Here is a 70751-nt window from a genome sequence, read left to right as displayed (position 1 = left end):
TCCCAGTTCTTGCACCCTCTTTCCAGGGAGCTGTGGCAGGTGATGAGGTCTCCCCTCAGCCTCCTTTTCTCTTCCCTGGGAAACTACAGGCCCGGAAAATGAACAGAGAGGTTTAACGAAGAGGCAGGAGTTCAGTGAGCGCCTAGACGCGTTGTCACGAGGTTTCGCAGCACGGCACCACCTCGTGCCCCACGACGAGCCTCCCCTCCTGCTTGCCTGCAGCGCAGGCAGCTGCCCGGCCCAAGGAGCCGAGGCCTCTCCGCAGATCTCTGCCGGGCAGCACCAACCCCGACCCCCGGCAACCCACGGCGCAGCTCTGAGCCTCGCCGTAGCTCGGGGAGGCTGCGCCGAGGGTGCCGGCCGCTGGCGGGAGAGCCCCACCCGGCAGGCGAGGCCCTGCCACATCCGCACGCAGCCGGGGAGCGGAGCTGGGGGACGCGGCCCCGGCCCGGAGGAAGGGGCGCCCGGCCCGCCGCTGCCCGCCCCGCCCCGCCGCGCGCGCGGCCGGCACCTACCCGACGGCGACGCGCGCCCATCCCCGGGCCGGGCGGACGATGGCCGCCTGCCAGGCCGCCACCATGCGGCCCTCGAGGGAGCGGGCGCGGCGCAGCCCCCCCAGCAGCGAGGCGGAGAGGTGCCGCAGCGCCGAGTGGGGCAGCTCGGGGCCCAGGAGGCAGAGGTAGCCCAGCGCCAGGGCCAGCAGGCCCACGCACACCGGCCTCTGCCACATCGCGGCGCGGCCGCTGCGCTCCCCGCCGCGCCGGCCCCTCCTCCCCGCCACGGCTGAGGAGGGACGCGAGCGGCGGGGGCCTCCTTACGCCGCCTCCGTAGCGCCCCGCCCCCGCCGGCCGCCAGCTGTCGTAAAGCCGCTTCGGGAATCGAGGCGGGCCCTGCGCGAACGGCGCGGCCTCTCCCCCAGCGCAACCTACGTACCTCTGGGAGGTACGGCTGCGCCGCCTGCGTAACTCAGCTACGGGAATAAGGTGGCAAGCGGAGGCCGAGCGAGTTCGGCGGCGCCCTGTGAGGGGTGATGGCGCGGGGGGGGGAGCGGCGCTGTCACCGGTATCGCCGTGCCCTGGGGCCTCCGCCGGACAGTGCGGCCCGGCAGAGCCTGGCCGCGGGCAGCGGGGAGCCGGTGCTGGGGCTAGCAGCCCGCAGTGAGCGCTGCCCTGGTGCTGCTTCGGGCTGGGCCTGCCTCGGGGCCTGGCCCTCACCGTGTTACCAGCACGGAGCTGACGCCCCTCTGCGGGCATCGTGCCTGCACGCTCCTGTACGTGGTACCGCTTCACCCTCCCCTCCCTCGGGTTCTTCCTCATGGCGCCCCTTTGCCCTTTGTTGCCCAGCACCTTTGTGGATCTGCACGTGTGTTTCCGCTGTCTGCCCCAAGCAGCCCAGTGCCTGTCACTGGCATCCCCCAGCTCCCCAGCCCTGTCTCACACCAGTGCCTCTGTTTAAACAGCTCATGTCCAGCAAACCAATCACTGACCTGAAGCCAATCACTACCCTAGTGCATATTCTTTCTTCCTCTGTAGCATGGCCTCTGTTCTTGGCCTCTTTTTGTGCCTTCTCCAGGGTGAGTTAACTTCACCAGATCCCTGCTCACACTCCTGAGCCAGCCTGTGCTGGGAGCAGTGGGAGAGAGCATCCTCTGTTTCATCCCATCACAGAGGTGTAGCAAGTCAAAACCGAGGTTTCCCTTTATAATGGAAAGGAGCTTTTCTGGGCTTCTTTAGAAATCATAGAAATGTTAGCTCTAAGACTTATGACAAAATTTGCAAGAGTTTGACAACTGTGCGCCACAGTGCGTTGGCTGAGGCAGCTGATAATTTTCTTATTCAGTTCAGTGTTGTGAGTGATTGTCATCTCCTTTGACAAAACAAACAGTAAAGGAGATGGGATAGTGGAAGGCTTTTTGTCGATTTTTTTGTTTTTAGGCTGCAAGGATTGGTGTTCGGTCAACTTTTCATCTACAGCAGCCGTCATCATGAGTTCAGGGGTCATTTGGCTGCCATCAGGTTCCCTTCCTTTCTAGTCCTTTCAGAAAAGGCTTTCCTCATTTATTTATTATTTTTTGTTCCTGTGAAGTTGCTCCTCAGAGCAAGCCAAGACTGAGGGTGTATAGGTGGGCAGGACAGGCAGACCAGGGGGCTGGAATTGCTAGGGAAGGAAAGAGTGAGGAAAAGCCTCGTCACCTGGCACACACGGGTGGCGTGCAGGGGCACTGACCGGTTTTATGAGCCTAAAGTGTTACGATAATGTAATGATCTTTAAGAACAGAATCTTGAAAACAAACTAGAGGCCTAGCAACCTTCCCTGTTCTTCAAGAAATCCTTCAAACAGTTATTTCTCCTCAAATAACCACCTGCTTAAGTGCCCTGTGAAAGAGTGATTATCTTCATCCTCTCTCAAACCTATGATCAGCCCACCAGAGTTGGTCTGCTAATATGTAATCCCCTTTTTCCTTTGCTCAGGTGGTCTTTGGGTTTTGTCAGTAGGCTTTTTCATTTGAAGAAATTTGCTCTTTTCCCCTTCGGCACTTTTCCTGCTGACGTTTGATCTATATGCGATTATGAAATCTCACTTGCTTCCATACTCTTGAACTCCCTGGGGTATCGGCCTGCGAGGCTCTCGCAGTTATAAACAGCCCTCCAGTTCAAGGAGGCAATGCTACGCTGTGTGCGAACAGAGCAAATACCTGCCAGACCCCCTCGCTGCTCACTACAATCAGGTCTTCACCTGTGGGAGCGTGTGTATTTATAGGCTTGTCACAGAACATCATAATTAGACGTGCCCATAAGGCAGCCACAACCCATAGTGTTGCCACAGCTCGGAGACCCCATTATTAGTACTGTGTCATCAGAGGGTTAGGCTGCAAGCAGATAACCTACCTAATACAGCAATACTTGGGGGAATTAAGCCATGATTCCATTTTGGAGTGATTAGTTTTTCATCTGAAGTTAATGCAGTGTTCTGCATTGTTGCCCTGAAGACTGAAGTTGTCTTTTTTCACTCCCAGAACAGGTACGGTTTCCACATCAACAGAATTGAAGCTGCTCGGGAGGAACCACTGCTATTTGGTCTCCGTAAACTGCTGGTGTTCAATCTCCATGAACAGTTTTGTCGGTGGACTTGAATGAGACTGCAGAGGCAATTGAAAGATTTGTTTTATGATCTTCATTCCTGCCAACAAAAGTAAAAGATTTAGGAAAAGAAAAGAGGTTCCCTCAGAGAACCTGTTTGGTTAAAGAGCTAAACAGTGATTTCTTGGTTGACATTGGTTGTAAGCCAGTGCAGATCTAGATTTGCCTCAAACAGCCAGATTAAACCTGTCATCTAAGAACTGAAGTTCAGCTCCTTATTTTCTTCCCACGAGCCACCCAGCGCTCCACAAATTTTAGTTAAGAGGTAACAGAGAGGGATGCAGGGCTGTTGGATTCATAGGAGTTGACTTGGGCTGAGTAAAAGTTATTAATTAAATACCTTTTTAATTATGGAAATAGCAAGCTGATTGCTTCTGGTTCAGTGCTGTGTGTCATTTCAAAGATAATGATGCACTGATTTAAAGAGTTCTCACTGGAATACTTTTAGTAAAAGCATAGGAAGAGAAAGGTAGGAGTTAGTGATTTTAGAATGGAGTTAAATCAAAACTTGATGTCAACAGTTTTTCTGCGTTTCTTCTCCCTGGTTATATGAAGTCCTTTGTATAAGACATCCTTTTCTTGACACTGTATCATGGTATGAGCTGCTTGTGACTGGGGGGGGAGTCAGTAGAGGGACATCAGTTTTAATCAGTCTTCAGTTATTGGAAAAGGAACTTGTTCCCTTTAGCAAAAAAAAAAGAAAAAAGAAAAAAGGGGAAAAAAAGACTTTGCAGGAGGCAGACAAAAGATGTGTTTTCCTGCTTGTTTGAAAATTAGCTACGGAGAGTTGCACACATGGCAAATGCTCTCAGCAGCCACTCAGCTGACAAACCTTTAAGTGTGAGCTTTTTAATGACCTTACTGAGTTTGCTTTTCTGACCACAGGCTCGGTTTTGAGAAATGGGGGGTTTGCCAGACGCTTGTTAGGCAGGGGGCAAGAGGAAGGGCATGAAGATGGGCAAGGGGAAGAAATAGCAGGAGGGGGTGTGAAATCCAAAGCTTCCAGTTCCCAAAGGAGCTATGAAGACCTCTTTTTTAGTTTGAACTCACAAGCTTAAAGCAATTGTCTTTACTCCTTGTTCTATTGAATTTGCATATTCAAATGAACTCATTCCCTTTGACCTACTTTGGCCAGCTTAAATTGTAGGCCTGTGCACAATGTGGAAAGGGGAGGAGTTTCTCTCAAACTATGAATTCCTTTATTGTTGCTGGGATCGGTCATGCATATCTGTAATCCCTGGGATGAATCTTTAGCTGTAGCTAATAAACATTAGGCAGTACTGGGGGCAGGATTTGCATTGCAGATGCCCACAGTCCCGTTACCTCCTGTCCTGTCCAACACTCCCATTGTATTACTGCTTCTTGCTGTGTTCCCCAGGCTTCATGAAGTCAATTATTCAGGTTTTGTTTGTCCAGTTCACTCATCTATGTGTCATCATGCCTTCTCTGCTGTCAGGCCTCTCCCTGAAATCCCATACCTTCCCGTTCCCTGAAATCCCACATCCTCCTGCCTTTGATTACAGGCCTTATTTAATCTGAATTAGAAACTCTTTACAGTGGGAACTGTATATCAGTCCATATACGTGAAATTAATACACATACACATTTTTGCTGCTTGACCTGTGACGTTTAATGAGAGCCAACAGCAGAGTACATGGGTGTGAGTGGTCGCTACTGGCATGCCTTCGCTGGGGGAGGAGTAGGAAAAAGTGGAAGGTAGGTTTTTTGGATGGATCCGAATAAAGGCCTGGAAAATTCAGCATATGAAAGTTTGTGCTGAGCCATGCAGATGAGCAGAGGAACTCTAATTAAAATACAGACTCTATGTTGTTTTCAGAAACTGGGCAACATTCCTCATCTGAGCTCTGCCAGCATGTCTCAATCCTGGACTTCAGCACCCACTGCTGCTCTGCTCCATAAAACACCCACTCAGCTTGGCCAGCGCATCTCAATCTTGATCTGTAACACCTCGTGCTGTTCCAATTCTGGGCCCTTTTTGAGCAGAAAATGCCATCTCTCTACTAAATTGTGCCAAATTGCTTAGTTTTGGCCACAGAACTCATTTTCACTTGTCACCTAACGGGATACCTAGAGACTTTCATCTAGCACTGTCAGCAACAGAGGAAAAAAGAACATGTGAATAGCCAGCCCCCTGCTAAGTCCCCTAATTATATAGTGATGTGTTAATAACAAACACACTTTCATGTCTTGGCAGTTGCAAAACACTCCTCGGTAGTGCAGTGCTTCAGAAGTAGAATCGCACAGGAAAGATGCAAGTCCCAGTTTAAAATTACTTAATTAGTATCAGCATAGTCTGTACTCAGAGTTTGGAAGAAATGCCTAGTATGAAGCTGTCAGAGGCCAGTTGTTTAGATTTCTGCGGAATCTGAACCACCACATTAGAGAGGTTTGCTGTTGCAGAAGTGAGTGTTTGTGCACAGAGAATCTCTTTTTCCCTCACACCCTGCCTCACGATTATAAATCTGCCTTCCTTGGAGGCCTTGCCATCTTACATTTTTTTGAGAACTCAGCAGTGGAGGGTGGAACAGCTTCCATCTTGGCTGAGACACCAGGGCTGGATCCAAAATTATGTGTTTCTTTCAATTTGAGCCAAATTGCTGGATTTTGCTGAGCTGATCGCTCACACCCGGTGGTGATCAGCCCAGCTTCCAGCAGAACACAGGCTGAACCACCACCACACGTGCTGGTGAACACCCTGAGCAGTCAGGGTTCATGGCAGTGACTGTCTGAGCTCAGGAACAATTGCCTTGTTTCTGGGGCAAATGGTTCAGATCAACAGAGATGGAAGAACTGAAAACTTTGTGGGAAGAAGACAGGTTAGGAAATTATCATCAAGAAGCGAGAAAACTTTGGTATGCCTTGACTGCATTTCCATTCTTGTTCCTGTGAGACTCGAAGTACAGCTGTACCAACTGCAACACTGTCAGGTGCTGAGAGCTGCAGATCAGGCCAGCTAAACCCCTATTTATCTGTCAGGTTTGACCCTGTAAACAGTCGTGTGAGAGTGATTAGATATATTACAGGTGGTGTTGTATCCAGAAGAAAGGATGGCTATGTATCCTGTATGAGCGGTGCATATGGACGGAGCAATGCTTTAAGCACTTTCCTGTATTCTCAACTTCTTTGGCAAGATAGAAAATGAATGACAGATGCCCAATCTTATCTTTGGAAAGGAACTCTGAAAACAAAGCTCTCAAAATATCCTTTAGTCCCCTAAATCTATCCAATTTACATACTCATTGGTGAGTGTGGATTGTATCTTGCAATACACACTGTGGATTATTATGTAGGTTATAATTTCCATTCACATCATTTCAGCATTAACAGCAGTGCTGGTGTCACTGGTAGTGAATGTGCCTTGAAATGTTTGGTGACTGTTGAATCTGACCTCAGTAGGGCACTGCTAAAACGTCATCACTACCTCTTCATATACCTCAAACTAACAAATTGCCAGAATACAACCCCATCAGCAAAATGATATGTCAGAAGCGTGACACTTATCTCTGTTTATCGTTTGGGAAACCTCCTAAAAGCTGGATCTCTGAGAAGCTTTGGATTTGCAGCCCTTTAGGGTGTCATTGAAGCCCTTACTGCAGCAGAAGACTGTGGAATAAAGATTTAGGCAGGCCTGGAGGGACTAGAATGGAGAAGCCAAAGTATTTGCTGTCCTTTAGGTGTGTCTGCCTGAGGTGCTGTACCGGGGGGCCTGTTGAGGGTACTTTGCCAGTGGGCAGGATAGCCTTAGGTCAGATTTCTGCGAGCATGACGGAGGGAAAAGGCATAATCTCAGGCTGAGAGCCACACAGCTTTACCAGCAAAAATACGCTCTTGCTAGCATTGTTGTATGAAAATAGCTGGGTGTTTTTCAGTTTCTTATTCAGCGTGTATTGCATGCATATCTGGGATAGCCACAGCCTGCAGCTTGGGCACAGGATATGTCTCTGTGGGGAGTGGTTCTCTCCCACTGTCTCAGCTGCCATTTTGCCATTCCAATCATAAACACAACTATGCAAGAATTGCGTTGGGTGGGGACGACATGAGGTGATGGTTACATCAGCTACCCTCTGCTCATCCTTGTAGATCCTGCCTTACAGCCTGTCCTTGGGCTGGCCCTTTACCTCACAGAGTCTCCTTAATCAGAACAGCCCCAGGGCCACCTTTGCTCCACCCTCCTGAGCCCAGTCTTTTCCTTAGCACCTTCCAGTAAGACGGGCTCAGACTATGCTGCAACTCAAAGAACAGGAGCTCAAGACTGTAGCAATCAGGTGTATGGTTCTGCTTTCTCACGGGTGGCTGATCTGCTGGCTGATAGGGTGTGCCTGATGCAATATCGTAAGCTAGGCATATTTTAACATGCTAACTGAAACCCCAAATCAGATTTTGAAATAAATTTGTATATTGGTCTACTGAGAGGCAGTTGTTCCAGAATTTCACTGGTGAGACTGCCAAAACTGTTTGTGTATTTTGTAGTTCGTATTGTAAACTACTCGCGTGCATCCCCATGTCATGTATTAATCAACACAACACAGGAATAGTGATGCCTAGCAAAGCTGTCTTCTGTAGTCCTATCTGCAGAGGTTTTAACCACGGAACTTGATTTGACAAAGTTGTCCCTGGTATTTTCCTCCTGTGTGAATGACAGGAGGCATAAGACGTGGAGTATTTGGTATAAAATGAAGCCAGTGGTAGTAGTTGTGGCTGCATATGGAACCAGATTTATCTTAACTGGCAGAAGAGGTTTCTAACCTCTTCCACAAAAAGACAATGAGCAGTGAAGTAGAAACTTCTTTAGAAGAAACATGGCTGAGAAAAGTGATACACAATCAGAACACCCAGAAAACCTTTTGGAAAACAAAGAGGAGGTGGAGAAGCAAGGGGGTGGTGAAACTGACTGTATGGGGAAGGGCTTGAACGGATTAGAGAAAATACCTTATGCTCTGGAAATAAAACTATAAAGCACTGGAAATCACACAAACCCAGAACACGATCTGTCCTGTTATAAATATTATTTGGGGTCTGTTTTAACATGTATAGATACATACAGATTTGGGCTGACCCAGCACTGAGGGATCTGGTGGAGCTGAGAACAGTCAGTGTGAGGTTCATGGTTGGACTGGAGGATCTTCAAGGTCTTTTCCAACCGAGATGATTCTGTGATTCTGTGATACTGCTGAGGCTCTGTGAGTGTGAAGTACCTTTTTCCTTTGTAGCTTTGTGGCACCTGTAAGTCTTGTGAAAGTCTGTAAACCTCTAGGCTAGGCAATGTGTATGACAAGAAGAGGTAGCTAACAAAAAGAGATTGAACTGAAACCCAGGCAGATTCCCAAGGAAAATGCTTTATGGTCATATGGGTGACTCTCAGGCTCCAGAGACTTCCTTTTGAAATTCTACCTATGATTTATGCTGTCTTCATTCTATGAGCTGAGAGATTATGCTTCATTAATGCTGCGGGATTGAATGCTTTCCTGCAGTATCTTCAGGTTAATTTGGGTGATGGGGTGGTTGTTCTCACTGCCTTAGAGCAAAGCACATCTCTCTTGCAGAAGTGGCTGTTCTGCCCATAGCACTGATGGCCCGCAACATAGTGCTCTGGAAGATGAGGAAGATGAGGAAGAAATGGGTTAAAGAGAAGAGGGAAGGCACTAAAAGCCTCTCCCTGATGGACTCGTCCTCTTTCATCTTTACTATAGTAGAAAGCAAACCCATTCTTTTCTACCTCTGTTGCTTTCTGGATTTCAGAAATGATCGCTGTGAAATTTCCCTTCTCAGCAGTGTTCAAGACAGATTATCATGTCACTTTATTCTTTCCTGGTTTGCCTCTAGCTGAAACATCATGTATGCAGAAGATGACCTCAACAGCGAATGACGACTCCATCTGCTGTCTAGAGGAGGTCATTCATCTCTGAAGATGACTTAGACTTTTCAGTAACCTGCTCCTGAGGAAGTCAACTGCTAAATCCTCTTTGACAGAGCACTCACTTTAGCCAAACACAGGCATACAAGGACAATTTTGGTTGGCCATCAGCCTCAAAAACTATACGGTATAAAAAATGTCCAGGGAAGAGCAACAAGGATGATTGTTGGCTTGGACCTGCTCTCGTACAAGGAGAAGTTGAATTAACAGGAACCCTTCAGCCCTGAGCAGAGGTGCTGCAGAGCAATGCCATGGAGGGCTATGAAATCCTCTGCGTCTAGAGGATGACCAGTGAATGATGGCTTGCTCTCCCCTTCCCAGGCGTCACACTCTTCACTGCTGTCAGGGATGAGATAATGGGCCGCGTGGGCCTGTAGTCTGATGTGCCATGACTGTCTTATGTTCTGCTCTGGAGAGGAGAGGTGTTATTGAGCGTGGTTTCTACTTCAAGTGCAGTCCTGAGATGCCAAACAGAGAGGTGTGGGAGGAAACCCTTCCAAAACAGAGCTCCCTTACGGGAAAGGAGCTGATAACTCGATTTAGCACTTAGCTGGCAGCTGAAGGTGAGAAAGACAGGTCTGGGCAGCTGCACAGGACACTCAGCTGGGAAAGGCCAAGCTATGCGCTAAGCACCTGATGACCAGACTTGGAGATTATTAAAGTAGATGAGCCTGACTGAGGCCGTGCTACCAGATGAGGGGCAGGAGCCCGAGGACAGCTGGGTTTTCCGTGGCAGTGCATGTTACTGTCTCGGTCGAGTTCAGCCTGAGACACAGGTGCTGAGATGCTTCTCACTGTTAGGCTCTTGAGCTTTCGGCTGGGCACCCGTCCAGCCATCCGTCACTCCTTGGATCCTGTCCATGGGAAACCAAATGTGATCTGAGGGTTGCCACCGCAGCAGAGATATCAAACAGACACCTGGCATTTAATACAAACTGAGGTAAATTCTGTCTGAAAATAGAACAGGGTTGTGCCTTGACTGCCCGGCAAGTGAGCCTGTGGTGGGGCTTCTGGCTGCTCCCTGAAGGCTGGGGTCATGGCCCTGTAGATCAGTTCCAAACAAAAGGCAGAACCAAATGTTTGGGTGTAACTGTCAAAAAATACATGTGGGGCAGCTCAGAACCTCAGGTAGATTGAAAACCAAGGCAGGGGCTTTTCTTCTTTCCAGCATGATTTGATCACACGAGTAACAGCTGAGTGAGCTCTTCTGTTTTTTGTGGTACGACTGACAGATAATGTAGGGGGAGGCGAGACTGGCTTTGTTTTCAACTGTGAAATCCATGAAAGGATATGTTCTTTGTGAATTAATTATTTTGGGGAAAATGGAGTTTAACTATTTGACAAAAGATTCATTTCCACCCACTTCCCAGCTGGCACTCTAGTGCAGCTTAACCACGGACTGTCAGATCCCCATCAGCCTTCAACATTTCAATGGAAATAGCAGCTTTTGCCTGACAGGACAGTGAGTAACAGCTGTGAGCCCCGTGCTGCTCGTGGCTGACAGGTAAGAGAGTACCAGGGTGAGTACCGGGTTCCACCCTGCTTCAGACCAGGGCTGGTTGGTGCTGCATGTCCTGTTCAGCAGACACTATGAACAGGAGCTAAACTTGAATCCCTCTGAGCAGGGGTTTAGGTTCATTTCCCAGGCCAGCAGAAGCCTTCAGGAATTTTCCCCCTGACCTTTTCGTAAGATGAGGAGAGCGATGCTGTCCTTCACCAATCCAAGGGAAGGATTTCCCATTCAGATTGTTCAGTGTGTCAGTGCTGCTGCAAGCCACGTCAAGGAGTCGGTGTAGTACCCAGTGATGTTCTGCAGACAGGTGCAGAGACGTCTTTGACAGAAGCTGCGGCAGATCATAATCACAAACTCATTAGTCTGCTAACAAGAGCTGGGGGAATAAATCTAAAATGAAATTCTAGTTTGCTGTAATAGCATGCAGCAGACACCTGCTGGCTTCCTGAGGTGGGGACTTGGCCCTGGGAAGGTGTGTGCTGCCTACCCACTGATAATAAGCAGCTCAGAGACCATTTGGATGTGTAAACTCCAGGTTCCTTGCAAACCTTTCCAGTATTTGCAAACCTTCAGTTAGCCCTACCAAAGTGACAACAGTTACGGAGACATTTACATCAATGTGATGGACCTGGCCCACAGCAGGTGCTACCCCTCAATGCACACTACAGCGAGACGAACCGAGAGGTGATGGTGTCGTCTGTGGCCAGTAAATGGAGTGGCAGGAGAGCAATGGCTTTCCTCTTCAGGTCACCACTATCAACGGGGCAAAGATACCTCTAAATAGCACAGGAATGTTTGGCAATTGTGATCTCACATGAAAAGTTCAAACTATATTTCAAGGACAGAAGGTCTTCTAAGAAGAAGGAGATTAAATCCTCAAGGAGAAGTTGTAAAACAGCTCTGTTAGTGCCCCCAGAATGCCTTCTGCTTATTTTGCTGAAATGGCATGCTGCAGCTTATATCTGTATGACAAGAAAAGGACACAAGTGTATACAGTTGGGACCCTGAGCAGCCTTGCAGATCACAAATACAGCAAGGGAACAGTAAAATGAGATCTTTATTCTGAGTAAAAGATAATGCAGAAAAAGAACGCATCAGCCAAACTGTGTGCTCGCTTTGGGTGCAGTTGGGAGGAATCTGAGAACAAACTGTGCAAGACAGATTTACAGTTGCAAATATTTGCTTCTCTGTCAAGACTGAGGAGCACCAGATAAGTTCCACTTACAGCCTACAGGTACTTAAACAAATACGAGGGTACAGCCCCCTGGAAAGACTGACCTGGAAGTTGCAGCAGAAGGCTCTGATGAGGTGGTTTTGAGAGGGGGAAAGAGTTGGAAGGACAAAGCAAGGAAAAGGACCTGTGTTTCTCAGACAAGACTGACATAAGCCCAGTGAATCTGCATCTGTTCATCTCTTCAGCCACCTAAAGCAGAAAATACTTTTTTGAGATTTCTTTTGTCAGTTCTGTGCATTTTATTTTTCATCTGCAATGTCACTCTGGAGGCATAAACTGTAAACTTGAGTACCTGAAAAGCCGGGACTCTGCAAGTATCCTCACGTTCCCGGGATTCACTTATTTGATGGAATAACAGCCGGTCTGTGCTTTGGAGGGAAGCTGTGGGCAGCAGTGGAAGAGGCAGTTTTGGAGCCTATCCAGATCAAAGTGACTGAGTAGGTGGGTGTGCTGGGGTGGCTCAGCTGGGAGAGCTGTCAGGACAGCATCACCACCACCCTCCTGAAGTTAATGCCATGGTAGTGCCAGTCCAGCAGCTGGGATGACCACTGCTCTCTTAAACACCACTGCAGGAGACAAAGCAAGTGTAGGGGAGTCTTTGGGACTGTCACAGGTGGACGTGGCAGCCTGGCACAATGCTTGATGTCGAGGGGCTGTATACAGTCAGCAACAGAGTCACAGGCAGGTGAGCCTTGCCCGTGTCTCCTTTGGGCGATATGGACTTGACCTGTTCCTCAGCCTGGAGCACCAAAAGGGGAATTTACTCACTTTTTGGTATCTATGCACTGCAGCTGATGCTCTCAATGTTACCACTGCCAGCAGTGGCAGAAGAACCAAGACAAAAGGTAAAAGGGCTAAGAAAAACCAAAACCTCCTATCACCGACACACACAGACCACCTGGAACTACCACCAGGAGATCCTGTCAGTTTTTTGTTTTTTGTGGCTAAATTATGAACTTGGAAGCCAGCAGAATCTGTTGAGCAGATAAATTCGTGCTCATACAGCCTAGCAGTAGAGTCATATATTCAACCGAAACCACAAATACATAGACTCCCTTCAAGTGTAAGATGAATGAGTCTCAGAGGACAGTGAAATATGCAGTCTCCTGGGGCTTACGTAGGCTTACGTAGGCTTACCAGCCTGCTGCAGAGCGCGGAACAGAATCCCAGCCCCACTGCAACCCCCTGTCATCACAAGACTGGCTTGGGCTCACCCACACAGCACGCACAAGTGTTCACAACGGCAGGAAGGGAAGGAACAATCTCTCCAAGCCTGGAGAAAATCCCTTTGGTACCAAACCAGCTGAGTTCAGGTGCTGTGCAAAACAAGGCTGGTGTTGCAGGGGATGGCTTTGCTCTGCTGGGTGTGTAACACAACAGATGTGTAAGAAAGCATATAACGTGATGTAAGAGACGTGCTGTTTATTTTTGCTGTTTGAGATGAATGTGGCAGGAAGGAATATTACAAAAAACCATTTTCCAGCAGCAGGTGCTGGCAGATGAGCCCGAGGGCACACCTGGGGAGAGCAGTGTTGGGACACAGCACGGGGCTGCTGCTTCTTGCTCATAGGGAGCCCTGGGCTTCTCATTTTCTTTCAGGCCAAATGAAATGCTCTGGCCAATTAAATTCCCCTTTTATTTCATTTGTGATTTCTTCTGCTGACTTTACTCTAGCAACCATAGGATGGTGCTGAATGTCCCGTGGATGTAGCCAGGTCTGGCTCTGCTGCTGGTGTCTCCTGCAGACCCTTGCACTGAGGAAGGGCAGAAGTGTTTCCCCCTTTCTAGTGTTTTCATGGCAGGCAGGAAACCTTTGCTTCCTGGGGGTGGTGTACCCCATGGAGGAAGGCTAACTTCTCCAACACAGCACTCTCCTGACAGCGTGGGAGCACTCAGCCAGGCCTGGCATCTCAGGCAGTGTTTAATGTACAGCCTTTTCTTTGTGCCTAATGAAGGGGCTGGAGCCCTTTCTGCATCTCCTGGGGATGGGACATGTTGTTTTCACCCACTTGGAAAGTAAAATGACAGCTGTAGATGAGCTCTATATATTCTGTCTATGTAACATATCTATTCATGAAGGTCCTTTATTCATATCCTTGGCTCCCAGCAATAGGAGAAGTAACTTGTCCTTTAAAATAATAATCCCAAGCAAGCTAAGCAAAGTCCCTGCAGGGACAAGACTTGTCATTGCTTTGCCTTTGGCTTTGCAAAAGATCTCTTGTATTTCTTCTCCTGAAGTGTGTTATGCTCCTGTGCTGATGGGCTGAGCGATAAGGTCCCGGGGCAGGTTGGTCTGTGGTGTGGGCACGGAGGTGCCAGGGGCACGGTGCTCAGGGCAGCGTGAGAGAGGAGCCAGGGGCTGAGAGAGGCTTTATAAATCCTCGGTGATGATGGTACAGGAGCAGACCGGTGAGTTCTTCAGGCTGGGCAGTGTGCTGCGGGATGCAGGGACGAGGTGATGAGCGGGGACCGGACTTTGACAGAGGGATAATTACTTTACTCCACGCTCCTCCGCCGGACGCCGAACTCAGGCCCCCAGCAAAGCCTTGGTCTGAAGCGCCCAGCAGCTGACAGAAAGCAGTAGGCAGGCAGAGGTTTCTGCCCTCTGTTGCCGAAATGCCTTGGCTCAAGGTGCGTAGGAACTGCGGCTACTTCGGGCGCTGCCGGGATTAGTCCCCGTGAAACGCCAGCTCCGCACGTGGGGCCATGGCTGCCCGCGCCCTGGCCGGAGGCTGGGACCGCCAGCCTGGCGGGCAGGGCAGCACCCCGAAACCAAGCGGGGTAGCCCGGGCCGTACCCCGGTGCGGGCAGCGGCGGAGCCGGGCGAGCCCGCGGGAGAGGGCGCTGCGCACCCGCGCTGCGCGGCCTGAGGCGCCGCCGGGCCCCCGAGCCGCCGGGCCGCGCTGCAGACAATGCGCCCGGCAACGCGGACAATGACCGGCAGGAAGGGGCGGCGGGGGGTTCACCTCCGAGCCGAGACATTTCATTCCTTTGGAGGGGGGAAAAACGGTGCTGCTGGAAACTTGACGCGAAACAGCCCGCGAGGGGAGGGAACAGAGTCACTGTCTTCTGTGCGGAGCAAGGAGCCTGGGTTTGCCCGATTCCATTTAGCGTGGAGGTCTCTGTGCCTTGAAGGGTGTTTTTGCTGGATTAACATGCTTTCGAGTTCAGCTGCTGCTCACCCCCCACAAAAGGGTGGCGGGTTTTGCTTCATACAATCAGATATTTTTTCCACTTTTTGTTCTGTTTTTATTGTGCCTGCAAATTATCCGGTCCTGAAGGTTGTCAGGAGGAAGGGGCTTTAGAAATGAGCCAAATCTACATTGGGAAAGGTGTATCATGCCACAGGCATTTGTTCTCTTCCCATTTCCATGGAAACATGCTAGCATGGACTTCAGTGGTGTCAGGCAGAGCGGCCTGGCCCTCCAGCCTGGCAGGATCTAGTGGACTCTCTCCAGGAGGAGCTGCTGGCAGCAGCACACAGAAATGTGGCTAGGTCTGGTCAGGTTTGGAGAGACCGGGTACCCTAGTCCTTTAGGAAAACAGCGCTTGATATATGCCGACATAAACATTTGACTCTCAACTTTCCCCTCTTCATCCTACTCTTCCGTATCCCGTAGCCCCGTCCAGTCCTGCTGAGAAAACAGTGTACACCACAGGCTACAATTTTTAATTTCCTGGGGGGTGGAAGGGGTGGAGAGCACATCTTATGGTGTCTGACAGGCTTTTTTGTTCTGCGTCAGTCCTTTTATTAACCCCCTGCTAGATCATTCACTCTCTCTGCTTAGCTGCCCCCGCTGCGTTGGTGATGAGAGTGTTTGTAACAGCAGGTCTGCCTTGGGAGATTATGGGGATCCCGTGGACAGGGAGCCGTGGGTTGGTTGGTGTGTGCACACAGATTGCTAGCTGCAGCTTTGCCTCCATCTGCCCTCTCTGCTAGCCTAGATACCTTTTATTATCCCTGCGGCGACAGCAGTTGCATGTCTGACCCCCCTCCAGCCACCCGGATCTCCCCGTTGGCGGATTTGATGTCCCACCCGTGAAGGCTGTGGCGGGCGGGCTGCGGGAGGCCGGCGGGAGGCAGCCTGTTGCGGACGGATAGGAAGAAGGTTAAGGCATGAGCATCATCTGCCGTCCCACCCTCTCCACCATCCTTCAGCTTCGCCTGGCCTCTCCACCATCCTTCAGCTTCGCCTGGCCCCCCCTTTTATTTATCATACATCTTAGTCAAAAGCAAGTGTTCCCACTCAATAATCTTGTCCGTTTCCCTTTCTGTATTTAGGGCCTCAGGTCCGTAAAACATTTGTCCCAGACATGGGACTGAAGAATTTATGTGAGCAATCTAGATCTCTCTGGGCAGCTGTTTCCTTTTCCTTTTGGATCAGACTGTTGTTGTTGGTTGATTATTCAAACAAATTAATTTCTAATTAGCTGCAATTATTCACTTATTTCCTCCCTGCTTCCCTCCCACATTGCTAGAAATTCAAAAATATCACTCTAACACAGTGTGCCCTCCAATAATTATCCCCTGGGCCAATCCTGAACCTCTCAATCTACGATCAATACTTTCATCTGTCAGCCACAATTAATTAAATGGAATCCCACTTTCAGGGCTTTGATTCATATCACCCCAGAACAGCTTACTGGGTATTATAATCCAGACGTGATTCTAATACTGTCCTCAAGTGAAAGGGAGGGGCTGACGGATACATCAAAACCAACTTCATTAACCAGCCAAGCGATACGGGGACTCGTCATTGTAAGGCAAGTGATAAGTAGGTGGGGCCGTATTCTTCTCTAGAGGCTGCTTCATATGGGGAAAAAACACTGCTGAAATCAAAGATGGGAGCAAGGCTATTATTCTGGGTGAGGAAGGGGAGCAGAGTTAGGCCCAGCATGATCATTTTGTGTGACACCGTCTGCACGGGTGTATGCTGTTCTACAGAGCCTTCTGGTTTTGGCCAGTGGTTGCAATTTAGAATTTGATACGGTTCTGAACAGTAATTCAGTATCCAAAGGCTGTTCTGAGCTTCCTGCCTCAGGTCTGTGGTGGTCCAAGCCAGAACTCCAGAGATACTGTAACAAAGCTCTTAGAAACAGTAAAATTGTTTTACTTGAGAGTCTTCTGATGCTTTTAATAACCCTCTATTCTATACATGCAGAGATAAAAGCAAAGAGGGGTGTCAGGCCAAGCCATGACTGGCAAAGCAGGGACTGGATCCAAGATTCATGTCCCTCTCTTCCTCAAACAGAAAAGGAGGTCACATCTAAAAGGGGTGATTTGAATCTGTTCCAGGTCTTAAACCTGAGAGCCTGTACCCTTTTTGCTGATGCTGACCATGTGTCCCAGCCAGACAGCATCCTCTCCTAGGGCTTCTGCCTTCATATTCTTTTTTAACTCTGATTCACAGCCAGGTTTTCTCTTTTCTGGATGCCTGATCCTTTCACCTTCACCCTCAGGACTTCAGAAGCCTCAGATCCAACATCTAGGATTCTGAGGGCAACTGCTGTTATCCACAAAGGGCAGGCAGCTCAGCAAATCTTCAGGCAATAAGAGACAGTGATTTCCAACTTCAAGCCACCTGGAATAAAGTGGAGCTGATGATGTTGCAAAGAGTCATGACCCCAGGACTGGGAACAGCAAATCTAACTATGTTTGAACTCTCCAGCAGTCCTCAGTGTCCAATTTCATCAGTGCAACTATCTGGGGGTTTCCAGGGCATCTTCCAAATGATAGATGTGTTTTGTTTTCTGCCCTTGTACGACAAATGACTTTAGAGCCGCAGTCAGAGGGGGATAGGCAAATTGTGTAGGTCAGCTCAGGATTTGTGCTGTGTGTGTTAGAGTGTGCTGTGTACAGCACAAGCAGGAGCTTGTTCCCACTGCTGGAAATGTTACACTTGGCCTTCCCAGCAAAATTTACACCTCAGCGGTACGTAACGGGGGGGAGGAAACAGCAGGTATGTAAAACCTTCCACTCTGCCCGTGTCCACACTGAGCAGGGGCTGGAGCCCAGAACCGCAGGAGCGTTGCTTGAGGGAGCTGCAGAGCTGCCCGCAGCCTGGCGAGGCACGCTTCGCACAGCTGCTTCAGTTTGAAAGTTCATTCCGGTTCAGTGAGGCAAGTGGTGCTTTCATGCTTGCTGTCCGCACAGGGTTCTAGTATTTGAGCTGTACCAGCATGCCTGTTTGCATCCAGAAATGATTAGAGCTGGAACATTTTCTAGGCAAATTTTCTAAGTTTGATAGGACATTCAATTTGGGAAGAGAAATGATAGCACACAGTGTGCTGGTTGCTGAGTCTGCCTCACTGACAGAGCTCACTGTGGCTTTGCAGGGAGGAAAAACAAAGATGTGAAACTTGCAAAATAAATCATTGGTTGAGATTTTTGCTGTCTGGCTGTTTCCAAAACCCCATTCTTGCCTTTTGCTGAAGGATCAGAATGATACCCAGGCTGTTTCTTTATCTGCACTTTAAGCTTTGGCTTGTAATTAGCAAAATCTCTGTGATCAGAATGATTTTAGGTACATGCAAGCCAAAAAATGCCAAGATTTCTGCTACCCACCTAAGCAAATTGAGTGGTGGGGTTTGTAATAGAGCAATAGAACACAGTGCCTTTGTGGGTGAAAAGTGTTAGCCTTAGGTTCATTGGAAGACAGAGGAACAAAGGCTGCTTTGCTTTCATCAACCACTTGAGAAGTACAGACCTCCCACCATACTCGTGGGGTGAAAGACTCTGCTGCTGAGTCTTTATTACCAGTAGAAAATGAAAATTATACACAAAATATAGACGAGAAAATTCGTATCTCTGCATTTGAGTGCTGTGCTGGGTATGACATCACTGTTAGCCAATCAGCAAGCTCCCTTTGTGTCTGGCTTTCTAATAAGAGCCACTTCATCAGAGTAATTTGCAATAATAATTTATTCACCTTCTAGGAATGCCACCACCTGACTCTCTTAACAGCCAGAGAGAGCGAGCATGCAAAGGTCTCAAGCCCTAGACGCTATAGCTGTGCCCTGAACAAGTGCATCTCCAGCGCTGACTTGATAAATTGAGTTGTGTTCAAGTTGCAGATAATATAAGTGATCACTCGTGTTAGTTAATAATTACCCTATGGTTGAGCACCCCTAAAGGCGCTCAGTGCTGCAGGCACCCAGAGCAGAAGATGGTCTCTGGGACAGCAGGAAAACGGGCTCTGTTTGGAAGTGTGGCACTGGGGCCACAATTGGGCTCAGCAACCCTGGGCAGGGTGTGATGGGCTCACCTTGCTCCACAGGGGTGTACGGGGACAAGGTGCTGCTTTGAATGGAAACTGGGAAGAATTTGGCCTTTCTGAATTTAGGATTTGCCTGAATGAGGGGCAGGGAACCCCGCACTGGAGGCACAGAGAGAGACAGAGCCACCAAAGTGTTGTGTGCAGTTCAGTTGCCTGGTGCTAAGCAGGGGAGGATCTGAACACACAAGAATGTCATGAGTGTGGCCTCTGGCAGTTGTGTCACTCAGTTCAGCTCAGAGAAACCTTCTTTCCAGGCTGGGATATCTCAAAGCTCATCTGTGCTAAGTCTTACACAGAATGAGTAATAACTCTCTGAACGCATGTGCAAAGGTTCGGGGCCCCAGCATGGAGATGCTGAGGAGTGAGGACAGACCACACTAAAAGGAGAATCACAAGAAAATGTGAGCAAGATTCTGCAGTACTCTTGCTTAGAGCAAGGTCCCCCAGTACTCTAGGGCTGAGTAAGCCTGTTGCACAGGAGACATGGGGGCTGCTTGTCCTGCATTTCTGTAGAAGGAGCTCCACCATGCCAGTACGTTGTGTGGGAGGCTCTTTCAAAGCTATCTTGGCCAGAGCCATGCTGTATAACTGCACGTAGGATGTAGGTTTTGCAGGTGTGAATTCCCCTGATCAGGCTCTGCAGAGACAATGGATTTGGATTTGGATTTGGACTTGGATTTGGAAGCAGAGCACTGAGGCACTGAACAGAGACCAGAACATGAAGACAACCAAAATAAGAGATCACTTCCACCCTAAATAATTTGTTTTATTTTACAGTGAGAGCAAGCAGCAGAGCTGGGAACAGCAAGCAGATGTCCAGAGTCAGCCCAAGAAACTCCAGACAGACACAACCATTAGCACACTGAAAAAAGGTAATGGAGATCTCAATTGAAAATGGAGCTAGGTTAAAAAACCCAACAGTGCCAGAGTGAAGGGGCTATTCTCACAGTGTGCAGGCAACAGCCCTTCTCTCTGGCTGAGTTGTCAGCATTCCTGCATCAGGGTCACCAGAGTGTCTACACAGCCTTTGCAGATTTTGAAATTAAAAACCCCAAATCCGGGTAATTCTGCAAAGCCTTCTGCAAGTGCATTCAAGTAGGCTTTCTGTCAGGGGTTTCTTCAGGAGTTTACCCTCGCCCCATGTGCCACATTGATCTGGGAGAGCAGGACAGCTCCACATGATGAATAACCTCCCTCTCAGCTGTTCCTTAATGAAGTGTTTAGCCAGCAGTCCATCCTGCACTCGTGGGGTCTATTATGATGCAGCTTGGAGGAGCTGCTTGAGGAGGTACAACCTCGTTAGCTTCTTGGAGGGCTGCTGAGGATCAGATTCTGTGCCTGTGTGGCTGCTGGAGCGGTGGGGAGTATGAGGAGCCACAAGCAGTGTAAATGAGGGTTAGGGGTGAATATGAACCCCTGGGGTTCCCAGGTAAATCTGCTCTAAATACGCTCGACTGGGATGTGTTGCCTTCTGTGCGACAGCAAGCCTGAAGGGCCCAAAATGTCTTCAGTAAGAGTGGGAGGCGTGGGACCCCTTTCTGAATCCAGGCTTTCCAGATGTGCCATTCCAGCCCCTCCCCTGAGATATTTCCTTGGGTGTTTCCAAGGCCATCTGTAGCAACCTGGAGACCCCGGCTGCAGCACAGCATGGGCACAGGAGACTGGCAGTGAGGTGTTTCCCTGTTGATGTGCTGTGGGAGACCCTCACACCGGCCAGATCAGCGCTGTGACAGGCAGTCACGCTGATTTGGTGACTAGGGGACTTCTGAATGCTGGAGGTGCCCTTCCAACTGCACAGCAGGCCCTAGCCCCTACTCACATATTGTAAAGCAGCACTGGGGCTTTGGGAACTGTTTTACTGTTTGGATTTCACCCATTTATGAGGTTGGGTTGCATTCATCCTGTCTAAAACAGTGATCCAGGCTGGAGAAGCAAAGCAGAGGTACCTGGGGAGAGAGGAGGGCTGTGGTACTGCACCCAGCTTCTGCCTGTAGGACCCTTTTAAGTGTTGTTTATTGGTTTACTTTGAAACTACATCCTTGGCCTCAAATGAGTGCAATCAAAGGTGACAGAACTCCAGAGCAGAAGAGTTTATAACATATTTTCTAAGAATTGCTTGTCATATCTGAAGGGAAAATGGAAGGGTAACATAAACACACACAAAGCCTGGGGATAATGGCTATTACTGTGCAGAGACAGTGATCTCTGAGTCTGGAGTGATCTGATGAACTCTTGTAGCAGAAATTTGGACAAAGCTGTGTTTTGCAGGCTCAATTCTCTTTGTAAATGAAGCTGCGTAAAAAAAAAATATCTCTGAATTGCTGGGGCAGGTAAGCAGGCGGTCTGGAGAGACCCGGCCACCTTGTCCTGACTGTAACTCTGCATTTCATGGAGCCTGGCTTTCAGCGAACCTCTGCTGCTCATCCCCTGGAACCAGCTCATGTAACTTTGCCTATGGGGTTTGTTCCAGAAAGAGATGTTAGTGCTGCTCACCCCATCATGGCACCGCAGAGGACCTGTCAGTCAGTGAGGAACATTTTCTGAGAAGTTTACATTTAGCAGCTTGCAAGGGAGGGAGAGAGACAGTCACCTTTTGGCATGGTTCATTTATGAAGCAGGGCCATATAATATAGTGCTTCCATAGGGCTTTGTATACCTTAAACCCAAAAGCAGTTTACCTGTGCACATGCAGACAGAAACAGAATAATGTTTAGACCACTTACTTAAGTGTTAAATGTCTCACCTGCTCTTCTCCAATGACTTGGCCAGGCATTTCCAGATTGTAGAACATCTGTCTCGTTATTATCCTCAGATTAGGCAGCAGCAAAGTTGCTTAAACCTGGTTTAAGTGCTAGAATAGGCCCTCTTACTACAGCTGTTCTGTTCTTGTGACCCTTGTCCCACTGGTCTGTTCCCAGCCCTCCTTCCCCTCACTCTGTCTGAGGCTCACTGGATTTGCTAAGAGCCTCTCTGAGGATAGAAATGGATCCTCTTTTTTTTCAGAATCTCTTTGTTGTCTTGGACTCTCAGGGTGACTGCCTAACACCTGCAAAAACCCACATCCCTCTGTAAATGGCATGAATCCCTTCCTGACAAATGAGAGGCCATTGCCAGTGACAAGGTAACCTGGGCATTCTCTGCATGCTACCTTACGCTTTCCAGCCAGCGCTCGCAGGTAAATGGGCGATTTCAAAACGCAGCGTCTGGCCAGCTGGCTCTGTTTTCTGGGGTCAACTGTGACTTTCAGGATCCCACCGCTCCTGCCCCTGCACATCGCAAACACGAGCTCTGTCTCTTCCAGCGCATGGGTAGCAGCTGAGTGATGCTGGGTAGGCTCAGTTTCCCAGCACAACTCCCACCAGCTACAGCTGTGTGGTTGCCTTTTCCACTCTATGGCTACTGACAAGGTGTTTTGCCCTCACTTAGGGTTTGGGGGTGACCTTGTAGCTGTCTCTGGGAGGGCTTCACTGCCCCTCCTTGCAATATAGCTGCCAAAAGCTCAATTGAGAACACAGCCCCTAACCGCTTGAAGGCTTCTCTTCTCCACGGGGAAGCCCTACCCTCCAGCTGAGGGCTCTGCAGCTGCAAGAGCCAGGTCTGGGCCCACACTCGCAAGCAGCTCCAGGGAAACTGAGGCAGAAATTCACCCTCAGAGAACCAGGACCCAGCAGCTTCCCGAGCCCTTTCTAGGTGTCTTATCTGTAGCTGGTACGACACATTAACCCCCAAGGAACAGATCAGCCTTTCTGTCTGCTTACAGAGTAGGACAGGTTTGCCCCTGCACTGATGTACCTAAGGCTGCGCCTGCTCTGCCTGACAATCTTCAAGTACTGCCTGCTCCAACCTTGGCCATTTGCCCAGCCTCCTCTCTTCCTCCTCTGCATTCCCTCTCTGGGTGACCTTATTTACAAATTTTGCATATATAATCTCCTGCTGATGACTGACAGAGTGATTGCTTTTCTCCTAGCCTGTCCTGCACTGTCCAAATTAATTCGCAGTCTGTCTTTCTGACAGCACTTCGTGGACACCCACCTACTGGCTTCAGCTCAACACAATCAAAGCAGATTTTAAAATCTTCTTGTTCTTGCTCTTCCTTGCTACCTTTCTTGATGTCTCTTTCTTATCATCTGCTCAACCCCTTGGTCCTCTTTGACTTGACCTCTTGCTAAATTCCCATATCTGGGCCCTGCTGAAAACTAGCCGGTTCTTCCTGAAGAATATCTCTAAGATCCAACTGTCTACCCAGCTGAAATCCCTTTGGGATGCCCAGGTTTTCTGAGCAATCAGATTTCTACCACACTTATCAGTTCTGTGCAGAGTAGCACACACCCTTGTCATCGAGCTTTTCAGTTGGGAACCTCTGAGAGTGCAATGTTAAAGGGTCCAGCAGAGCGTGTCTCACCGATCCAGTAATCATCTCCCTCACATGAGCGATAAAGTGTGTGTGTCTTCGGCAGACAGTCTGTTCTGGCCTTGCTCCGCCTAACCATCTCATAAAAATTTTCCACTACAGAGATACAGAGTCCTGCCCATCTGCCAGCCATGCCAGTTCCAACATGCCACTGCACGTTTCTCCCAGGTTACTCGCTCTGCAGGGGAGGAGCAACCTGTAAACACTAGCAAAGCATTTTCTCTTTCTTCCAGATCCCTCCTAAAAACTACAATGCCTACCGACAGCAGCGTACTTGATGCCTGCAACTGCTACCCAGCGTCTGCCTTCATGCCTGTTAGTGCTCCTTCGCCTGCGTACAGTGTCTTTGTGGCCTCTAAGCGTGTCCTTGGGATGCACGTACACTTCTGAGCGTGGGACTGTCCCTCTGCAGCATTCCTGCAGCGTGCTCAGCGAGATGAGACCATTATACAGTCTATAATGAGGGAGGAAAGCGTAATCATTTGGAAGCCTAAATTATTAAGTCTGGTCATTTTAGTTTCTGGGAGCAGTGAAAACAAGATTGGTTTCAGGGCTCACAAATCTTCTGTGTAAGCTTCCGTTTCCCAGGCACATTGCTGTTGTGTTGCCTCTGTCAAATGTAGCAACTTTGGCTCTCCTCCCACAGATTATCCGGGCATGTAAATGACCTAAGACAGATACACTGTCATTTTCTCATGCTGTGATTTTACTTACACCCCCCTGTGGTACATGACAATAAAATTACCCCTCTCGTTCCTTTCCCACAGACAATCTTGCAGGCTTGTCAGTCAGCATCACGTGCACAGTCCTCCATCAATTGCTTTTGGGACCTAGGGGGTGGTTTGGGAAAGATCTGTTGTGCTGTAATTCACCCCTGTTTGCCTTTAGGAGAAGGATTCTGGTTTCCATGCTCTTTCCTCCTGTGCTCGCATGGCTCTTTGATCACAATTTGACTCCTCAGGCCTTTAGAATTACAGCTACTTCGTAAGGTTTGCCCATAATCTTAGTGACGTGTTGTTTCCTGTCAAGCTCCAGACTTTACTTGCTCCCAACTCATGATTAATGGCTATTTCTGATGGACTCTCTGATTCTGCTGTTGCTGCAGACCTCCCGTTTCTTACTTGGATTTAAGCGCTATCTGGGTCTAAAATACTCCTCACCTTCTCTGTTGCCGTCATCTGACCATCCACATTTTCACTTTAAAATAAGATTTCAATATTGATCCACTTCTCTCACTCTCATTTTTGTCCCTGCTGACCCTTCTGCACAACACACAACCAGACCTGTGCCAGTGACTGGGGTGGAGAGCCTGCGAGAGCCTGCTGCGCTCACCAGCTCTGGTTAACAAGGTTCCTCTCCTGGGAACACAAGCAACAGAGCTCTGACACGCCAGCAAGGTCTATGTCAAATAAAATCCTTATGCTTTCTCCTCTTCCTCCCCAAAAGACTTTATACATACACTGAAGTGTACACTCTCAGGGCTGAGTTTGAGCTGGTCGAGCCAGGATCAGAATTGCTTCCAGGCAGGAAGCTTTTTAATCAAATGTTCCTCTTCTTCCCGTTTATTATGCAGTGTGTGCTTCTGACACCAGGGGAACCAGGAGCAGGATTTCAGAGTTGGCTGCCATCTGCAAGCCAATGCTTGTGTTCTGCTTCCCTGGGCAGACCCTAATGGGGAGACACCCCCCCCTGCTTTTGAGCAATGCCAGCAGGCTGTGGAACTGCTCCAGGAATCCTTCTCTGTAGGAAAACCGTGCATCGTGCAAGTGATGGGCCTAGTGAGTGGATGTGGATAGCAGCTACTGAGCACTTCAGTCTGTTTCATAGATATGCTAGTTCAGCCTTGAGGAGGGTTTTTTAGAAAAAAGGTAAGCAAGGAGGAGGACAGTGCAAGGGCAGTGATTTCCAGCCCTCGGGCAGTGGATGACTTCTATAAACATAAACTTTTCTCAGTGGGCTCAAAGCCACTGTGCACAGGCCATGTCTAGATCAGGTAAGTTTTTAGAGCCTGAAAGGTCTGAGCATCTAACCTCTGGAGAGAGGGAAGGGAGAGCAGCCAAGGAGGGCTGAGGAGGATAGGTTGCCCAAAGTATTGTTTGAAGAAGTTGGATGTATGCTGACCTGCAGAGGATGGTGAGCATTGTGAAGGACAGGTTTTTACATGCTTTTACTTTGAAGCTCTTTCTCTCAGAATCTACAAGACCTGCTTTATGAATGCTGTGTGACCACTGCATACCCTACCAAGCTCCTAGCAGGCAGAACGACCAGGAGGTCTTGGGAATTGGGCCTAAAAAAAGTAATGGCTTGTAAATTAAAATTACAAGATGATGCACTTCTCAAGAGTGAAGGGCTTAGAGGAGAAGGTGTCCGGCTGTGCAGAAAGCTTCCTCATCATGAGATGCAGTGCTCTTCTTGCACTGCCTGCCCCAGAGATGTGATTGTTCAGGTTTATTTTCCCACCTGGGTGTACAGAGCCAGTGTGAATGCTGGAGCTCGGTGTTCCACTTCCCTCCTGCTCTCTGGCAGAGAGGGAAAAGCACTGAAAGCAGTAACTAAATAACTAAATAACTAACTAAATAAGATTGCTGTCAGCAGCTCTCAGACTGAGAGCTCCAGCCAGTCGCGTTGGTGTGTAAAAGGAGTGATTACTTGTGCTTCGACTTTGGAACCAGAGCATCCAGCTGAGGTCCTTATTCAGGAGCAAACTCACAGACCTTCGCAGGGAGCTGTTGAACTCTCTTCATCCATCCCAGGTCTGGCAGATGGATCAAAGCCCACTCTGCCAGCAGATATCCCCTGCATGCTGAAGAAATGGAGCGCACGTTCATCTTGCTTTTAACATGGTGTTCTGCCTCCACATTCACGAAGGAAATGACTTCCATTTTCTCTGTAATATTTTTTGTACTTTATAATATCAGTAGTGACCTCCTGGTCAGACGTTTCAGGAAATTTAATGACCAGCTGTGAGAAGGGACCCTGGCTTCATCTACCTTCCAGGCTTGCATAAGCTGCCAAACTCATTACTGGCACGTGCAGCAGCACTAATGTTACCTGGGGGTTAGCAAGGCAAAGTTTTCCGAGATACTTCTTCTCCTGCCTGAATTCTGGGCAAATAGGGTTCACAAATCCCTATTTGTACAAGCAGAAAATGTCATTATTCTGTTCAATTATAATCCCAAACTTAAAAATTAATTGAGGCAGGTATTAAATTAAGCAGGTTTTGCTTGAGTAAATATTTTCCATTTTGGAGCCTAATCTATTCACTTAATAATCTAAAGGAATTTTATTAATTTTTTTTTTTTTTTTTGGTTTGCAAAAAAATAATAATGTCTGTTCCATTAGGAGCTGTCGCTGGCTTAAGAGGATTTTACTCCCATTTTATGGTTTGGTTCAAAGAAAATTTATTCTTGCAATAGGTTTAATGATTCTTAGCGAACGTTGTCTTCCCAGCTGCAGTTGGACTGTAATAAAAAAACCTTTGGCTTTTGTTAGACTTGCACATTCTGGCTGCCAATAATGATTAATCTTTCCCCCTACAAGATCATCTTATTACTTGGGTTTGACTTAGGAGCTGCTGTTCCCTCCGGAGCTTGGTAAGGGTTTTCTCCCAGAGCAGCTCTGATGCAGCGCAGGTGTGACCTGCAGTGCCTCCCTTTGTAGTCTGTCTTTGCCCCTTAATTGCTGATCCGTGGCACTCTGCTTTCTAAGCTCCTCTGTACAGGAATGCTATTTTGGGGGATGACGGAGAATTAATTGCAAGAGGAATTCCTGAATGCTTCCATGCACGGGAGGGCCCTCGGCGTCCCCCGGCTGCCCAGCGGGGAGGATTGTCTAGACAGACTGCTTGGAGCGGGGCTGAGGGGGTAGAGGGCAGGCTCCCACTCCTCCCTGACCTTGGGCGAGCCGCAGAGGGCACCGATCCCCACCCAAATAAACAGGCAGTGATCTAGGCCACTGCCACCTCTCAGCTGTGCTTAGCAGCCCTTTCCCTCAGGGCAGCAGCCCCACAGCTCTCGGTGGGTCAGACTGCATCCCAGCCATCCTGGTGTGGAATATCCTCCTCATCTTGTCGAGGTGTTTCTGTGTTGGTCCCCTCTCGATACACAGGGAGGGATGGGAACACACCCCCGAGGTGTGGGAGGAGGCTGAGAGCATAATGCTGGTCTAGGTAGATGTCTGTGAAAGCGTTACAGCGGATGATTTTGGGGCATCGCCAAACATATGGGACTGGAGCTTCATGCTGAGCAAATTTGTGTTTTAATTCATGGCCATCTTGGCAGTGTTGTAATGGTTCATAGTAATAAAAACCCTGGGAACAGGAAGAAAAGAGATGCTTAACCGATTTAAGAGAGACCTTTGCCATTAACAGGACACACATGCTTTCTGATCGGCTTGTTGCATCAGGCATAAGTGAATTTGTGGTAGATGAATTTGCTGTGCTGACTCTTTGCCTTTGCCTGTGGGATCTTTTGGGTGAGATGATCGCACCAGAGATGTTGCATAAAGGAATCTCTTCCCCCTGCCTGTGCTCTGAAAGGCAGCTGATGGTGTGAAGAGAAGTGATCTGCAGTACCCACAATTAAAACCAAGGTGGAAAGCGCACACGACATTTGGGTTAGCATCTGGAGTTCCTTTTAGAAAGCCTTTGCAAACAAACATGAGTGGTCAGGGCTGTTGTTTTACATCCATCAGAGCCCCGCTGCATACTGAAGAAAAGACTCATTTTGGACAATGGTTATTAGCAGTAAGAGCTGCAGAACTGGTGCTAACACGGCCTCGCTCCAAGCACGGACAAAGACAAACTATGTTCAGCATCGTTTCAGAAACCAAGGTTAAGTGTTGGGCTGGTTCAAGCAGGTTTTATGAGCAGCCTTAACATAACAAGCCCATATGGGTGCAAGGGGGGGAGCATAAATGCTTTTTGGAAAGGAGAATTGCTTCACTTTCCAATTTTTAAAGGCTTGTGATAAATCATAGCCTGAACACTCAAAACCAGAAGCTCCAATGGCTTTATTGCCCATTCCACAGTGAAATAATGGGTGTGGAGGTGAGATGGCACTGCTGGGGGAGACACAGCTGGGCATGGGTGCACACTGAGTCACTGGAAGGAAGCCGAAAGATGCTAGCATGAATTTCAAACTGTGCCTACCTACCTCCACAGTGGGTTTCTCGAGGTTTAGGGAGCACTGGGGTATCCCTACAGGTTGATGCTCCTCTGAAAGGACTTGGATCTGAAGGTACTTTGTCGCTGAAACTGAGCCATGTGGGGCCAAGCAAAACTATCTACAAAACTCTGGTCAAATTCAGGAGGTTGTTTCAGCTAGGGAAAACTGTCCAGCATTTGTGTGGGATTAGAGCTTCAGTCCTTTCTGACTTTTTAAAAAACAAAATTACCCAAGTTTTCATTTTGAAGAGCCATTTTGTTCAGAAATTTAGGTGGCTGACATTTTTTTAACTGCACAAAGAAATAGCTTCTGAAACCAAAACCAAAGAAATTTTCTTTTGGGTTGGCCAGTCTGTGCAGTTGGCTCTGAAAAATGTTTTTAGATTTGGGTCTTCTTGCTTCAGCAAAGGAACCTGATAATCTTTTTTTATGGGTTGGCCTGACAATTTTTTGTTTTGTTTTGTTTTGTTTTTTTCCCTGCATTTTTTTCCTTTAGTCCAGTCTTTGAGAAGTCCTCCAGATTTCTCTAACATTCCTGCTGCCTGAGATGTTCAGCTCTGTTGGGAGACCCCTCCATCCTCTTTCTTGTCAGCAAAGGAACACAACTGGGCCCTGGAAGACCGACTGGATGGAGAGCGAAGGCGGGACTGGCTCTGAGAGTGGACCCCTGGCAATGTGGTTGAGTGTAAATGTGGACGAACATCACTTCTCCCCTGCTGATGGCGCAAAGCAGTTTCCTTGCCTCTCTCTGCCCTTCAACACCAAATGGGTGAGTTTGCCTGCTTTCTTTTGTTTTCTAATCATTGTACCTGTATTTCTTTCCAACTACTGGATCAGGGTTGCCATATCATGTGTTGGGAATATGTTTTCACTGTCCTTGCTGTTCCAGCTGGCTGCCCATCCCTATGTGCCCCTCTCTGATGCTATTTCTGGGCTCAGAGCACTTATCACCTCCCTGGAGTGAAATCCATATTTTCTCACGTCCTGCTCAGCCATTCAAGTAACGTAAGGAGCCCCTTCTACTGTGAGCGGGTTTGTGAGTGTGAAATGGACTGATAAAGGCTGTGGTTTACTTTTAACCCTTCTATTTCTTCCACCAAAGCCTTTCATGCCCCGGGTTGAGCCCCCAGGCTGGCTTGGGCAGTCATGCTGGAGCAGCAGCCCACGGATGTCCTGGGGGGATGCGGTAGCTGGGGTCACGGGTGTTTCAGCTGAGCTCCCTTATGCTGTAGTGACGCACTGCTGTGTGCACAGGCACTGCAAAGAGGCTTCCACGGGCAGGAAGCGGGGCAGATTAGAGGGACACGGAGGCTTTTATGTTATGCCAGGACTTCAAAATGTTCTTGCTGGTATTTCTCAGGCCTCATTTTAACCACTCTTAACACATGTATATAATACAGCAGGAGGCTGGCCTCTGTGAGCCACACACTGCGTCTTCATGCGATGAGAGTCACAAGACACTTCACATGCATGGAGGAGCCAAGGGGCTCTGGGGAGGTCAGGGCTGGCTCCTTCAGGTCTGCTTCCTCTAGCAGCAGGGAGTCAGCTCACCCAGCAGCCCCTGGCCAGCCCCGCCACCCCAGGCACCACTCTGGAGCCTGAGGTTGGCTGTCCCTGGTGCAGATGACACGCTGCTTTGCAACCTAGGGATGAGCCACCTCCCTTGGAGTGTGCTCGGAGAGGCAGTGCTGAGGTAGCCAGAGGTCCTGGCAGGCTGGGGGAGTGGGTGGTGCTGGGATTTTGCTGCCTCTTCTTTTCCCTCATACATTTGCACCCTTTCCAGACTTGCGTCAGCTCCACTCCCACAGGAGCACTGGGAAGAACATGCTCCAGCTGCTGTTCCTCCATGGTTTCTCCCCAGCAATGTAAACAGTTTACAGGGGACTTTGTAAACAGCAGCTTTGTTTAGGATACTGTCTGCATTCCCGCCTCAGCGTTTCCTTATTCAGCAGCACAGGGGGAACGCTGACCTGCCGGCTGGAGGCCGGCAACTTGCACTGTTGGAGGGGAAGATGGTGACGACTGAGAGGAAGGAGTTGTGTACACTCCTGCATTCCCTGTGAGCCTGGAGGATTTGGGGGATCACACCAGGGTCACACGCATACACCGTGGCTGCATGGAAATATTTCTGCATCCAGCAGAGAGGAAAGCGGCATGGGATGCAGCTGCTGCTGAGCCCGTGGCAGGACGCTGTTGCGTGAGAGGGCAAAGTGTATGTGAAGGGAGAGCTTGCTTAGGCAGTGCCCAGGGCACGGGGAGATAGATGAGAAATCTTCAAAGCTAGGAGCTTCATTTCAGAAAAGCACTGCCTATTTTGAAAGTCTCAGAAAGTCAGTGACTCCCTGGGGAAGTTGATGGTCCACCCAGGGAAGGGAGGCTGTTAAATCAAACTGGCCTTCATCCTGTGGGAGTAACATCTGAAGGTATCTCTTCTCCCTTCAGAGCTCCTCACGCAGGGGTTCAGCCTGTGCTCATCAGTAGGAGGTCAGCTTCCCTCTGCCACCCCTCGACCTTTGTCAAGGAGCAGAGAATGGAGAGGGCAATTTCTACCTGAGCTTCTGCATCTGCTACAGAAGCTTTGTCAAACTTGAGCTGTACTTAACTCCCAGATAACCATTAAAGCTCAGACACATCCACACTACAGACACAAACAGTTGCAGAAGTGGATGAGGGGAGCTTGAAATGGAGGTTGATATGCCAAAAAGGGGGTCTAGGGGTGGAGTAGCAGCAAACAGAAATGTTTAGAAGCAGTCAGGAGCTGCTGGGTGAGTGAGGGACGTTCCTCACCCCCCCAGATGTCTAGTGCAGCTGTGGGTGAGTTCAGCCTTCCTTCCAGTGAAACGCTGCTTCTGCAGTGTCGCTGTGAGGCAGGTACTCAAACAGGAGGGCACAACTTCAGGAAGCACCTGGTGACGGTCAACAGACCCTATAGAGGAGGGAACAAAGCCTGAATGTTGCAGTACACTTATTGTCTGTTTATTTTTTGATTTTCTGTTGTCATGCTTAAGCCTGAGCAGCTTAAATCTGTGACGAGCCCTCGAGCCACTACTTCTGTACTCAAACATTCCCTGCTGACAGGAGGGATAACTGTGGCAGGCCGGCCTGGCTGCCCTATGCTGGGCTGTCAGGAACTGACAGCAGATTGTTCTGCTGTTTGTTTGCTCCTGTTCCCTGCCAACCACAAGTCTGGGTCTTGAATTTAAACATCCTGAATAGAAAGGACAAGATCTCCAAATGACACCTCTGGTTCATTGCCAGGGAAGTCTTGCATCCAGAAGACACAAACAGCTCGACAAAGCCAAACATGGGGAGAAGCAATCTGACCCCATTTTCCACAGCACTGGCTTCCCAAGTATGTGGCTGCTGGTTGCAATTCAGAGATGGTCTCCACCTCCTCTATTAATATGACCATGTGAGGGGCTAGTGACCCACTCTGACCATGTCCACATGTTCCCCATTATTAGGAAGAAAAGGCCAGCAAGTTCTCCTGCTTCCCTGAGAGGCATGGACGTATGGCACGGACCCAGCCTGGCCCAGGAACAGTCGGGAGGGCTGAATTTTGGACATCTCTAGATGTTTTAAATACCACATAAAAACTCTGTTTTCCTTTGGGGGATGTGGATAGTTGAGTGTTGTCCAGCAGAATCCTGTTGACTTTCTGGTGAGCTTTAACTGTAAATATTTGAACAAAAAATTATCTCATCTTAACTTTAGCAAAATTTAATCCTTCTGTACATAACAAAATCTAGCTTAAGTCACAAGTGAAAATATGAGTGGTAGTTTCAGGTGATTCCCCAGTGGATGTTGGTCCACATCAGTGCTGAAACTAGTGTGTTGCCCATAATGGATGGCAATCTGTTCAGCAGGAAGGGCTGAAAGAGCAGCTGGGATTGCTGGGTAGGATGGAGGTGCACTGGCTGAGTTTAATATGGTCCAGAACATGGAAGCAAGAGGGCTTCAGGTCGTGATGGATGACTGAAATGGAAGGTGGAAGGCACAGGGCTGTCAGGAGAGTTGCTAGTTCTCAAATCTTTCAGTTTCATTGCAGGGTCTGGAGTTTGCCTGTAGTTTGGGACCAGATTTGCTATAAATCTGAAAACTCAAGCAGATTTTCAGCTCAGCTTTAGGTAAAATCCCCCTCTGCTCAGCTCGCTGACCTGCACTGTTCCCTGTTGGAAGGACAGTGGATGTTCCAGGAAGGGCTCGGTTCAATCCTTCCTTCTCTTGGACTCTCACGTTTTTCACGGTGAAGAGGACGCAGGAAGCTCTCTAGGAACCTCGCCTTCCCTCCACCTCCTGTCTGCCTAATTCATTCCTGGAGAACTTTGCCGTGACCTAGGATAGGGTTGCTGAACTCCCAGAGGGCAGAGCTGAGTCTAAGGAAAGGGAGAAGAGTACAAATTACTGAGGAGAGGCTGAGCAGATGTGTGGATGGAGGAACACCACACAGCAGAAGAGGGAAGAACAAAATGGCCTTGGGGGCCATGAGGAGAGAGAGTGCTTCCACAGCCCCAGAAGACCACCCTGGAGATTCAAATACTCCCAAGCAGACCCAAACATGCAATGAGATCCTCATAAAAACATCTTCCTTAAGTAAGAAGTCGGAGCAGGCTAGGGTTCCTCAGAGCCAGCAGCATCAGCGGTGCAGGAGATGAGCAGGGGAAGGGACGACAGGTCAGGAGCGAGGGGCAGAGCCAGCTGCCGGGGCAGCAGGTCAGGACCAGGGCACTGGCAGAAAGTCTCTGTGATTCTGCTCAGAAAATATATTTAAAGCATTGATGTTTCCAAATGAGGAGCTGCAGCTGCCTCCTGCAGCCCTCAATTGCCTTGAAATCCCACCTTCCTTTACAATAAACAGGTGCCTCGCTCAGTTGAGTGGAAACATCTGAAAGCTCCCACCACTCACCCCAGATTCACCCTGCTCGAGACACCCAAGCAGGCAGGTCTGTTCCTTTTGTACCCAGTCCCTCTTCCAAAGGGAGTGAGCGCAGGACGTTGCTGGGCTGCACTCCTGTGTTTTGGCAGGGGCTGAACTGTGTCTGGGAGCCCACTGGGGAGGGAGGTGCCCTTCTGTGGTCCAGCTCAGCCCTGCTCCCTGTTTCAGGCCTTGGCTTCAGCACAGGGACTGGCTCCTGCTGTGTCTAGTGTTCTTGCTGTTCCCTCTGACAGAGGATTTGGCTCCTGAAGCAGCAGAGTGCCCTTAGCACCAAGGCTCAGGCCTTATGATAAGGTGTTGCATGCAGGTCTCGAGGCTACTGGACACATCCTCTACCTCCTTGGGCGCTGCATGGGCTCAGCTGATCTTTTGGTCATCTTTTTTTTTTGAAGGGAGGGCAGCTGGTAGATCTGTGATGCTGCCTGAGCTCAGCAGTGTCACAAACCCACTACTGCTTGTCCCTTCTGCTGTAGGAGTGAGAGAGGCCATGCTAGAGCACCCTGTACAAACTGGCATGAAAGGAGGGATGTACAACCAACTCCTAGTGTTTATTTGTCTTTTTTTGCATACAGATATAGGAAGGGGGCAGGTGAAAGAGGAGGGCAAAGCCTCTGGGGATCCAGGCACCTTCCACCAGAGACGAGGCCCCGCTGCCTGGGTACCCGAGGTGGGCAGAAGGTCCCCATTTCTCCAACCACAGAGGGGGCGAGCAGAGGTTCACAGACCAGGACCAAGCGAGGCTGAAGAGCAGCCCACTGGGTGAGAGCAGTGCCCCCAGCTGTGCGGTACTGCTGCCGGCTGGCAGAGCGCAGGCGCAGGGAGCGCCTCGGCCCCAGCGATGTTTCTTGCCTTGCTGCTCACAGCTAACTGTGCCGATCCTTGTGCCGCCGGGACACCGGCGAGGGAGCGGGTCTTGTGCCCGGAGCAGTGCCTGTGCACTGAGCCCTGCAGGTTTTGCCTTCAGGCCCTGCGACTTCAGCCTGACGAGAGATTATGAAGGTAGGGCGGGGAGCGGGCTTGCAAGATGGCAAGTGCTGTTTAATTGCTTGGGAAGATGACTGTTAATAAACTGGGCATGGTAACACTTCACAGGGGTGGAAAGGGCTGATGAATGTAGAGCCACTCAGCGACCTGTGAGTACCTGAAGTGCTGTTATGTTCACGGAGTGTTTCCAAGTGGGTTTGGTTCTCACTCCCAGCCTGCCCCATGTGAGGGGCTTGGAGCTCATCGTGTGTGTGCAGGCGGGCTGGAGTTGGGGGCTCCAGCAAGCTGTAACAATTCCCATTTAGGTTTGACCTTTTGCTGGATATTAAAGCCTTGCTGTGGTTCAGTGAGATGAACGCTGCAGCAAACACAATTCCTCAAGATGAAATATCTCTCCAGTGGGTAATTCCAGCCTCATTTGAGGGTTGTTGTATTTTTTTTTTCTTTCCCGCTGAATCATTTATTCCTGGTGTCAGGAAGGTGCAGAATGACTTTCCCCACTGGCTTTCAGAGCTTCATTGATTCTTCAACTCCCACTCCTGCAAATCTGCTGGAACAGCAGCCCTTTGCCTCTCCAATTTTCCCAGGAGGGGGTGGGGAAGGGGAGGGTCTCAGGACTGGGGGAGCTCTTCAGTGAACCCATTCACAGTCTGGGGCAGATGCCATCATATTTTAAGCTCTGTAGTCCAGAGGCAGTGTCTTTTGATTTGTAGGTTTTTTGTCTTTAAATGCCTTCTCAGCACTCGGCTGTCTGCATGGTGAAGGGGGAAGCAGGACACATTAAAACTGCTGGTGAACGCAAGTTTTTTGCTGGAAGGATGGGGGGGAGTGGGGCATGATCCCACATCTTGGGTCACCCTGAACACCATTTGGACACTGACACCGGTCACCAAAGACAGGGCAGGTCCCTGCTTGACACAGCAGTTTTCAGAGAAAAATGGGAGCAGGATACATTACAGCAACCCCCCCAGAACACGGCAGTAATGACAGATCAGTGGTAGGAAGGGGAGCAGTGAGCAGGATCATCTGCTACAGTCGGTGTGTATATATGTGTGTGCAGCACCTACGGGAATTCTTGAGATTGTACAGAGCGCCGGAGACCTTTGGCCCTTCCTGCTTTCTGGTTCACTGTTGCAACTTAACTCCTTTGCTCACAACGGGTATGAATCTGGTCCTTTCAGCAAAGGAAAGCAATCTACTCCCAAAATATGTGTAGTGAACAAATTAAATCACTGCTGTCTGCCAGACAGGAGTGACTGAACCCAGGCCTCTGCCTGTCATCATCAATCTATTTGCAGTCCCGTATCTGAGTTCACACTTCATGTTCTGCAGCGCAGCTCCCCTCTCTGGGCTCCTCCGAGACATGGAAATGCTCTTCCCGTGCGGGGGGAGGTGGAAGGAGAAGAGGCAATGGAGGGAGACCTGGAGAAAACGGGGTCCCAGAGCCCCCTAAGAGGTTGGGAACCCAACCCAAGATGTACCATCACATCAGTGTGTGATCCCTTGTGCGTGCAGGAGCTGGCCTGGGCCAGCGTGGCTCTGCGCTTTGGTGGGCGCTGAGGGAGGTGAGGGAGACGGGTGGGTGTGAGACACAGAGCTCCGGCAGAGGAGCAGCTGGAGCCGGGCAGCCGCCGCATGGACCCTGGCCTTTCAGCGGGGCTGAATGGATGCCTTGTGTCCAGCAAAGCTTGTCGCCAGGCGCTTACTACCAAGCTCTATAGCTTTGATTTCAGGAGTTTCAATCAGTCTGACCATGCCCATTAGCGCTCACACGATTCCCCTGCCAAGTAGCTGTAAATGTTGCCATTCGTTCTGTGCTTGGCCCAGTTTCTCCTGTTTATTATCCTAAATATGCCCAGGACATGACCCTGCTCCCCCTCCTCAGCACTCACTCCAATTCCATTTATTTTCTACTTCTTCATATGAACCACTGGAACATAAGTACCATTCAAAGGACAGAAAAATAAAGGGAGGTGTATGTTCACAGAGATGCTGTGCCCTCCTTGGGATCAGGCACGGTGCTCTGGCATCAGTGTCGGATGGGCTCAGACAGCTGTAAGAACAATAAGAAATGCAAAGGGGTGCTGCTGGGTGGCTGCAGGGGAGCTGGGGGTTGGAAAGCAATGGAGGATACTCGGTGCTGGCAGATATCTAAGTCGCTCTTTATTGCAGTGCTACACAGGAACAAAAAAGATCAATATTTATTAGTTGCAGAAAGCATAATTTTGCATGAAAAGCATCGATCAGCGTGTCAGCCGAGACAATGTCATTACATCTTCTTTATGATTTGGTCAACATCCCTTTGTGAATAAGGACATTGTTCCCTTAGATGGATAGAGCCAGGGGGGGGTGTGTGTGAAGGGAGAGTTTAGTACAGCGCTGTGGTTAGAGGGGAGCAAAGCAGGGGCTGCAGTAGTGTTTGGTGTCACAGGATGGGTTTAGGGGCTCTGGCTTTGGCTCTGGTTCTCTACCTCATCATTCTGTGAGGTCAGTTTGCCATTGGGGTCTAAGTACCACCAAGCAAAAATCACTGCTTCAGAGTCAGGTCCTAACTTTTCAGGTTTTTTTTCTCTGTGAAACAAGCTGCTTGCCCACTGGGGTCAGGGTGAAACCTCCCCCCATAAGATAGCATTGCACAATTACGGGCTTTATGGGATGTTTATATAAGGCAACCCAGCATATGTGGTGAGGCTGCCTGTCAGTCCCAGCTCTCCTCCAGTCATTCTGGTGCACAGCGACTGACTGCAGCCCAACCTGACCTGTGGGTGGAGGTGTCCAGGGTCAGACCACAGGCCTGAGGACCACATGCAGCTGCCAAAGCTGTTTGTTCAACCTGAGCAGCGAGTTCAGCAGCTGGTCAGCCAGTCTGCCTGGGCAGGCTGGTGGGGCACGCATGGCATGGGGAGCCTTGGACCTGCTGGGCGGGCTGGCTCTCACCCGGCCAGCTGGTGAGCCAAGGTGGGCAGGGGATGTGGGAAAGGGCTGTGGGCACTGCCATGCAGAGCTGGGAATGGCAGAGGCATGGAGGAACTCTGGGGTGGCCTTCAGTGGGATGGAGAGCTGTTCAAGAGGATCCGGAGGGAAGTAGGAAGGCGAGGAAGGTGGAAGTTGTTGCAGCTGGACACAGAGCCAAAGGGAAGAGGCTTCTGGAGCTCCAGACAGCTGCTGCTAAAACCTCTCCTTGCTGTGGGTCCAGCAGGCAGGGCCAGCTGTGATACAGAGAGGTTATAGCCCTCCCCACCTCTGCGTGACCGGCAGCCTGTGCCTGAGCATGTGGCAGCAGCAAGATCCCCTTATGCCTCTGCAAAAGCAGTTCAAATCCTGCCATTTCCAGCACTGCGCTGGCCCCAGCAGAGATACAGGAGCACAAAGAGAGGGCATGGAAACAGCAGGCCCTGTGGTTTTACAGAACGCCTGAGTCAGGACTCCTGGGTCAGGATTCCCAGCAGTGCCGCTGACTCCCTTAGGGCAAGCCACAAGTCAACCGCAGGCACTGCAATTGCAGAACTCGGCTTCCACTTAGACACCAAAATAATCAGCTGAACAAAAGCTGCTTGCTGCAGTCACTGGGGGCATAGTGACTTTTCAGAAAAGTCCTGCTGTAAAAGTCGTGATTGGAGCAAGCAGTTCCTCCGGTCTCCAGCCCTGTGCTGACTGTAAGCCAGGAAAGCGTGTCCCTGGCTGGGTAAAAAGATCCTGACCAGTTCACAGGCTGGCTGTGAGTCTTAATCTAGGTGTTTGTAGATAAAAGGTGTTGTCAAATGAAGATGAGTGGCTCTGTCTGGCTATCTGAATGATGAATGAGGTGTGGTTCCATAGAAGCAGAAGGGACTTCCATTGTGCATCCTAAAATACAGTTAAGACAGCTGTTTCTGCTTCCACAGCCTGCCTAGCCTGACAGACAGCCCTTCTGTCAGCGAGAGAGGCCGCTGAAGAGGTGGTACAGTCAGAAGGCTTGGTTTAAAGGACACCAGTGCCTGCAGCCCACCTGCATTATAGCTGCTGCTGCAGAGATCCATGGGTCTGGTATCCCCAGCATAGGAGGCAGGTGGCTGAGAGATGTCTTGACCGTAGGAGCTCAGGACTGCAGCATGCTGGGCCTGTCAGGGTTCGCAGGATCAAACTGTTGATCCTCAGAGAGTGTGGGGTGACTGTAGGTAGCGTAGGTGAGACAGTGGGCATGGGTAGGGCCTGAGGGTTGTGTTGCATCGAGAAGCATTGGGAAGAAATGAGTTTTCAGCCCCACTTTCACTCGACCAGTTGCAGTGCACAGAGCAGGCAGCTCTGCCGCATGGAGTCTCAGTGAGAGAACCATTAATTTTGTATTAGGACATAAAAACTGTTTGAGCTGAACAGACCAATAGTCCTTCCAGCTCAGTATCCTGTCTCCACCAGAAGCCAAGGCCGGATGCCTTAAAGGAAAGCATAAAAATCCCATAATGCCCATAATTGTGCAGTACTACCCTATGGGGGGAGATTTCCCCCTGACCCCAGCTGGCAGGCAGCTTATACCCTGAAGCAGGAGAATCAATAGCTGTTATGATTTTCATTTGAGCTAGTGTCACTCCAATGCTGTTCTTATTCACATAAATGTCTGATTCTGTTGTGAAACTCTCTAATGCTGTTTGTTATACTGCTCTTCTGATATCCTGGTGAGGAGCTGATGTTGTCACATACAGTGTTCAGGGTAGGTCCTGGATGACCTACCGCAGGCTGCGCTTAGGAGAGAAGAGGAACTTAGCCCCTTCCCCACCACCCCAGCCAGTCCCTTCTTGTGCTCTTTATTTAAATTTAACTCCCCACAACCCTGCTGTAGAGTGACCATGGTGGGGAGGAGCAGCATTGACCATTCCCATGTCTGTATTGGTTTTTGGCTCAGGTGTTGCTCTACAAGCAGCCATTTCTTTGCAAGTTTCTTCACCTCTGGAATGTTTTCTGGGTATTCATTAGAGAGGGATTGTGGGGCTAATGGGAGACTGGTTGATCTATGGCCAGGTGCAACCTCCTCACCACTACTTCAGGTGCTGGAAGCACTTTCTTGTCTGGCAGTGCCCTGTCAATCCTTTTTTCCTTGGAGATCCCAGCCAAACCTCTTGCTGTTAGTGCCAGGTGAAGCCTTCTGGGGAGCTGAGCAAGCAGTGTATGACAGAGGCTGGAGCAGCTGGAGACCAGGACTTACTGGAGACAGGCTTACTGTGATGTTTGGGAGGAGAGCTCGGCATCACTTCAACTCTCATGAAAACTTTTGGTTAGATTTTCACTAAGTCAGTAAAAACTTAGAGTTTTGCCCAGGAAAAACTTACCCACTTCCAACTAGCCATCTTTAGGGTGAGATAGTCAGCCCAGAGACTGCCTCTTCCACTTCTCTGGCTTCCCCCAGCCCCCACCAGTCCTGAGTATGGGAGAAATTAAAAAGAAGACTACCCATGAAGGAGCGGCAAAGGTGTGTTTGCCTGCTAGCAAAACAAGAGAGGGGAATGAAGGCAGGAGAGCAGGTCTCGTCATGTAGAATGGGGAGGAGGTGACACAGCCTGTGATAATTGAACCATTAAATCTAGCAAAGGCACCGACACACAATGTGGCTCAGGGAAACAAACGTTCTGTAGTAACAGTAACTCTCCAATAGCAAGCAATAATAAGTATCTGCAATCATTTTTCTGCTGATCCAGTGCTTAATCCTATTGTTCAGTCTTCAGGTCGAATTGTCCTCAAACCACGGTGCAGAGGCCAGATAGGTTTAGAGAGATGTGCAGGCATGATTGAGGGGAAATTTTGGTTCAGAAATCCATTTGTAAATGTCTCTCAAAAGTCTGCTCTTGTTTCCTGTGCCTCCTCTCTGCCAGCTCTTCCACCTCCAGAAATCTCTGCATCGGAGGGAACTATTTCAGGTCGTGGTCAAGTCCCCTTTATTCTGCCCCACATCTCCCAGCGAGTTCACTCGCTCACTACAAAGAATGCCAGAACTGCCTGAGACGGTCACAAAATTGGCTGAAATTCCTTACAGTTTACAAATCTGGCTTTAACTCTTTTTATTTATTGTAGGTCTGGGGAGGAGGTTTAATCCTTCAGCTGCATTCTCAGACTTCTCAGCTGTGAGATCTAAGAGTGCCATTTTTGCAGTAACAAAAGTAGAATTTTTCATGCAGACACAGGGCCCCAGCAGCCAGGGACTGAAGAACAACACCCTGTTTCTGAAAGCTTCACAGTAAAGTACAGGCTTTAGTGGTTTGGGGCTTCCAGGGCCGATACCTATCTGGACAATATCTTTATAGGTTCTTAATTCACTAATCCTGTGCAGCGTATCAGACCCCGTTGGATTGTTGTTCATACTGTAAAGTACAGGTGCAAGGTTTGACCAAGGCTGCTCAGATCTGGAGTTGGGTTTGCGGTGCTGGGTGTCCCTGGCCAGGGGCAGAGCCTCGGTCCCATGTTTGGTGACCAGGTCCTGTTTGGCACCGGTGTGCTCAGGGTGTGAACGTGCTTATTGCTGGGGTGCTGGCAGGAGTCCTGGAGCTCCAGGCAGTCTTCATCTGGGATTAAAAGCCAAGACAAAGAGAATTTTACCTCTCTACTGGCTTGGGTTTTTCAGCTTTTTTCAGCTGGGTAGAGGACATGGAACAGCAGAAAAACACTTTCTCAATCCCATGTCTGGCCAGGCAGGGGATTGCATAATGCTGCAGATGTTCCAGCTGTGCTGCCCAAGTGCAGACGACTTTGCTGGGTGTTGCTTCTGTCTTGGTTTACTCTGGGCTTTGGGCTACCAGGCTGTGGCGGAAAAATAACTTACTAGTGTTAACCATGTACTTTCTTGGCCTGACAGCCGCATGACACCGAGCACTGACAAGAGCTGGTAAGAGGTCTCTCTTTTTCCTGAGTGCAGATACATTTAGAGCTAGTGATTCAGCATTCAGATGCTGTTTCTCCCACAGCAGCATCCTTCCTGAATAGCTCAGTCCTCCCAAATTGGAGTGAATGATGCTAGTGTGTGAGAACACCTGCTATATTTTGCTAGCAGTTGAATGATGGGATGTCCCTCCTTTCCTCCGCAGGTATAGTCCCAGCTCACTGTTTCTGTATTGCTTCTGAATCAGCTTCACCACTTCGCTTGCTCAGTCGCATAGGTCTTCATAACAGGACAGGAGTGTGACCCTCCACTGGGCAGGAAGGGGTTGAACTGGAACAGAAAAACATGCCAGAATGTGTGAAATGGGTGTTGTCGGGGCTGGGCATGATGTGTGGCTGGATCATGAAAAGTTCTTGACTCCCTGTAACTCATTCCCTCCCTGGGGCCATCTGAGCTTGATTATGACTTTCCAGAGATGTCCCAGATGCCTGGGATTTGTTTTCCTCTTCTTTCCTTCTGATACCTCTTCCCTAATCGTGGGAGACTTCTGCAGCTTGGGGTTGACCTTCTCTGCTTGGACTGGACCAATGCTCCCTTGGTGAGTAGGTATTAATGGCAGGGGAGGGCAGGGCTTGTGATAACTCAGTCTGGCAGCGCCAGCCCCGTCAGCCCCGATGTGATGGAATAGTCTTTGGAGACCCAAAGAGCTTCAGTCAGCTCTTCTTTCTGAAAAGGGTTGTCGTAAAAGGACTAAAGGAAAGTAACCATAGAGCCCTGAAAACCTGGAGGAGGGGATGAAAATTGAGACATAAGAAGGTAAGGCAGTTTAAGAAAAAGGTTAAGGTGATCATTATCCCTCTAATGAGTGCTGGTGTTAGTAAATCTGGACTTGATCCTGCTCTTCCTACTGATGAAACTCCTGCTGGTGTCTGTGTCTGAAGGTGCTGGAGTAGTAAAATGTGTGTGCTGGGAGCAGGGAGGCCCCAGACGTTGCTGTCACATGTGCTCAGCCCTGCTGAGGAACCCTGTCGGTGGAAGGGGCTTTCTGGGCAGTGCAGAGGGCAGTGTCATTTGGGCTCGCAGCCTTGTGACACCTGCCTGGCTTCAGAGCTCGTCCCTGCAGCTGCAGGCAAGCGTTGTCCTCTCCCAGGCACCCCAGACCCCAGGACTCATGGATCTTCCTTGGGAGAGTGGGAGGGTGTGACTGGGCAGAGGCTTGCTAGCAACACTGTGGTTTCATTTCAGCAGAGGAATTAAGGGTTTTCCCTCTGCCAAAGATTTATACACAACTGTCTCAACCAGACCATCCCACCACTTCTCTGAGCCGCAGGCAGACTTTTGAGAGCTGGTTGCAGGATAGTTTCCTGCAGCTTAAGATGCTGCCCGTCAGCAGTTAGTTGGGCTTTGGTTTCCCTGAGTTCAGACCTTGGACTTTGTGGCCGTAGCACAGCATGGAGCATGTTCTGTGGTGGCGCAGCGTGAAGGCAGAAACCTCAGTCTTTGTTCTTTCAGCGATGGTGGTGGTGATGTCAAGGTACCATCCTATTCCCTGCATATGGTTTTCATCACCCTCCTATTAAGCTAAGCCAGCTTGTTAATAGAGCACACATCCCAGGACCCAGATTTGTAAAACAGATCAGCTGCTCTTGCTGCAACATGCAGTGGCAAGGAGCAGTGGTGTGTTGCAAAGTGATTATTTCCTCATGTCGTATCAGCCTGACATGATGCCAGGACACTTTAGGAGTAGGAAGTATCTTTAGTTTGTGAGCAGAGTTGCTGTTTATCTCTGTTTCTCCTATTTCTATATCCCCTACACAGTGATGAGACAACCTGGTGTCCAGGAAGGACACCTTGTCACCACTGTGCCTCTGGAGGTCGGTGATCTGTGACTGCTCCATACACATGCACACACTGAGGTGCATTAGAGGGGCCTCAGCTGCCTGTGTCACTGCCATATCCTGCCCCCACCACCAGCCCTGGTTCCCCAGGCTGGAAGGGCTTTGCTGTGGGGCTGGGAGGGTGGAAGCCAGGACTGGCAGCTGGCTGGGCAAGGGAACCACTTCAGACATTGCACTGGAGTTGGCCCCAATCAAATATTTTCTGCCACTGATTCTTACCAGTCTTGTGGCATCCCCAAATGAGGCACGGGGGATTACAAAACAGTCAGCTTTCGTTTAAAGCCTGACCTTGGCATCGGGCTGTTAGCATGGCAAGGAAAAGCGATGAGTTAGCTGGCAGCCTGCCTGTGTGTGGCAAGGGCTCTTTAAAGCCTCAAAGGATGCATTAGTTTGATGTCAGAGGCTTTGTCTGTGGCATTCCCTGGAATAATCATCCTCTGTGTGTGTGTGTGTGTGTGTGTGTACATGTATTTCGTGCTTGTCTGCATCTCTGATGCTCCCCCATCCTGTGTCCGAAGAGCTCAGCTAGACAGCATGGATAACTCCAGTGAGACAGATGGAGATGGATCCAGGCCTCTGTGGGGACAGCTGCATCCCTGACAGTCCCCTCTGGTCGAGCACCTGTTAGGAACTATACTTAGCATGGGAAAACTTTCCAGAAAAGAGAAACCAGGGGAGAAGTGGGGAGGCAGAAAGGCTGGGAATTTAGCCTCATTCTTTCCAGCACGTCCTGAAGCTCCAAAAATGCCTCTCAGTAATAGCATCCAAAAATGACAATCAGGTGAAAAGCAGGCAGCCTACCAAGGCGTGCTGGCACCGTTCGGAGACAGCCTGAGCGAGTGACGGCTTCATAACTCCTGGGTGAAATGCCAGGAAGCCTGGTGTGTTTGTCCTGACAGGCCCCAGCGGTCCAGATCACCCAGCAACTGCCATATGGGAACTCTGGTAGATACTGAGTGAGTCACATGCTGGAGGGGGTCACAGGTTGGGCCTTCGCTGTAGCGAGATGTGAGGCAGGGCAGACTCCCGTGTCCATCACGTGTCACCCGGGTCTATTGCAGTACTTCTAACGCTCCCCAGTGCAAGCAGCCCCTGTTCCTGTGTGCCTGTGCTCCAACCCATCTGCCGCACTTACAGCCATCCCCTCCTGCCCATCGCCCCTGCGCCGAGCCGCCTACCCTAGAGCTCCTGTGGAATGAGGGGGGGAGGAAATCCTCCTCCTCTTGGTGCCATGCAAGCTTCTCTGTGAGAAGATGGGAGGCTTTTCATTTCTGCTTTTTATAAATGAAGAACCTGAAGTTAGGTGCTGATGTTCTGGTGGTAATTAAGTGTGCCTTTCCCCCTGCTGCCCCCCTTCTTGCCGTAGGGGCTCCCTGGGAGACTTGCAAGGAGGCAGACTGAGCCGTGCTCTCTTGCCTGAGCAGAGGCAACAGATCCGGGTAGGTTTAGAGACCATATTTTCTTTTATATTCTTTTCCTTTGGTAAGTGATGAGCTGCATTTTCACCACCCAAGACTCCCATTGGCACAGGAGGTGCCCAGCGACCATCTCTGCTGTGTCACTGGTGACCGGCAGCAGTGTCTGCCACCTCTCTAAACCACTCCTCACCTTCCTCCCTGGGGAGGAGGTCCTGAGCTTGCTCCTTGGAAAGAGTCCCCTGCCCGGGGCTCCAGCTGGTGAAGAGTGAAACTCTACCAGTGCTTTGTAAGTGCAGGAAGCTTCGAATGAATGGGAACCCAGGAGCTCTCAAATGCCTGGCGAGCCGTCCGGCAGCAGGGCCCAGGTCCCGGCGCTGAGAACAGGTGGCACTGCCTCCCTGGAAGGACGGTGCTTCGCTTCCAGCTGCCGTCCTACCCGCACGCCCTCTCTCATACCTGCACGCCGCTCGTGCAGGCAGCTTTTCAGTATTTACGGCCACCTGGGCTCTTGCTTAGCGAGGGGATTTGCTGTACTTAGATGAAAAATGCAACAGGAACTTTAAACTGTTCCGTTGGTAAACTGAGTTCAGTTCCCCAGTCCCTGCAGCTGTCCTCTGCCCTGTTGCCCTCTTAGCAAGAAGCAAGAAAACCATGATGTTGCATTTAGGACCCACCAAGCACTATGGATTTTACTAAATATCTCCCCTGAACCATGTTCTTAGTCCGTGTTTTCCCAGCCTCAGGGGGAGGATGTGGATGTGAAGCCAAGAAAGGGAGTACAGCGTATCGTGAGGATATCCGCAACATCCCGACCTGATAGGATAAATGTTCCTACCTGCCTAATCTGGATTTTTGTGGCACTGGAACAATTTGTGTTTACACACCTGTGCAGCATCTTGCCATTTCCAGGTGCTCAAGACCTGCTGGTACTGGTGCCCGCTGTGCCAGTTCTGATGCCACCAGATTGGTCTCTGTGCCATCAGAGGTGGGGAAATGCTTGTCTCCTTTCAGTGGCCACTTGCAGCTTTTTTCTCTTAAGACTGGGAAAATCCTTCACATTTCCCAACTTGTCTATGTGGCATTAGAAAGTGATACATAGAGAGACTCACACCTATTATATTTCTGCTTGGAAGCAGGAGAAACTGGAGGTTGTTCCTAATCTCAGTCATGGAGATGGATTGACTAAAACTGGTAAGCGCGGGATAACTGGGTAACCCGTGTGTTAGTTGCAGGGTGCTTAATATCTCTATGCCATGGAGGCTTTCCTGAAACCAGAGGCACTAACCAACATAAATTGCTTCTGTCAATGTGCTTTATTGGACTACATCAAAGTAGAATCGATAAAGAGTTAAAAAAAAACCCAAAACGGGTTTACTAAACCAGACCAAGTCATAAACAGATTAGAGTGCTGTGGAGGTCAGGTTTCAGCTGGCATTCATGAAAACAGGGGGGTTCTGGTGTTTTCAGAGGGTGATTCATTGCACTGGAATATTTCAGAGGAGAATCGTACAGGAGTTGTTAACACAGTGCTGCAAAGAGAGGGGTTCCTTGTGTGTCAGGTTTCTGCCTCCAAATTTGCTGTCACAGATTTGCACTGATACAATTTGTATCAGTATAAGTTATCTGTTTCCACTTAACCTAGATGAAAACCTCAGTGTGGTTATTGCATTCTAAGGTTGCTGGAACTTGTTAATAATTTAGAATAATAAAATCAGTCAAATTAATTCATTCCTAAAATTGAGTTTATTTGCATTGGCTTGTCTTTTTTTTTGTAACAGATCTCTCTGTGGGCATATGTTTGTGTAAGATTTTTGTATGGGCTTGTGGGTGTTTGTGTGCATACGTAATTTCCTTCATCATCTTACAACCAAGAGAAACTGTGCTGGATTTAAATGTTGTACAAGAAAAATAGTTTCTCACTGCCTGTGAATATATTCAGTGAAGGTCCACCCCAAAGTGAAGTCGAATAGCTAAGGTATAAATCCATGGGAAAAAAAAAAAATGGGGTTTGTAATGGAAATGCTCCCTTGTTTTAAATTATAGCTAGGCATATGTGAAGCTGAAATTCATGCTGCAGCATCCAGACGGTGCCTCAAGCTGGCCACACATTCCCAGAAATAAAGAAAAATACCAGAGCCTACCTGCAAAATGACCTTTCTCCTAACACCGACTTGCAGCTCAGAAGCTTTTGTGCTGTAAGAGGCAGGGTAAGATACATGAAGTGACAGATTGCTGCTGACAGTGAAAGGCTCTTTCAGCTGCATTTCTCTACAGCCACAGTGATATATCCAGGGGCTTGTTAGAGGAACAACAGCACCAGCCAATAACCAGTTGGTCTAAGCCCTAGAGATAGACCGTATGTCCCACACTCTGTTTCCTAATCTGCCAATGTAGAGTAAATTCAGCTGCCATATCACTTCTCTCTCTGCATGTTATATAGCAAAGAAATGCACCTGTGTATTTATCTGTCTACGGCAATGCCTATATCTATAAATAACAATGTTTGTATCTGTGCACGCGTGTGTGTGCATATTTATGTGTCTGTTTATTTATTATGGGTGAGGCTGGTTGCAGAGCAGTCCAGAAAATGGAAATCCTTTTGTGCAAATCACGCTTTCTTGGAGGAAAGGAGAGTCAGCAGACCAGGGGTGATGAATTGGCCCTGAACCTCGATGACAATTTTTTTTTTTAAAAGGCACAACAATTTCAGGAAAAGGGTCTCCAAAAAAAGTCCAGTTTCGGGAGGTAGCTCAATTGAATTTCTGGTTCCTGGCTGCCTGCCTGGAGGGCCTCTTGTCACTTCTACTTTCTTCCAACAAGGCAGAAGGCGGAATTGACAGCAGCCTTCTCGCCAGGCTGTTAGAGAAGCAGGGAAGCCAGATGCTTTGCCTCCCTGCTCCCTCCCCCTTCTGCAGCCCGAGAGCCAGAGAGTTAAGTTGCTTAACTTTTCCATCCTTGCTCTCCAGTGTTCCTGGTCTGACCCAGCGGGGATCCTCAGGAATGAGATAATGGCTGGTAGTCAGCGCGTGTGCTCAAAGGGGTTCCTCGCTTTTGAGGACTAGGAGTGTGCCTGTCACACAAAGTATCGTTATGCTTTTGTACAGAAAAGTAAAATTATACTTTTGTATAGTTTATGCAGAGAGGCACAGTGGTGGAAATGGTCTGATAGATGAGCCTCTGCCCTAGAGCAAAACCAGGGCAAATAGTTGTATAATGTGATTTCAGAGCTTCCATTCCAAACCCACTTCTAAACTCACTCTCAGCCCATGCTATCTGTGTAACTGCATATAGGGTGCATTGTAGGTGATAGCTAAAATACTAAGATTTCTTCTTCAAGAACGGTATGCTCAGCCCCTCTCTTTTCGTCTTTGTATAGGATTGTCGTCTTTAGATGTTAAGAAATATAAGACAGCTTCAGTTGCTGTTGAATTAACATTTCTGTATGCATCATTTAACCAGATAATTTGCTGACTCTAAAATTTTTGTGTAATCAAATTGGTTGGCTGTTTTAACATTCTTAAGTGGTAGTTAAAACAATGTGGAGAATGGACCCGTTTCTTTTGATTGAGGGCAGTAGAAGGGTAAGGTTCTCTAATGTGTTTTTTTGAGAGAGGACCTGCTCCGAGTCAGGGGCTGTGCATTTCCAGCACACACGACCCGGAGTTCTTGCCTTCCCTTTCCAGTCTGGTGACAACGACAAAATGGGGTGACACATTGGTAGCGGATGGCCAGGAAATGACACCCTCTCCCTCCCCAAGCTCATCTCATTGCAAAAAGCTCTGTACGCCGGTTAAGATGAGAACCCCCCTTCTCTGCTAAGCTCATCTGTACTGAAACTGGCTGTCTGCGGGTGAATGTCTCTGCAACCTCTTGGCTCTGCTGGGGGCATCCTGAGAAACAGTGAAATCGTAGGGTTTCATTAAAATACACACTGTCCTTTTCTCCTCCTCTGTGCTGCTTTATGTCTTCTCTATACCCAGAAGTTATATCACTGTCTATCCAGGGCGTGCTTGTACACTCCCTCCTTCTGCCACTGGTCTCTCAGTCCCTCTGCCACCTTCCCCAGGCGGGGAGAATCATGATGGAGCAGGCGTTCCTCCTCGTCTGGCGTGCACCGCTGCCTGTGCCAGCTCAGGCAGGAGTGAACGTCAGCCTAGGGCAAACCACGAACATTTGTAGCCTGCAGCAAGGCAAAAACTGTTGCCCAGAACAGCCTTTGGAAATATTTTAATTACCCCTGGTTGAACTGGCAATCAACTAACTTCAGGTAAAGATCACAAGTGGAGACAAAGTCTAAGGGGAATTTTATGCTTGGAGTCAAATTTCAGCAACATTTTTGAAGCATTTCTAATTGGAATGGTTTAACAGCCATCATCAAGCATCCCCAAATCAAAACACTTCTGATGTACATGGAAAGCAAATCACAGTCGTGCAGCTCTAGCACAGTATTGAGATGAGTGAACATGGGGCTTATGAAAGAACCAGCTTAACCACCGACGTCTTTCTGAGCAGCCATATAGTCAGAAGACTTCTTTAATGGACTGTGAATCAAAAAATGAATTTTTTTTTTGTTTTGTTTTTCCAGACGTTCTACTGAAAGAAGAGCTTGCATCTGCCTGACTGCTTTCAGATCAAGTCATCTTTGCCAGCCAAAGCAGATTCTTCCTGCCTGCTTCCAAGAGGCATGAGCTTAAACAACTGGTCTCAGAGTGGGGTGTCTCTACAGTCTTAGCCATGAAGAGAGGTGATTTTTCCTCCCTGATAATTCAGTTTCCCATAAGGAAATTATCACACACAGAGAGGCGTGCACCTTTGTCTGTTGTGTCGACATGCACTGCTGGAAAGATTTATTTCAGTAATAAGGTCTTTGCAGTGAAACTTAACAAAAATGAGGGGGCAAGTTTATTAATTATATCTTTTACAGCTAATGAAAGATAATATTTAACAGAAGTAATTGCAGGCATCTGCCTTGATGGCACAATTCATTTTCAGTAATAAATGGTTTGTGTGTCCCTTTGTTGGACTGATCAGTTACAGAGACAAATCCAGCCTCGTGCTAAGCCCCTCTTATCTCTTTCCATCTGCAGAAGATGAAATGTTCTCCTGTTCAGTGTATATGGAAGAGTCTGGAGCTGAGCTGCTATCTCCATAACAGTAAAACTACAGTGAAATCTGAATTCTTTGTTCATGTTTCATTGCCTGCTTTGAGGAAAACAGTGATCATGAGATCAGACATCAGCCTCAGGGTGAGTATAGATACCACCCACACCAGCTCTTCCAACAGACAGCAATCCGTACCTGGTTCTCTCCACTCTTGTCTGTCCCTCGCAGCCCCGCTGCAGGCTCCAGGAGATGTAAAAGCCTTGTTCTACAGGACTCAGGTATTTCACCCCTCAAGCTGTTTCTAAGCAGCCTCTTCCACTTCTGCTGAAATACCATGTAGGAGCACTTGTCACTCATCTCAGCTTGTGTTCAAGCCATTTTCAAAACCTGGTCATGGATATACATTAGCTGTCTGTGTAGTAACTTGACAGGTTGTCGGAGCATATGCCCTTTGGTATCTGATACAAAGGGTGGCTTAGTAAGCCCTGACATTTGTAGAGTGGGCAGGCTTATTTTGCAGTATCACTGGTAATTTTTCTATGCTCCTAACACCTTTCAAGCAGGTTGGTAGATTCTAGCTCATGTAGGTGTCCATCTCTCACTATCTTCCTGCTACCTGAGGTACACTACAGAGCCTGTGGCACACAGTTGAGTGATTTTTATTCCCTCCACTTGAGGGAAGTATCTTACAACAATTTAAACTGGTCCACTGTGATTGACTCATGCCACCTATTTCTGAAATGCAGCCAACAAGACAAGAGAAGGATTAGGAAAGTTAACAGCATCCAGATCTATTTGGGACAGGAAGTAAAACCAAAAGTTGGACAAAACATCATAAACAGACAAACCCAGCATGCCCGCTAAACACAGAGCCATCCTGTGATGGTGTGACATGCCTTCCTTGGTTCATTTTTTTTTTCTTTAAAAACTGTTGGTGCAGTTGGTGGGTTCTCCCCATGGGGTTCACTGCAAATGAACTGTGACGGGTGAAGTCATTAGCTCTAATAGCTATGCACACCTCAAAACAACAGTCCTTCGTACCTAAGAGGTTGATGGGAACTTTTCAAGGAGGTGTTTATCTGTGTGCCACAGGGATCAGGATTAGGGCCAGTCTTCTGTAGTGTCTTCATTAATGAGCTGAAAGAGGGGGTAAACAGCATGTTAATGACATCGAGGGTGAAACGAAGAGAGAACAATGCAAAGGGCCAGGGGAGGGCACCGGTGCCAACCCCCCAGAGGTGAGTGGGGCTGGGTGGTATCTGCCATGGGCTTTCAGTCTGCCTTCACGTTGGCCCAATTTTGTAAGTAAAATACAGAGACGTGGGGCTGAGTCTGGGCAACCAGAGCAGTGGCTTGGAGTGTTTGTAAGGGCATCTTGTACGCTATAGTATTGGCTGCTCTGCTTTAAAACACAGGTTTTCTGCAGACACATCTTGTAAATATTTAAATGCACAAGTAGCGGGACCAGCAAGTCTGGGTGGAGATTTGCAAGCGTGGAAGGAAGCAGAGTGTGTGTGAGTTGCTTGTCTCTTTCTCACGTGTCTGCACTCGTATGTACACATCTTCCAATACCTTCCAGAGAGATTTTCATCTGAAGAGCTCTGACAGCCTTTCAGACATCAATCACCCAAACGCCGCAATAACCCTGCAAGGTCAGGAAGTGTTATCAGGTGGGGGAGAAGTCTGTGTCTCTGAGCTGTTCCTCAGAGGAACAATTTGCGCCTGAACAAGGAGGGGTGAACAGAGGGCAGAATGCAAGCGCGTGCATTTGCTGCACTCAGAGCTTTCCTGATTCCTAGAGCCAGGGATGGGAGCCAGGTCCCCTGAACCCCTGTTCTCCTCCTTGACCACTAGAAACACTTCCTCCCCACAGAAACCTCAGCATGAAACCACCCACAGGAGAACGGCTTTGTTGTTTGGCAGGGAGAGCACAGGCTCTGCTCTACCCAATCCGCAGGCGCATTTTTGGGGTTACATGTTTACTAAAATCTTGGCTTTGCTGGTCTGGAGAGAATAAAAGTTGATTGTTCACCAGCCAGGGATCGGCGTCTCCCTGCCTGTACGTGTAAATATCTCTGTACAGCCATACCAGGCCATAGGGAATGTTTGTGGTGCAGCAGCCTGCTTGTATTAGAAGCCTTGTCTCTCTTCTGTGGTAAACACGTCTCTTGTTACCTGTTCTCACTGAAGCTTTCCTGGCTTCTCCTATCCTTTACTTGGCCACTTTGGCTTCAGGGCCTCATCATAGCTGGATTGCTTTATTTATTTAATAATAAAACTTAAAGAACTGGTTGTTTTCCAGATTGCTCTGTCCAAGGCAGTGGCTGTCTCTGAGGAGCCAGGTCATGATGAGGTTAGTGTGGAGGGAAGCACGCTGCTTGGTGAGCCTCAGCTCTGCCAGCCCCACTGTTCTTTCTGCCTCTCAGCCTTCTCCAAGTGACCCCCACCCTTCTGAACTGGCAGGAAGGTTTATGATGCTGTGCAGGCTGTCCAGACCTTCCCAATTCCATCTCTTTCAGCATGTGGCAGGGATCACGTAAAAGGGAGTTCACAGCCCAAGTCTACGAACAGGACAATATGACAGTAGAGAGAAAATGACAGAAGACAGAGTGGGCCTTCCATCAGTTAGTTGTCCTGTGCAGGTCCTTGCTAGGTGTCACAGCATGTTCTTGCTGTCTCTCACCTGCTCCCTGGGCCCACGTCTGAGAGTGGCAGCTCAGCACATGGAGGATCTCCCAGAACCTGGGTTTGGCTGTGCATGTCTGGACTCATGGGGCAGAACAGAGCCTCCCTGCACGGTGCTGCTGGTGCGTTCGGTCCCAGTGGGAGTCCAGTGCGAGAGTCTCATGTTGTATTTGTGAGACCGGATTGCTTGTCCTGTTCTCCAAGCCAGCATAGCACACGACAATACCGAGATTGTGCAAGGAGAACCAAAATGGGAGAGAACTTAGCATCATGGGGAGAAGAGACTGGCAGTGAGCAGGCAACAGAGGGAAGTGGGGATGTTTATGGAAGTGAACTCTTGATTGGAGATATCGGGAAGATAAGAAGGAGAAAAAGACCTTACTCTGACCAAAGTAAAGGGAAAGACTGGGTGAGGCTGGAGAGCTTCAGTGGCCTGAAGTCCCATCTTCTATGAGGGACAATGGCATCCTGCCCATAAGGGTTAGCAGTGTTGTCTGTTTGTTTGCATGGCTGGGAAGCAACTGCACTCCTTTGGATGATGGATTAATAAGTGTTTTAAAACAAAAGTCAGAGGTCTGTGCTCTGGATCCCAACCTGAGACATCTGCTGCTCCTAATCTGAAGGCAATCAGCTCCTGGCTGGTGTGGGAAAGGGTTCCCCAACCCCAGCTTCACACATGGTAACGACAAGTCTTATGAGCCATTTTGCTGCTTCAGGAGATTTGATTTTATTCAGCTTCCTAAAATCTTGAGTTCTGCGTTATCTGCATGACAGCACTGCTTTGAGCAGAAGTCAGTCGAACTGGTTCGTCACTAATGCTTTCCTGTCTGTTGGTTTTACAGCTGGATAATGAAACCCACTTCCCATCACTCTCTGACCTTGGTTTTGTGGAGTGTTCAGGTGCATCTTAAAGACTTCATGTTTCAAGAGGCAGGAGTCTGTCACACCTGCAGCTCTGTACCTTGGATGGTTCCTTTCCCTGAAGGTTTGGCCCTTCCCTCAGGAGGAAGTCTGTATCTTCACAGTGTTTCTGACCATAGAACTGCTAACACCAAGATTGTTTTGCACAGCAGCAGCAGAATGAAGAAAGCAGAGGCAATCAGGACCCAAAATAATTATGTTTATCATCTATAATCATCACACAAGGTCTAACTGCACATAAGCACCTCGAGTGGGCTGCTTTCAAGAACACAGAATGCAGGCAGTATGGTTAGAGATTTCACTGATTATTTGAAAGGATACTAGCTAGCCACTGAACAAGTTCAGCGGGGGATTCTCTGCACTGCAAGTGCATCTATTTATTACATGTGTGGAAAACAAGGGCATATCTAGTGCTGAACCCACCTCTGTGTGTGCGTTAATGGGTGTAGTTTCCAGAGTCAGGCTGCGGAAATAACAACTCAGCCCCTTCTGACTGCTCCCTGGGATTTGGAAGGTATAATCTGAAAGAGTTTACAGCTGCTTGAACCCCTCTCCATGGAAGGGATTATTCCAAGTGAACTCTCTGATGTTTCCCCTTGTGGCTCTGTCTGCTCCTCCCTGGTTTCAAGCCAGTCCTGAAATACATAACTCTGAATAAAGACTAGGACTGAGTTCCCCGCTGGAAGAACTATCCTCCGTCACACTGCTGCACAGTCTGAGGGTGCAACTGATGTGCAGGAAATTCAACTGATCTCTGTTCAGAAAAGGCTCCTGAAAACATTCGCAGTCAACAAAACCCAACATTTTTCAACCCATATCCTTGCATCTTAGTCCTCTTTCTACTTGTGCTGTACTGTTGGGGAGAGCCAAGCTTTGGAGCAAGGGAGAAAGGGCCAGAGAAAGTCTTGGCCAAAACGAGTACAGGCAGTTCCTGCATTTAGACATTTGGTAGAAGGTTTAGTAGCAATCTGCTTGGAAGTAAAGGTCCTAAAGCTGAGAGCACAGGAGGAATTAAAGCCAGATATGTATGTGTAGTGGAATTAGTTGGAATCCCATCAAAAGCCTGTGACACTTCATCTCTTCAACAAAACATCCGAGTTTCTGCACATTTACTTACTCTGATGTTCTGGGTTATAAAATGGCTTTCTAAAGCCCTTGTTTTCCATGATGGTCTCCAGATGAGGATGTAAAATCCCTCCTGACAGGACGGTAATCCTGAGGTGTATCTGTGTGTAAAGGAGGGATATTTCTCATCCTCTCAGTCTCTGTCAATGGGAACTGGTGTTTCTCCTGCAGACACCATCCCACTGCCAAGATCTCTGCTTTAGCAAGGCTCTTATGAACTACTTTCAAACCTGGAAGGGTTTTTTTTTTCAGAGCCAAACATTGATGTAAGTGCATTTTTACTAAAGTCCAAATGCAAACCAATCAACAATTCACTCCAGCACTTCAATTTTCCTGCAGCTTGTCTTTCCATGGCCACCCTCTCCTTCTGGCTTATCTGCAAGACTGTGGGAATGCCGTCAAGACAGGAGCCATTCTGTATCTAAAGGGCAACCAGCTTAGGGACTGAGCCAGATACTTCTGTTGTGTGGGTATCTCTTGCCAGTGAGCCGAGGAGGAGAGCTGAGCTCTGTGGCGTGCTCCATGCCTGGTCAGAAGAGCCCTGCTGTTAACTGTGCAAGTGAGATTCTGCCTGATGTTTCAGGGATGTATAATCCTACAGTCAGAGGATAACGTTGGGTGAAAGGAACCCCAGGGAGTCTTCGATCCAGGTCCCTGCTCAAAGCACAGCCAGCTTCAAAGTGAGGTCCAGTTGGTGTGGACCTCACGCAGTCAGATTTTGTATATCTTCAAGGACAGGGATTCCTCCTCCTCTCTGGGCCCCTGCCCAGGATAATTGAGGTTTTCCTGGTGCTGAGTGCTCAGTAACTAAGTGTGAAATCTTGTTCAAAATATTTGCCCTTTTCTGTGCTAGGATAGGTTCTGCTTTCAAAGCAGGTTTATCACTAACTTAACACCTGCCAAACTTCCCCTGAGCTCTTTAAAACTCCTTCAACCTCTTCCTTGGACTTTTCCAAGTGAAGAAAGGACAATGCTCGCTCCCATCCCAGTGTGTACCCAGGGCGGCTGTTCTGTTACTGACACAGAGGGCGTGGGGACAGCCTTGATCATTGAATTCCCTCATCCAGCGGGTGGAAGGAAGGCAAGACTGTGGGCGTCAGCCAGGAACTTCTGTTGTAACTGTAGAGCCTGGAGGACGATAGTGAAGGGAAGGAGACTTAGAAAGTCATGACCCTGGGTGGGTAGCAGAGTTGCTTTGGTCATGTTTTCCATTGGTGAGTAGAAGTAGAATCATCTTCTGAAACAGATTTTGGCATGGGATCTCCTTGGCTGAGGATGGAGGCTGGCTCCTGTGGGTCACCCCCTAGGGCCAAAGGCTGCTGCTTGCTAGAATGGCGAAGTTCTGGAGACATGGGGCAAAACCTCTGGACCTTTATTGCTTCAGCTCAACCAGCCTAGGAAGCAAATGGGATATCAAGGGGCTTGTATATCCCTCCCATGGTCCTTGGGAGGGGGAAATGGAACAGAAGAGGAAGATGGTGAACCATGATGCAGCTTGGGGAGCTCCTGTGGTAGACCCTTGGCATGAGAGCAGTCTGGAATTATGCGAGGTAAAATGAGGAGACTTGTCCCAGAGAGCTCCCTACCAAAGTGTGAGACTGGTGGAGGTGAACAGAGGAGCAGTGAAGCAATACTGACTGTGATCTTGGTGCTGCACTCTCAAATTGCTGTAGGAATCAGAGCAAAAGAAGATTTTGAAGAAGACAATTAAGGGGCTTTGTGGGTGTTTTTCCCTTCTAGAAGCATGAATAAAGAAAAGCATGACAGTGCTTCCTTGAAAATCTGGTGGGTGGACTGGTGCTATGAGCTGATGGAAGATGGGGGCTGATTCCTTCATGATGAATGAAAGATGACAGATGGGGAAAGGCAAGGAAAGGCCTTCAGCACTAGAATAATTAACTTACTTCTGAGAACATTGGGGTGGGCTCTTTTCCTAATATGAAGGAGAAAAGAGAGGATATTTGACTGTGAGTAATGGGATAATGGGAATTGTGGAGGTGAATTTGGTTGATCCTCTGTTCCTGAGACACCTGAAGCACAGACACTGTACCAGCTTCACGAGCAGAGACAGAGGATGGCCTCCCTCTTAGAGGGGTGGTCTTAGAGAGGGTGGGCTGCCTGGGGCTGGTCTACCTCCTTCTAGCATCATCAGTGGCCCCGAGCTCTTGTTTTGGAAGGGAGGTGAAGAGCCAATCCCCCTCCAGCCCAATAATGACTTCACACCCCTACTTTTTCCCTGCAAGCCTTTTCTCTTGGACACTAATGAGTCTGAGCCTACTTCATTGTGCTTCAGTAATTGTGCTTTTAATTATGTTCTGTGTCTTTGACCATCTGTTGTGCTCTTTTCAGAATCTGTTTCAGTTCTGATATCCCCTCTGAGATGAAGGGACCACAAGTGCACACAGCATCCAAGGTGTGGATGAGTCATAGATTTTTCTGTTCTGTTATTTTTTTTTTCTTTCCAAATGATTCATACAACTTGATCTGTTTCTTGATGGTTACTGAGCATTAAACTGACATTTTCATGGAACTGACAGCTTTATGTGGAAAAATGAGGGTCTACCAAGAGGAGTGAAAATTATGTCTGTTGGACAGGAAAATCCTGATCTTTTCAAGACAAGATTGTTTGGACAGGGAATATCCCAGGAGTCTGAAGGGCGAGGTTACAACAGCTCCCAGCATGGAGACCACCTGGGAGAGAGGCCAGCATGAAGTTGATGGTGTCAGGAAGATGCTGTAACTTGCTGATAGACATAAAAGACCAAGCATGGCAGACCTCCTCTTTGAGCAAGACTGCAGGAGAGAGGAAAATCAAGCCAGGAGAGGGAGCTGGATAGGCTCCAGCTTTAATAGAGGAGTTGAAGAGAAGCATAATGAAAGGTTAATGAGTGAGAGATTTTTAGGAAGACAGGGCAACTGCAAGTTTGAGCAGGGCATGTACAGCAACATCTGTGAGGGGGTTACATTCAGGGGCTGCAATAAAATGGGCTGCACAGAAGGAGCAGCAGCATCCCTGGGTGCTGAGTTAAGCTTGTGAATCAGATGGTACTGCTCACACAGGCCTGGGAGTCCGAGAGGGAAGATGTGGCCCCTAGAGGTTCTTGGAGGGTGAGAGCTGTGGGGAAAAACAGCATTTCGTGGATGAAAGGAACAGGTTTCATGTTCACATATTTGGTGTGTAGGATAAGCACAGCTGGAACAGAGGGCTGAAGTCCTCAGGAACAGTGGCTAGAGTTGGAGGAAGACCGGGAGGTGATAACCTGCAAGTGGCTTGTTCTACTTTTTAGGATAAAGAAATAAAATTATGGGCTGGGACAACTGTTCATGTGGTTCTGGCACCTTTGGCTGTGTATGGGGCACCTTTTCTCTTCACAAGGAGAACCTAAGTCCATGTGGCTTCCTCTTTATCACGCCAGCCCTTGCTCTGGCTCCTTTCTCCTGGTGTGCAGGGGTGTTCAGCCTGTCCCACTGCTGCCAGAGAGATACTGTGCTATCTCAGGCTCACCCAGGAATACCTTGTTCTCAGCAGAGTAACCTCTTTGTCTGTACTCTGCCATTCAGAGCTCTGTTATTGATTTAGCCTATGAATCCAGCCCCGAAATCCAACAGCATGCCTTCAGCCCAGTGCTGGCTTTGTGGCACCGCCGTGCACATTCTCTGCACCGCCACCACACTGCAATTGTGGCTTTGATTAGGATTTGTGTGTTGTGACAGTGTGGGATGTGAGCAGAGTAGGTATTCATATATGGGGCCACACCCTCAGTACCCTTAGAAAAGTCTTATTCCATCCCAGGTCATGGAGATTATCCCGTGACCTCTGGTAGCTGCTCCTTGTCTAATCTTCTGAGCGTCTTTTAAAGATATCTTGGACTGCCTTGATGTGATTTCCTAATGCCCTTTTTGACCTTCCTCTCTCCCCTGGGCCTGACAGCTTAGTGCTTAGATGTCACCCATCATCACTGCTCCCTACAAGAGCAGTGAAAAGAACCACCTGATTTTTTGCTTTCTGTCTCCGTTCCAGCTCTCATGCACCTTTCACCTCCAGCTTTCTACTGCGGGAAAGAATTGTGGTATTTGGCCTCATGGTTGTTAGCCCAGCAAAACTGTCTATTAGCCAGAAAGCAGGAATCACACCGAACTGAAGTAACCAAATCTAATTCCCATTGACAGGAGAAAATTTCCATGGCCCTCTGCTAGTCCTGTCTGAAAGCAGCTCCTGGGATGGAAGAATAAAATGATGTACAGAAGCAGAGTTACCTAGCTGAGATCACGTGGGGTCCATGGTAAATCTAGGCTTACCAGGAAGATTAACTGGTATAACTGTATTGGTTAGTTACTGAAGCTAAGACATCAGAGATTATTTGGGAACCCTGGCTTCTTGGAGGGGTTTCAGACTAGATCCTCCTCCATATTTGGTGCCGTAGCTGACCCGCCGGCCAGATGCCTGTGCCCTGCTCAATCCCAACCCCCTTCTGACCCCTCCAAACAGAATGTCTTGATGCTCAGCTGGCAGCATGTTCTGGTTTAGTGGGGCTGTCGTTTTCTAGGCAGAGGTATGAGTTGCCAGGTCTGAGTCTCCAGGACTGCTGTCAACTGTACACTGATGTGCAAGGCCTTTCTCTGTCTAGCCTCGCTGTTTTCTTATGCATGGAGGATGGTGAGCATAAATAGCTCACCAAATTACTTAAGGGGCCCTCTCTCTTATTCCTGTATTCTGCAGGCAGGTTCCTTTCCAATATAATCCTGTACCTGCAGGGTTAGGTTCCAAGCATCAGTCATGTGAGAGGACTGTAAATGAGGTTCCTTAAAAAACTAGTTCTATTTTGCTTAAGGCCATAATGGGGAAACTGCTGTGTTTCCATTAAATCCCCTTTGTATCAATCTGTAGAGCTCGGCTGTGGGCATTAGGTGCTGGGATCCCAACAGGCCACTAATTAATTACCAACCCTACATTCTTTATTGGCAATGCAGGGGCCTTCCGGCACCGCCTCTTGATAGTTAATTAGGGTGAAAGCCAAGGAGAGGCTCTGTTTCAGTGGTGATCAGTTAACGTTCCCTCTGGCTTTATTCCTTGCAGACACATCTTGGCATTGTGAGGGGAAGCCAAGATTGAACATATGGCTTATTGTGGAGCTCTGACCTTCCTAGAGTGGGGCAAAGCCAAACGGCTGGAATTTCCTTCAAGTGCCATTCAAAAGCCTACCTGATGCCATGGAAAGCCTCCATGTCATTTCTGGGAAAATAAACCCACAGGCAAAGTACCAGCAGTTGCTGTGCTCTCATGTTCTTCCTTACTATACAGCATGGACAGCTGAGCAACTTTTGATGGGGCAGTAGGAGAAGACCACCTCTGAAGTCTTCTTTGCAGGGCTCAGTGCTCAAAGGTGGTAAACGGCAGCATCGCTCTGTGGATGCTCTGTGGTGGGGGCCTGATGGCCATGGGTGCCCCTTCCATGGCTCTGTGAATCCAGGGGACTGCAAGGTAACAGATACCTGAGGACACACTTCTACAAGCCAGACACACAGTCTGTTGGGATCTTACCTGTTTCAAACAAAAAAGCATGCTCGGGGTGAAGCGCAGTAGTTCAGAAACTGTCCAGTCATTCTGGTCGTGAAAACTGTGGCTGGCTGGCCTGAGAGAGACCTTGGATAAGCAAAATCCAACTGTTCACAGGGGCTTGCCAAGATCTGAGTGGGAAAAACCCTCCTTTGAAGAGGATTTCCCATCTTCTCTTAAGGAGACCCCAGCTGCTGATCTTTGTTGCCGTGGCCTCGTGTCTGGGATTTGCTTTTCTCAAGACCTTGAAACCCATTCCCTTCCACAACTCCTTGCGGAGTTTGCTGCGGCCTGTCTCCAGTAATGCAGCTGTTCGTTCCTTCTCTGGAATTTGCTCTGCACAGAAGAGGTTTCTACTTTATTGCCTTTTGCTCTGCAGCAACATAATTAGTTAACTTTCTATTGCAGGCTCTTCCTACAGCACTTGCCAAAGAGCTCATCAAAGCCTCCTTGCCCTGACGCTGGGGGAGGCGGATTATTAGCCTCTCTGTGCTCAAGGTTAGAGGAGATGTTTCCTTCTCTTGTGAACCAGCAACTCTTCCAGACATATCTTTAGCTTCTTCAGTCAAGATCAAAACCGCAGGCATCTAGGAGGGCATTAGAGTAATGCTCATTCAAAGGCTGTGCTTTGTTTCCTTTAAGTGACTGTCAGCCCTGACTCTGATGTGCTGAAAACAAACTGACTTCACCCCGCTGCTTCACACCTTGGGCCTGAGCAGAGGAGAGCAGCCTGTCTGGGACGTGGCTGTGCTCACTAGTGACATGTAGCCTTGTCCTGGGAATCCTGGGCACCCGTGTTCCTCCTGCCCTCCCCAGCAGGAGGCTGGCGGGACCTTTGCTGGGTCATCTCTGCCCGTGCCTGCCCGGACAAGGGGCAGCTCGCAGTTCTTCCTGTGCCTGGTGTCATGCAGGTGTCAGCCTCGACTTTAGGGAGGATAAATGTCGAAAGGAAAAGGCTTTGGCAGCTGAGGTTGGTTTGTTCCTTTGGAAGCTCCCGGGGCTGTGACCTGACCTCATGGAAAGCGCTGGTGTAGTGACCTGAGACGTGCGGGCATGCCAGAGGCTGAACATGTCTGGTGGGGCTCGATCACTCTACTGATCTTGTTTCTTTTGGTTTTACCCTCAGTTTCTCTGCTATGAAGGTGTCTAATGGGTGAGTGTTTCCACAGAGTGGGCTTTACAAAAGATTCCTCCAGGCTGCACTGGAATGTCACATACTTAGTTCTTGTCATAACTGGATCTGTTCCATCTTGGGGTGATTGGAGGAGTGTCTGGTCTCCCTCCTACCTTGATGAAATAAGGCTCATAGACATTTTCCTCTTGTGGCAGGGAGACTGATGCACATACCAGGTGCCACAGGCTAATGTAGACAAACTATATCACCACTGGCTGTGATTTCCCAAATATGTGATGTCCTAGAGATGTGACAGTGTGCTGAGCAGGAGAGATATGTTAGATAGCAGGAGAGCCTGGGTAAATACCCATGTCCTGCACTCAGATTTCACGTGTGTGTGCCTGCGCTGCGTGCGGACAACAGCTGCTCAGGCCTGACTTTGCCAGTGTCCTGAGCTGTACGGAGCCCTGCAGCAACAGGAATGCAGCATCTAGGAACGAGTGTCAGATTGGCCCCAGGCACAGCCACCCTTCTCTGGAGGCCTTGTATGAGAGCAACGTGGTGCAGAGCTGTGTATGGGACCAGGACCAACAGTGGGTCTAAACTCCCTTGGCCACCCGGCGACTCTGCTCCAGGAGATCATTTTTGAGTAAGAAAAGCAAGGGCAGGATTTGCAGTGATGACTAAGGAGGGGGAACTAGAAATCGAGCAGGAGATGTTGGAAGGGTGTTGGAAGTTGCTGTCAAAGTCAGGGGAGCTGGATCTGACTGGTGCTGGGAAAGAGATCAGACATGACATGGGCAGAAGACAGGTTAGGTGGTTAGAGTCATCCCAGCCCTTCCTCACTTGAGCAGCTCTGCCCACTGCCTCTTTCTCCCCCAGCAACACCATCCCAGGCCCTACAGGGCTGTTCCCTGGCCAAGGGGCTCCTGTACTGTTGCAGTCCTTTGGCTGGAGAGCAGCACACGGCTCCCTCCATCGCAGCCTGCACTCGTGGGGCTGTGTCTATCTGTCGGTCTGTGGTTGCTGGTACCCAGCACGCGCCTCTGCTCCTGGGCAGCAGCTGGTAAATCCATTTGCTCAGCAGGTGCGTTCTTGCGTTCTCTGGAAGAATAGGCTTTTTGGAAGAGTGGGGAAAGAGAACAGAGGAAAAACTGGAGAGGGGGGCAGGAAGGAATAAAGAGAAGTAGAACAGAGAGAGAAAAGGCAGCAAATGACTGGGAAAAATTAGAGATGGAGTGTGGAAAGGACTGCGTGTCCCCAGTTGCTTTGAGCACTCAGCAGATCCTGTGGTGTGCCTGCTTTATTACTGACAGAGTTCTCCCTTCTGTCGGCTTGTTTCCTAATTGCTGGTCTTGTAAACTGCTTGATTTATGGCTCTGTTCATCAGTACTGGCCCTCGGGTATAACATGCTTTTCCTTCCAGGCTGGGAAGTGAATAACGAATTAACAGCCCGCCTTAGGTTCAATAAGAAGCTGAGCATTCAGGGATATTTATTGTGATGCACGTGCCAAATGTAACTGCTTAATTTTTACTTCTCATTCATGGAGGGTATTCAGCGACTCCTTCCCCAGGGCAGCAGCTGCGTTGTGGATGCGTGGTGCCTTTGAAGTGTCCCACAAGAGAAGCCACCAAGGAATGGTTTCACTGCTGGGTTGTACAGAGAACTCAATCTGTTTTCTCGCAGCTTGCTCTGAAGCTGACATTGTGTGCCATACGCGTTTGTCTCGGACAAACTTCCTTTCAGTACAGCCCAGGGATGAAGATCAAGTCAGAGAACAAACAGCCCTGCTGAGCCGGAACCATGACCCCCAGCGTGCAAGCAGCCTTCAGGCCAACCCCTGGCTGTCATCCCCATGTTCAGTCTGAGAAGAGGTTTGTCCTAGACCCTGGAGTAGTGTCCCTTGAGTCAGTGCAACTTTAATTATTTACTGAGCAAACCGAGTACCCCTGCTCTCACAGTCCTTGATGGCAGTCCAGTGCCTTCCACACAGCTCTGATCCATGGTCGCACCATGATGCACCAGGTTTATGGAGCACCCAAGCCTTGGTATAATAAGGTTTGTCCATCCCTGCCACCCCAGAGGGTTGTGAGGATGGGAGCTCCCTTGGGTTCAGAGCACACGGCTGTTCTCCTTAACCAGTTCACAGGACCATGGCCAGGAAGTGTCATGTTGGTACAGTAACTGCAGCACCACAGACATGCTACAGCAGAGACTTCATGAGGCAGAAGATCCTTATAAAACAAAACCTTTATGAAGGAAGAAGGCTCTTGCAAAGAACAGAAACTACTGTAGAGGTGTGGGAGCTGTACTGCAATGTAACACTCCGCAGGTACTAGCTCCAGGCTTGCAGGTCTCAAGCAGATAAAGTTTAAGCTGACAAGTGCCCTCAGGACATAGCAGCTCCCTGCCATCCTGCCCTTGAACAGCCTCTTAGGATGCTGTTGCTATCTCTGAGCTGCTTCGTGGCTGCAGCAGGTAAATCTGATACGCCTGAAAGGGGGAGTTCAAGAAAATGTCTTTGTGCCCTCTGCATGCTGCTATAGGAACGAGGGGCATTTAACTCTGTATCACGTAAGTCCACGAGTGAAGGAGAGAGCTTGGAAAGTCAAGTAGAGCATTAATATAAGGCCTGGAGCCCCTCAGGTGCTGTAAAAACTCAGTTAGAGGGAGAGTGGGTGTATGTCGTATGCAACAGGATCCCTGATGTGACCTTCATGTTTTATTTAAAATCCATGAGTACTCACCTGACTGCCTCCTCCCAAATAACCTAGCAAGCCTGTAACAAAACAGCAGGTCTTGGAGTGCAAAGCACGAGGACAGGACTGCGGCATTCTTCATGGGACACGGGCAGCCACGCACTATGGCTGTAGTCACTTGATTTCCTCGTGCCATATAGTCAAGGATCCAAGAGCACGAGGATAGAAGATCAAAGGAGCCTCTCGCTTCCATTTCACATGTCCTATCACTGAGAGTATTAACTACTAATTACTAAACTAATCTGAATATAGACTCAAAGTTCAGCTGTTATCACTTACTGATAAAAAAGCTTGAACTGCTTTTGGTGGTGTGTGTGAACGTGCTCACACCCATGCAGAATGTCTGTCATATTTCCTGAATTGCATGACAGGCAAGATGGTTCAGGTACAATAAATGCAGGAGGTTCAAGGTCCTGGCCGTATCTTGCATCTGGCTGATCAGCCACCTGAGGCTGCGAGCCAGCAGCCGAGATCAAAGGAGCAATAGTCTGGGATCCATGTTCAGGGTGAGCAGAGGAGATGCCTGCACCCTTCTCCTCCTCCCGTGCAAAGGTTGGAGTAGTTTCTAAGCTTGGGACCAAATCACCTCCTTTCTGGATGCTGCTGTGGGTGGCAGCACAACACAGACAGTTTCTCTTTGGTCATATTCCTACTGTTCACTCTGCACAAGGGGCTTTAAATGGGATCAAAGTGAAATATTCCTCTTTAAACTCTATATTCACATGGCAAGATCGTCTGTGTCACCTCTGACCTGTTCCTGCCTGGCTGCTGGTATGGATGTAAGCACTACAGCGTTCAATCACCTTCCAGACAATTGAACAGGAGCTGTTCCAAATACCATCGTTTTCCCTCTCCCGTCTCTGTGAGTAGGAATTATCTTGAGCAGGTCATAGCAGTGTGTGTAATAATGACTGTATCAGTGAACATAGTTCCTGTTGCCTGGATGCAGGTTAAAAAAAAAGGCTGATGGTAGGAAGCAGATATCTTACAGCTGAAGATGTGATAGATGAGCGTCTGTTCCATCTTTAGAATGCTTTTTTTTTTTTTTTTTTCAAAGTTACAATATTTCAGCTAAAGGTTACTGCCCCTCTGCTGTCAGGTCTCTTCCTGCAGCTTGGGTAAGTAACTCTGTTCATGCTGCTGTTCTGTACAGAAAGTAAAACAGGTGTGTGTGAAAGCCCTGCTGACACATTCTTCTTGTTCTGAATATGATGATGTCGGGGATCTGACCTTTCGCAGGAGCCGGCTTCACTGTGCATGGCCTGTGGTCACAACAGTCTTCCCTGTGATGCTCCCAGCCTCAGTGGGCACTTCTGTCCATCCAGTCGGCTGTAGCTGGCATGAAAGGATGGAGTTGGGGTTTTTATGGGGTGAGCCCCTGGGTCTGTGTGTAAACCTCAGGAACAGTGTTGATTTTCAGGTCAGAGATCACAACCAGGACTCTGCTCTGGACAGAAGAGGCTTCTGGACGTTGTACCAGTGGGGCAAAGAGGCTCTCGTCCTAGCTGAGCGCTGTAACAGAGGGCTGGTGTCGGAGCTGTGGGGCTGACCTGGCCAGGCCTGTGCCTGGGTAGAGAGCAGGCTGCACACATCATTTTGGTGGCTATTGGGCACCAAAGACCTGGGCCAAATGCCCTTCCCTTCCCGCTTCCGAGGTTCATGATGAGTTTCATCAGAGAGCGAATTCAGCCTTGAGGGTTCCTGTGGTGAGGGAATAAGGATTGTCACAGCCTTCCTCATCAAGCTGCAGCCTTCAGTGACTTTATGGCTCCAGGATGTCTTTGCCCTGTGGCTCCATTTTATGACCTGGCAGTACAGGACTGCCCTAAAGAGCACAAAGTGACTCCCTCTAAAAATGGCCTTGGCTAAGGTACGTTTGACATAGGTCTGGGTTGGGAATGCTTGTGAGGAGCAAGCTGTGCTGTGGCTGTCTCCTAAAACCTGTGGGGACCGTGGATGTGAAATGGGAAACACCAGTAGTACACCCACTAATTGCTCATTCAGCCCTCAGCCCCAATACGTCCTTCCCTCCCACAGAGGATCAAGGAGGCAGAAGCAAAGTGTTTATACACACTTAGGGTATGGAAAAAGAGCTCATCTTGACTGAACTGGATTAGGGAGTGTTCACAAGTGTACCCCAGCTGGCAGATCTGTGCAGGGGTGCTGTCATGGAGCGGGATGGTGACAAGGCGTGAGGAGCAGTCTCAGCTAGAGCTGGCACAGCTGCAGCCGAGCTGTGATTTTTCTGCTTGTTTGCCCTGCAGTGCACTCTTCCCTTGGCAGCAGCTGGGAGCCTACCCACAGGTTCGATTGCAAGCTAGAGGGAGAATCTGGTGGCAGCCCCCACAAACATTTGGGTGTTTTCCAGATCTCTCCTACTCTCTGTAGCAGCTCTCAACTTGCTTGAAGTCAAGGACACACATTAACTTGCTGTCTGTCTTTCTCTCCCCCACACAGTGCATTAGCTATGCTCTGGCTCTTCGTTCTGACAGAGATGTGCTCTGCTTAGGCAGAAAGTGCAGGTTACCTGCAGGGTGACGGAAGCCTTCTCTGGCCTTTTAGGTGATAGAAATATTTATCAAGAGTCAAGTGGGGGATGCTGCACTGCTGAGCTTGCTCTGAGCATCATGCCTCCAGATCCTTGGATCATCCCCACTGCTGGGAAGGGAGAGCTGCTCTTGCTCTGCATGTGCTCACCTCCCTCTCTTGCAGGCTAGACCACAGATCAGCCGAAGCCTGGTAAGCTGTAGCTGACCCTTAGCTCAGACAGCTCAGGGTCCTGCTTTTAGATTCAAGACTCGGTCCCTAAAGCCAACCAGCCCAGCAGTGGTTGCACAGAAGCAGAGGCAAAAGTTGTAGCCCTCCTGGCAGACCAAAGCTCCTGGGCTGGCAAGAGCTCTGCTGCCTCTAGGGCTGGCTAGGACCATCCCACCTCTTCTTCCTGACAAGTCTGGTGCGCAAGGAGACACAGTGCAGGGAGTGATCTGTAATAATCCCTTCTCTTTGGTGACCATCCACCAGGTCCCCACCTCCTGCTGGAAGACATCGCCCTGAGCACAGCAGAGCTCTGCAAGGGGCAGGTGGGGAAGAGACAACCCCTTCCCAACGGGCATCACTGCTGCACAGACGTAAAGCTCTGGCAAGTCAGGCATGGGGAAAGGGAAGTGACTTTTGTCTCTTGGTTACTTTGTTCGTTGTTTAAGTAATGGGTGGAAGAAAGACTGCCGACTAAGTTAGGAAGTTATTGTTTAGTTGAGGGCATATTTGTCTTTTGGGGAAGAAGACTGTGTTTGCCTTTATGGGGGATATTATGCAACAGCAGTTCATTTTAATTAGTTGCTATTTCTTTACCTTGGCTTCATTTAACCAGAGAAGAAATTTCTGAAAGAATTTTAAAAAGAGAGGAAGAAAAAAAAACCCCAAAACAAAGCCTAAATTTGGTCTAGGATTTGGGATCTGTTCTTCCACTTTGTCCCTGATGTGTACCCACTTAACAAGAAAAGCTTTTACCTTAGAGGCAAAGGATGTGCCTCAATGCTTTCTCTCTCATTCTAGCCTCTCCATTCACTTTAGGGAATGAGTGAGGATAGTCTCTGTATCTCTGTGGTGGGATTAATGGCAGTATGGAGATGAGCTGAATGTATAATGGCCCATTTCCCAGGAGAAGAGGCCTGTACCAGCAGCAGTTTGGCCCAGATGTCTGTGAGGGCTGTATCTTTTTCTCTTTTACGAGAGCACCTGGTAATTTTCTTCTTCTTCTGCCCTTGAGGTTGGGTTGCATCAGATGCTCCCCAAGCTGGGGAGCGGGGCAAGTTGCTGAGTAGAGGGATGTGTCATGTAATTGGCTGTGGCTGTGAGGGTATTTAGGCACCTGTTTATCTGACTTTAGTGAGAATTAGGCATTAAAGAGGAATTGAGTCCAAGACATAGGGTTTTTCCCTGCCCTCCCTTCATATCCATCCTCTTTTATCTCCATTTTCCTCTCTCACAGCCTCTTGGAGCAGGAGGAGAATTCCCCCCTCTGTTCTCCCTCCTGTGTCTCCAGGTTGCAGCTGACCACCAGGTTGGGGCGCCGTTGGGGGCCCTTTCAACTCTGGCTCTGCCTTGTCACCACTTCTTCCCCCCTGAGCTGGAAGGTGACAGTCATGACAACAGCCAGAGAGCAGGGACAGGCAGCTGGGATTTGGCAAGTTATAGGTCAGGGAAGGGTTTGCTTTTGTGCAGGCCATAAGGAAAGGAGCCCTCTGGGTACAAAGAGAGTTAAAAATGTCTCCATTAAAGCACTCCTGGCTGCCCGGAGCTCTCCAGAGCGTATTTTCAGGCTGGCGGCACTTGCTGGCAGCCTGTTGCCCTCGGAGCAGAGCTGGGTGCCTTCTGTCTCCTTTATTCTCTCCAAGGGCACCACCCTGCTGTTCGGGTCTGAGTGAGCCGGGGGTCACTCCCACTTCAAGACTTTTTTTTTTTTTTCCTTTCCAGCTCCTTAAACAACAAAGGTGTTGAGGGAATTTATACCTCTGCCTGGTAACAAGACAGATCAGTGAAATGCTGTCACAGTTCTGTGAGGGCTCCATAGATTTTTATTGCTTTTCAGTCCTTGGGTTCCCAACCTTCCTTTGGCTTGTAAATTGCCCACAAAATGCAGACACAGCTCCTATTCTGCGAGTTCCTTTGATGATTTTATTTATATCTCTTGCTTTGTCTTGTCTTTTATTACAGGGAGACTGCAATTAATTATTATCCCATCAGCTTCTATTTAGCCTGACAGTACAATGCAACACGCAGTGTCCAACCTTCCCCTGCCTCTGTGTGCACGAGCGGGCAGCTATTCTCGAGAAGAACAAAGGCACTGGCAGATTTAGAAAGGGACATGCTGCTAAAAGGCAGCTTAAGAGAGTTCAATAGCACCAGCAGAGCACAGCTGCGATATGGCTAAAGTGACCAGACACCCCAATTTCGTTGTGATGCTCCCGATTTTATCTTCTCATCCAGAGTGTATTATAGACTGTCACTCTTCAAGCAGGCGTAGGCTTGTGGTTAGAGGAGAGGCAGAGCTCTTGTGTCTTTTTCCCACATCTCTGATTGACCAGATCTTTTCATGTCTTACCCCCTTTATGAAATAGAAATTGCACCTGAGAGATAACAGTCCCTGCTTGTTCAGGGTGGGCAGAGCCTCAGTGGGAAGACAGGAGGTGCGCGTACCGAAGAGAGGTGAGCAGCAGACCAAAGTGATCATAAATCTAGAGGAAGTTTGCCCAGGGAGCAGACTGAAGGAACTGGCATTGTTTGGGCAGGAGACAATTTAGAGGACACCTGGTGATGCTCTGGTAAAGAGGGAGGGACAGATCTGTTATCCACATCTGCAAGGTAGTGGGAGGGTGAGAATAGACTTAATGTACAACAAGGGATGTTCAACTTACACGCTGGGATAGTGGTAAGAATAGTAATGGTGTGAGCAGATTTCCTGGGCTGGAGGGGAGAGCCTCCAGTGTTGGAGCTTCTTAGGAGCAGTTTTGGATACGTGTCCATTTTGTTCTTGAGTGTATGTCAGAAAGGGGTGCTTCCAGGCACAACTCTGCAGAAATAATAATGACTGAAGACCTCAAGAGCAAGCATGTGTTAGACAGGAAAATGTCTGACGGTCATTTCAGGACTCATTTCCTATCCAGTCTTTAACACTGGGTTCCGTACAGGGACTATCAATTTTCTCTACTGGCCATTCTGTCACTAGAAAGACAGCAAAGCTGTTTTCACTCTTTACTTTTTCTTCACATCTTGCAAAAATGTTTATTTGCCCTACAGGCCCATGGATGGCATGACGCTGCTGCAGAGCAGTGCCGGTGTTGAGATAAAGATAAAGATGTTTTGACATCTTTTGACAATGGTGGAAGCTGCTGTTAAACCAATTGTTTGCTCACTCCTGCTTATTTCTCTCATTGTCTAATTTTTTCATTTACACCTGATCTTGGCAGCTTTTGGCACTGTAGCTCTCAGTCTGACCTCCCCAGACCAGCTAATGACAATGGAGTAGAGCCTCTGGGCCAATGTCCTTATGAAAAATTTCCTGTGGTCCTTCTACATCAGCGTCCTCTCCTCTTCTGCCCAGCAGAGTCCACTCCATGCTTCAGAGGAAGCTGCAGGATTGGGCTACAATGCCATAAATTCAGAGGGATGTTTCTTGCTTCTGTCCTTCACAAATGACATGTGCTCACTAGCCCACATGGCTACCAGCCATTAGCTGGTTTAAGTTTTCCAATCCAAGCGAATGTAGCTGTGGGGCTCTGTGGGAAATGAAGGGCATGTCTGGGCAGGGAGGACAGGCAGACTGAGCTGGCTCTGCCATTGCTGTGGCTGGAGTGGAAGTGCCAAGAACTGCAGGGCTGAGACGCTGAGTTGGCTGCTAGAAAACTGGCTCAAGTTTAGGACTGTCTAGGTTCACCCCACTTAATGAGCCTTTCTGAGAGAGCAGAGTGACTGGCTTGGGTGCAGTTCTGCTCAGGTGTGCTAACCTGCTCCTGAGAGTGAGCTGGGATAGTCTGGCAACTGTGTCTTGTGTTGTGAGAATTTAGGTCAGCTCTGTATTGCTTCAGGTCTCTCTCCCCCATGCTTAGAAGATGAAGCTAAAGGCAAGAGCAGTAACTCCATGTCTGATTCCAGGTCTCCCATTCGAAAACCTCAATCAGGTAGTCAAGTGAGCTCTTCTTCTACCTCCACCCCAGCTGCATCCCAGCTAC

The 70751-nt window shown here is 49.0% G+C and overlaps 1 protein-coding gene and 1 long non-coding RNA gene across 7 annotated transcripts in view; one reads left to right on the top strand and one right to left on the bottom strand.

Moving 5' to 3' along the window:
* ADPGK (ADP dependent glucokinase) overlaps positions 1-832 on the bottom strand; it is a 15620-nt gene extending 14788 nt beyond the window's left edge. For all 6 annotated transcript variants that reach the window (XR_012634496.1, XR_012634497.1, XM_074917617.1 and 3 more), the window contains exon 1: positions 516-832. Coding sequence is in view for 4 of the 6 variants with exons in the window: in XM_074917617.1 (XP_074773718.1) it covers positions 516-730 (215 nt within the window). In the remaining 2 variants the exon portion in view is untranslated. The remainder of the gene's footprint in view (positions 1-515) is intronic.
* Positions 833-34435: 33603 nt separating this feature from the next.
* Positions 34436-49962, top strand: LOC141965530 (uncharacterized). The gene is made up of 3 exons (XR_012634475.1): positions 34436-34609; positions 49340-49498; positions 49842-49962. It is a non-coding gene; the product is annotated as an uncharacterized LOC141965530 (long non-coding RNA).
* The last annotated feature ends 20789 nt before the right edge of the window (positions 49963-70751 follow it).

Source organism: Athene noctua, chromosome 13 (genome assembly GCF_965140245.1).
Source record: "Athene noctua chromosome 13, bAthNoc1.hap1.1, whole genome shotgun sequence".
NCBI lineage: Eukaryota > Metazoa > Chordata > Aves > Strigiformes > Strigidae > Athene > Athene noctua.
The sequence above is the reverse complement of the archived record's forward strand: the minus strand, read 5'-3'. Positions and strand labels throughout refer to the sequence as shown.